Genomic DNA, 72089 nt, shown 5'->3' with positions numbered 1-72089 from the left:
GAGCCAAATCTTACCAAAACCACAATTCAAATTTATTTTGAGAGCCACATTTTTTTTGTTTTTTGTTTGTTTGTTTGTTTGTTTTGCTTTTGGCAGCGCTCAAGGGTTACTCCTGGCTCTATGCTCAGAAATCACTCTTGGCAGGCTCAGGGGACTATATGGGATGCCAGGATTTGACCCACCAACCTTCTACATGAGAGGCAAATGCCTTACCTCCATGCTATCTCTTTGGCCCCGAAAGCCACATTTTTAAACTGAAAATACATAGAATAGTACACTGTTTTTCGTTTCAATAGTTTTTATTGAGAATATTCTGCATGCAAGTATCCACATAGGTCAGGAGGATACAAATAACACAACTAATAAAACAAAAACTTTAGAACAATATTATTTATTGATAACATTAAATTCCATAAAATTTGCCTTACAATATAGAGAAAATTACATCCTGACAATAACTGACAATGTTACAAACACTAATGTGAATATTGGCCTTGCATTTCCTTGGATAGTTAGAGTAAGTCAGGTTTGTATGTTGTTGTCTTTAATTTTAGGCATGATTCTAGGTTCTCATTGATGAGACAATTTCTCAATTTACTCTTGATAAGATTTATGCTTGAAAATGATTGTTTACATAAATATGTAGACCCAAACGAGGAAAGAACAGCAAATGCTAGCTTTTTTAGTTGATTAGGTGAGTCAGGAATACTATTCCAGGTGTTAAAAATCAACATATCTTCCTTCTCCAGGTCTTTCAAAGCAGACCACTTGTGCTGTGAACTAAGTTCACATTTGTGTTTCTCCAATCTTTCTCAATTAGCACAAAGATATTCAAATTTCAAGCTCCACAGTTCTTTGTTTTTTTAATCTAGCAATTGCATTTCAAAATTGTCAATGTCGATATTAAAGGGAGAAAAATTTAATTCCATTACAGTGGCATCCAGAAGTTTTTTTTTAACAAAGGCCAATGTCACTTTGCTGTTTCTGAAATCTTGAACCCTCTTGAGAAAAGCTTCCCTCATATTTAAAAGTGCTGTTTTAAAATAGGTAATGTCAATATCAGAATTATTTTTGTGGCAATGTTTCAACAGGTTTGGAAGATAAATCAAAGTTTCTCTGTCAAAATCTTGAGCAAATTCAAACAAAATAACTTCTAACATTGAAAAAATTTTGTTTCCTTTCCCCTGCACTTTATGATTAAGCTGATTTAGATGTGAAGTAACATTTTGAATCCACTGATTGTTCTGCATAGTGAACACCCTTCTCGAGGAAAAAATGCTATGATTTCTGATAAGTTAGCAAAACGTTTCAAAACTTTTCCCTTGAAAACCAAAATGTGCTGAAAATTTGAAACCCTACAATATGGACATGAAACAGATAAAAGAGAAAAACCTTTTAACAATCTTTTAAAGCAAGGACAGTGTTCCAGAGAAAAGTAGTGATTTCACTGAAAGAAAAAAAAATCTATTGACACTTTGGTGTGTGCTGCAGAAAACCAAACTAAAAAACACACAAAAACAAAAACGGCACTTTATTAAAGGCATATAATATATCATAAAGGAATTATGATAGAGTTTCTGAAACATTTTAAAAATAATTTTTTATTTAAGCATATTTGTTACAAAATGATTCATACTTGAGTTTCAACCATAGAATGTACACCACCCTCCTTGTTTCCTTCCCCTTCACCTTTCTCTGCCTATGTCAGGGGCAGGATTTTGCTTTTTTTCTCTTTTTCTCTTTTTCTTTATGACACTGAGGTTTGCAAAATTTTCTTTATGGCACCGTGGTTTGCAATATTGTTAGTTAAAGGGTACCATGCATGTCACTTATTCATTTTCAGCATCCAGTTCTTGTCCAAAGTGATAACTTCCAACTATCAATGTCATAATGTACCTTTCTCTATTCTAACTAAACTCACTATTTTTTATGGCAACCTTCCTATCATGGACTAGTCCTCCTGTTCCTTATCCCTATTTTCTGTATATATTATTACCATATTGCCATTTATTATTATTATATGGCACAAATGATTATTCTGTGTCTACACCTATCCTTCTGACTCATTTCACTCAGAATAATAATCTGATGTGTTGATGTATGTACAGATGATGCACTGTGCATGGCTCACTGTTTTTGTGTAGTCACAAGAAACAGAAGTTGCACACCCGTACATTTTACCCACTCATTGTATGATAGACCGGATTAAATAAAACTCCCTGCTGAAATAAACTCTGTGACAGATAACACAGTAAAGATAATTTGTGAAATTCACAATTGTGATCAAATCCAGGCTATTCACCACCCTGGGTGAGAGTATGTATGCCCACTACTAGCATCTTCTCCGTGAAGAAGTGAAGTAGCTATTTAGGGGAAGGGTGCTCTCCGCCCTGTTGGCAAGAGGGAAGTAGTGCAGTTCCTGTGAGAGCAGAACTCTGACTTTGTACAGCCCCAGTTGGACAAGGAATGGATAGTTAAGCTTGTGTATTTGGCAGACATTGTTCATTTTCTCTATGAATTTAATATTTCTCTGCAGGGGAGTTTCACAAGTAGTTTTTACAGTGAGACATAAGATGGATGTGTTCAAAAAAGAATCTGATTCTGGGATAGCTGTGTCTGAGGAGGAGATATTGAAAGTTTCCACTCTTGCAAAAAATTTCTGATTGGCACTTATATTATGCAAAAAGTCATAATCAATATGAAAAACAGCATTTAAGGGCATTAGCTCACTACTTTAATCATGAGTACTCTGAACATGAGAATTCACGGAAAAGAAAACTCTGGGTTGAGAATCCTTCATGAAAGATGCCCACTCTTGTGCAAAATAAAATATGTGTTTTAAGATCACTCCAGGCACTGTATTTCTAAACCCCACCCAACCTGGTCTGAAGAAGCAGGGTAGCAGGAAAGAAATAAACCAAGCTAGCCAGGAAAGGCTGATCATGGAGTCCATGGCCTTTCACCTTGTACTTTCTGCCTCGAGACCAAAAAGCTAGAACACCTCTTTCTTTATTCAAACCAATTCCCAATACCAGGAGGCTTCAGGTCAAGAGAGAGAGACAAAAGTACATATTCAGTGGACTTTTACATATCAAAGGAAGAGGTTTAAGAAAGGATGACGTTAGGGGAACACCTTTGTTTAGGGGTTGATACTGGGTATCATCTTACACTCTTGGAGCTGGCCGCCGGGGCTGCACACAGGGCGCGCACTGACAGGCTAGGAGAAGAGTACTGACTCCTGGAGTGGCCGCCAGGCACACAGAAGAGCCAAATTAAAAGTGTAAAGAGCCACATGTGGCTCGCGAGCTGCAGGTTGCCAACCACTGTACTATGCAATTTTGAAATTGAGCTAAATAAAATAGTAGAAGTATTCCAAGGTGGTCAACTAATCTCTCACCTTGCTACGTACATAATTATCCCAGTTTGAGACTGCCAGGAAAATTGGTAAAGTATGCTTGGGTGTCATAGTTCAGGCTGAAGAACAAAGGACCACAACCTAGATCAGGGGTCCCCAAACTACTGGCTATAAGTCACATGCAGCCCACAAGAACATTTACCAACCCACCAGATAGTTTTCCCATAACTGCCTGTCCTGCTTAGCAAAGCAGCCAACTCAGGCCTGGGGCACAATGCACATGTGTGGAATGGGTGCCCCACACTCTGACTTCCCTCCTTCTCTCTGCCTCCCGACACCTTTTCTCAGTCTCGGTGTGATCAGATCAGTCACAAACTTGTCTGTACAGAGCCTGCTGCTGCCCGAGGACCAAGGTAAGAACAACTTAGGAGGTCAGAGAAATAGCTCAGTGTGTAGGGCTTTAGTCTTTCACATGGCCAACTTGGGTTTGATCCCTGGCATCCTATATGGTCCCCTGAGCCTGCTATGAGTGATTTCTGAGCACAGAACCAGAAGACCCTGAGCACCACTGTATGTGGCCCCAAAAAAGAAATAAACCAAAAAAATAACAACTTCTTTCTCTTCTTTTGCAGTTAGTTGGGCCTTTTTTTTCTGAAGTTAAGTATTTTTTGCATATGGGAGCACCTTTTTTGAAGGTGAGCCTTTTTTTTGGAAATATAATTTCTTTAAGCAGAAATGTTCATGGTTTGGCTTTAGTCATAGAATATATGCAATCCTTCACTAGTGTAACTTTCCTGCCACCAATGTCCACCACTTTCTTCCTTCTTCACCCCCTGTCTATATTTGGAACAGGTATTCTACTTCTCTCTCTATCATTGTCATAGTAATTGTCAACGCAGTTAATGCTCCAACTGCGCTGCCCACTCTTCATGGTAAGCTTCATATCATGGACTGCTCCTTCAGGCCCTCATCTTTATTTTCTCTGGATATTATTACCATACTGTTGTCTTATTTTCCTGAAGTTAGGAAAGGCTATTTTGTTTTTGAAGTTGGTTAGTAGGTTGGGGATAGTTTCTAGGGGTTTCATTACAAAGATAATACAAATTGTCAGTGCTCAGAGGTAATGCAAATATACAGTGCTCCGTGGTAATAAATTTAAGTTTTCAGTGTTAATGTAAATGATCAATGCTCATTGTTACTGCATGGAATTCCAAACTAGTAAACTGCCCAAGGTCCTATGTAAACTTAATTTGGCTCTGTAGACAATCAAGAAGTAGAAAACCCAATTTAATTAACAGTGCATTTATATTCTGATTGTTATTCAGTTGTGTTTGATGTTGTGTGTTGTGTTGTATGCTGTGAAAGTCCCAATTCACACTATTGTGATCTTTGAGCAGAGGAGTGCAAAGATTCAATTCATGACCATGCAAATCTTCTAGACAAAACACCTCACCACAACACATAGGATAAAACACACTATAATCATGACAATGTGAAAACAACACAGGCCAAGACCATGCATAGAGAATAAAGATGGCAGCTCTGATGACCTGAAAAGTGCCATCCACCCATTTAGCCTCTCAGATAAGGACTTTAGAGAAGAAATCTAGAGGATCCTCATAGAAATCAAAGAAAGCATGGATCAAGCTGAAAGAACCACAAATAAGAATCAAGAGTATATGAAAATAGAAATTAGAAAACTCCAACACTGCATGCAACAAAATCCTGCATGTCTGAAGGTACCATCTAAAAGACACCTGAAGAAAAGCACCCTAAACACATCATAGTCATAATGTTAAATGCCAGAGATAGGGATAGAATAATGAAAGCAGTCGTCAAAGTGATAGCACAGCAGAAGGGCATTTGCCTTGCATGCAGCTGGTCTTGAAAGGAGTGTGGTTTGAATCCCAGTGTCCCATATGATACCATGCCAAGAGTAATATCTGAGTGCATAGCCAGGAGTAACCCCGAGTGTCACAGGGTGTGGCCCCAAAACAAACAAATAAACAAAAAAAAGAATAATGAAAGCAGCAAGAGTAATGAAGGAAAATTACATCCAAAGACCAATATCCAGGATGAACACAGATGCAAAGATCCTTAACAGAATCCTGACAAAAAGGTACAACACATCATCAAAAAGGTCATATAATTTGATCAGTAGGTTTTATTAAAGGAAAAAAGTATGGTATAAAATAAGTAAATCAATTAATGTAATATACCATAGCAAATAAAAAGAAAAATAAATAGTATATGATCATATCAACAAATGTGAAGAAAGCATTTGATAAGGTCCAAAACCCATTCATGATAAAAAACTCTCAACAAGGTGATAGTAAAAAAACTTTATATATTCAAGGCCATCTACTACAAACCAGTGACAAATATTATTCTCAATGGGGATAAACTAAAGGCCTTTCCTCTAAAGTCTGGCACAAGACAAGGATGCACCCTCTCACCACTCCTATTTATCATAAAACTGGAATTACTCTCAATGGCAATTAGACCAGAAAAAGATATAATGCCTTCCTGATAGGAAAGGAAGAAGTCAAGATCTCACTGTTTGCAGATGACATGATACTATATTTAGAAAACACTAAAGACTCTACCAAAAAGTTCTAGAAAATATAGATTCATATAACAAAATGGCAGGCTACAAAATTAACGTGCAAAAATAAATGCCTTCTTATAACAAATAATGATAGAGAAGAAATGGACCAAAAAATCCAATTCTATTCACATCAATGCCACACAAACTCAAATATTTGGATTCAACTTATCTAAGGAAGTGAAAAACCTATACAAAGAAAACTACAAAACACTGGTTTAAGAAATAAAAAGGACACAAGAAAATAGAGACACATACCCTGCTTGTAGATGTGGAGGCTAAACATAATTTTAAATGGCCATACTTCCCAAAGCAATTGTTCAGGTTTAATGCAATACCTCTAAGGATACACATGACATTCTTCAAAAAGTGGATCAAAACTTCTGAAATTCATCTGCAATAATAAACACCCCAAAATAACTAGAGCAATGCCAGGGCATACCTAAACTTTTAGGGGGGCTCAGCCCACCAGATGTATCCTCAGATTTTCCTGGTGGGGAGAACTAAATTAACCCCATGGGTTCCTCAAAAGGCCCGCTGTGGACGCCTTTTTCCCCTGCGTGGTTGGTTGAGGAATTTCCAAAGAGATGCTTGGCATTACATTTTCAGTCAGTATTTGGCTACTCTCCTTTGTAAATATTAGGCAAAATTATGGCCGCTATCAAATAATTTGGCTCAGAAATTCCAGCACCAAAGTTTATTTGAGAACTCCTTTTCTGGATAATAGCAAGCTCTAAAAGCAAAGACAATACCTTTTCTTTCTTTTTCAAATATGTCCTTGCAGTTGCATTTTCTGGTAATCAAGGGCGCAACCAGAATGCAGATCCTGGCTATTGACTATTGACCCTCCTTTAGAAATAGGGAAATTTATTTTTGGAGATTTGGCTCCTCCCTTTACTTAACCTCTAAAACAATAGAGTATAGCCCAGGAAGATCAAGTTCCTAGATATTTTCTACTCCCTCCTAATCCTAGTTTTGCATTTAAAGTCAGCTTGCAAAGTTACCTTGAGTTGTAACCTTCTCCTTTGTATTTTTACAGTCACACCCATAGTTTAAGTATTGTTACTGTTGTTCTATGCTTTGTGATTATAATTATTCTTTACCTCTGGCTAATTTTACCCCTATAAATTCCTCTGCTCAAAAAATTAAACTTGTCATACTCTGCCAGAAGATGTGTTGACCCCACATACTCTGTGTGGTTTCATTATTTTATACTTCATATTTGGCTGCTCGTGTTACCCTTTTTTTCTCTCGTGAAGGATTGCTCCCAACTAGAGTTGATGAGATGCAAGACGCCTGCAGCAGAAAAACACTTAGAAAAATAAATATGGGAGTTATCACTTTCCCCAACTTTAAATTGTACTACAAAGTAATAGTCATTAAAACAGAATAAGTATAAGAATAAAAACAGTATAAGAATGAAAACAGACCCTCAGGTCAGTGGAATAGATTTGAGTATTCAGATAATGTTCTTCAGACACTCATCAATTAATCTTTGATAAAACAGTAAGAAATGCAAAATGGAGCAATAAAAGCCTCTTCCACAAGTGGTGTTGTGACGAATGATCGACTACATGCATAAAAGAAAACATGGATGCCTATTCTAATACCATGCACAAAAGTCAAATCCAAATGGCTTAAAGACCTTAATATCAGGCTTAGAACTATAAGTATATAGAGGAACATGTAGGTAAAAACACTCCAAGACATTGAGACTAAAGACATCTATCAAGGAGAAAATAACACTGTCCAAATAAGTGGAAACAAAAACAAACAGATGGGACCATTTTAAACTTAGAAGCTTTCTGCACCTCAAAGGAAATAGTGACTAGAATACAAAGACCATCCACAGAATGGAAGAAACTATTCACCCAATACCCAATCAGATAAGGTGCTAAATGCTAAGATATTACCAGGAACTGACAGCACTCAACCAGAAAAAAACTAACCCCATAAAAATGGGGAGAAGAAATGAACAGACAATTCCTCAAAGAAGAAATACAAATGGCCAAAAGACACATGAAAAAATCCTCTACATCACTAATCATTAGGGAGATGTAAATAAAAATAACGAGGTAGATCTCACGCCATAGAGACTGGCACACATCACAAAGAACAAGAACAGTCAGTGCTAGTGGAATGTGGGGAGAAAAAACTCTCATTTACTGCTGGTGGGAATGCCAGCCATCTAGTCCAGCCTTTCTGGAAAACAATATGGAGATCTCTCAGAAAACTGGAAATTGAGACCCCATATGATCCAGCATTACCACTCCTAAAGATGTACCCTTGGGACACAAAAATACAATACAAAAAAGGCTCTGCACCACCTATATTTCATTGCAGCACTATTTAAAACAGCTAGAATTTCTAAACAACCCAGATGCCCAGCAAGAGATGAGTGGCTGAAGAAACTATGGTATATATACACAGTGGAATACTATGCAGCTGTCATAAAAAGGAAAATCATGAAATTATCCTATAAATGGATGGACATGGAAACTATTATATGAGTAAAATAAATCAGAAGAGAGGGATAGACACAGAATAGCTTTACTCTTCAATGGTGGCTTCTATCTGCGTTTGGTATCAAGGTGATGGTAGATTCATATAAACTATTGGGAGTTTTTTCAGTTTATTCAATTTCCTGGAAGAGTTTAAAAAGAATTGGCAGTAGATCCTCTTTAAAGGTTTAAAAATTACTATTGAATTAATCTGGGCCTGGTATTTTGTTTTTAGAAAACCTTTTGATTATATTATATAATAAGCCATATCAATTTCCTGGACCATGATAGATATGTCAGGTAATTAAGATCATCCTGGGGCTGGCGAGGTGGCGCTAGAGGTAAGGTGTCTACCTTGCAAGCACTAGCCAAGGAAGAACCTCGGTTCAATCCCCCGGCGTCCCATATGGTCCCCCCAAGCCAGGGGCGATTTCTGAGCGCTTAGCCAGGAGTAATCCCTGAGCATCAAACAGGTGTGGCCCGAAAAACCAAAAAAAAAAAAAAAAGACATTAAAAAAAGACATTTTAAGATCATTCTTATTCAGCTTTGGGGAGGTTATAGTACTCTTTCTTTCAAGTACTCGTTTTGTGGCATAAAGTTTCCTCAAAGTAATCTCTAATAACTTTCTGTTTCTAAAATATTTGTAGTAAATCCTGCCTTTGCATTGCTGATTCTATTTATAAATTTTTTCTTGTGAGTTTTGCTAATGTTTTATCAATATTGTTTATTTAAATAAAACGTTTGTTTTCAATAATCTGTTTTACTACTTTTAGGGTATCCCATTCATTAATTTCTGTATTAAGTTTTATTATTTACTTCTGCCTGCCTACCTTTGACTACTTTTGCTGATCATTTTCTAATTATTTTTTGTTTTTGGGCCACACCCAGTGGTACTCAAGAGTTACTTCTGTCTGTGTTCAGAAATCACTTTGGGCAGGCTTGGTGAACAGGGGATTGAACCCAGGTCTGTCCCAGGTTGGCCACATGCAAGACTTTGTTATTGCTCCAACCTTCATTTTACAATTTCTTAAGCTGTGCCATCAAGTTAATGATGTAGGGCTTTTCTTTCTTTGTGATGAATGTTTGCAAAGTTATGAATTTTTCTCTAAATACCATTTTTGCTGTGTCCCTTAAGTCCTGGAATTTTTTTTACTTCATTCTCATTTATTTCCAGGAATATTTTGATTTCCTCCTTGATTTAGCTTCTGACCCACTGGTTGTACAGTAGTGAGCTGTTTAATTTCCTGGTGTTAAAATTGTTTCTCCATGTGTGTTTGTAATTCACTTCCATTTCCAGTACATCATGATCTGAGAAGATAGTTGATACAATTTCAGTCCTCTTGATTTTATGGAGGTATGTTTCATGGCCCAGCATGTGGTCTACCTTGGAAAATGTCCCATGTGCATTGGAAAAGAATATATAGTTACCTTTCTGGGGACAGATAACCCTATATATGTCTACTAGACCATTCTCTTTTGTTTCATCCTTTAAAGCCTGCATATACTTGTGAAGTTTTAGCCTGGTTTATCTATCAAGAGGTGACAGAGTGGTGTAAAGGCTCTGCCAACTACTGTGTTTCTATTAATGTCCTTCTTCACATCCATTAGTGGTTGTTTTAAGTATTTTCATGGCTCTTCAGTTGGTACATATATGCTTTTGAATGTGATTTCTTCCTGATGTGAATATCCTTAATTATTAAGAAATGACTCTGTCTGTCTAAATTCTATGTCATCTGATATTAGTATGAACATCCAGCCTTTTTAAGGGAGTTATTTACTTGAAGAATTATCCTCCAACCTTTCACTTTGAGTCTGTATTTGATCTGAACATTTAAATGTGAAAATTTCTTACAAACTGCAGAATGTTGGATTTAATTTTATGATCCTTTTTGCCAACTGTGTCACTTAACTGGTGCATTTTATCTGTTAACATTGAGATTATTATCAAGGAATTTTGTATTCTCTTTTGGTAAAAGTTTGGTGTCTTTGTTAGATCTGTCCCTTAAAGGAGACAACTCAGTTGTTCTTTTATAGTTGGCTTTGAATCTGTAAAGTTACCAACCTGTTGTTTATCCCTGAAGCAGTGAATCTTTCCTTCAAACCTAGTTGAAAGTCTAGGTGGCTAAAGTTTTCATGTAAAGGCATTGATTTCTTGGAGTTTTTTTGAAACTAATTCCCACCACTACTTTCAGCCCTGGAAGTTGGCTGGTGTTAAAACTACTGTGAATCATAGGATACTTTTTGTATATAATATTTCTTTTTGATCTTGCCACTTTTAATGTTTTCCCTATCTGAGGTTTTCATCACTGTGATAAGTATGTACCTTGGAGGCTTTTTTTTTTTAATCTCTTTTAGCTGGAATACTTCAGACATCCAGGAGGCTTTTTTTTAAATCTCTTTTAGCTGGAACACTTCAGACATCCAGGTGCAAGCATTCTTTAGCTTCGGAACTTCTATGAAATGAAGTTTTCTATTGTTTTCTAATTGAGGGTTTCTTCCTGACTCTCTGTGATACCAGTGTTTCTTAGGTTGTTCCTGTTGAATTTTTCCCAAGGTCTGTCATTGTCTTTTCATTATTTCAAGGATTTTTTCTATCTACTGTTCATTTATTTTATTTTTTATCTTTATTTAAGCACCATGATTACAAGTATGTTTGTAGTTGGGTTTTTAGTTATTAAAAAATAAACCTTTTCACCAGTGCAACATTTCCACCACCAATGCCCTCTATTTCCCTTCTCCCTGACCTTTTGTCTTTATTTGAGACAGGCATTCTATTTCTCTCACTCACTACCATTGTCATGATAGCTGTTAGTGTAGTTATTTCTCTAACTGCACACACCACTCTTTGTGATAAGCTTCATACAGTGGACCGGCCCTTCCAGCTCTCATATCTATTGTCTCTATGTGTTATTACAATAATGTCTAGCCACAATGACAAACCCTACAGATTTGACATTGTGACTAGGATGTGTCTTGGGGTGCTTTTTTCAGATCTCTTTTAATTGGTACTCTTCATGCAAGCAGGGTTTGATTACATGTACTTTTTAACTCTGGGAATTTTCTGCAATGAATTTTTTACTGGTAATTGTTCCTAAGGATTTTTCCTGGGTGTCTGAGACTCGAATAATTCTTTGTTGTTTTTTTTTTTTCTGTTGCATTTATGAAAGACTTTCCTGTGAAGTTTTCATTTCTCATACCACATTTTCAGTCTGGAGTTTTTTGGTTTATATTTTTTATATCCTCTTGATTCTTATTTGTGGTTCATTCTGCGGGGTCCTGAAGCCCCCCAGGGGGGCCCGGCCAGCGGGGATCTACTGGGAAGGCTCTCAGACGACCGCACCTTTATTTAGCAGAGCAGAAGTACAACCACACCTGTAAGAAATCTGAGAGAGGTTAATAGTAACGACCTAAGGCAATGTCTCACTGCTCAAAGGCAATTTTATTTGACTACAGCTCCTTCTTATATAGTGAAGGAGAAAGGGGCAGTACAAAGGTAATGTCAATCACACTTTTGGCGCGAAGGTCCATACAAGGCAAGAATACATTTCAGGCTACAAGGAACAAAGAAAGTAAATCATTCTCCACATAAGGAAATGGGCAGTGGGCTAGGAGGCAGGATGACCTGCAAGTCATGATAAACGTGCTGTTTCCATGGAAACTTCTTGTGACCTTCTAGCTGCATTCCTAACTGCTTAACTATCAGGAGGTGGTGGAAGATGTGCTTGCCTCAATGATCTTGAACAGACAATGTAACATACACTTATTGATAACAGCCTTGTTGACTCCGGAATGTAGTCTTAAGGAGTGGGGCCCTGTCTCTGATAATGGTACCAGGTAGTGTTGCTCTCCTCCGGGCTAAAATTAATTATCTCCTGCAGCTGCACATTCCTTTCTCTTTGGCTCAAGAACTTACAGCAAGACTGCACGTAGCCTTTAAGTGAAAGGCTGAACTAAGGCAGAAAGAATAGCAAAATAACCCCAAACAAGTCACAGTCCCCAACATCATTCAGTTTTATCTATGTTTTCTTTGAGTTCTATAAGCATCCTCCATATTTCTTCAATTAACTTCTTATCTAAGAGGCTAAATAGGTGGTTGGCACTTTTGATTTATTAGAGCTGCCATCTTCATTCTCTATGCATGGTGTTGGCCTTTATTGTTTCCTCCTTGTTGTGCCTGTAATGTGATGTTTTCTGCATATTGTACTAGGGGTTATTGACTAGGAATGTGCATGTCTTCAGAGCAAAGCAGCTGAGCCATTCCAAACAACAAGCTTTGTGAAAAAGTATACAGAGCATTTTATAAATGTAAATGTAGTCTGAATTTAAGATAAAAATGGAATTACTATTAGATGGTGATCAAAAGAAAAGCAAGGTAAAGTATTTTTCTGCTAGAGAAGATATATATTAATATGTAATTCAAACTTTTAGTACATAAATACATAGAAAATATTACTTGAATGTTAATAAAAACTTGAGTCATGAAATAAAAATTTATCTAAGAAAATTCTTTCTAGAATCAGAATGTATCTAAGAAAATATATTTCATTGGATGATTCCATGAATAATTATTCATTGCTTGTCTTTTTGTCCAGTCTTGCCCTAGTCACCCTCTCATTTCAGTGGTCTTCAGCAGTTATTTTCTATCTAATTACCTGTCAATAAACTTCTTCTATAACATGATCTTATCATAACATCTCATTTCAGATACCTCATAATACACAGAATTGAGCTATTTAAAGGACCTCTTCCAGGAGTCCAACATATAGTGCAGAAGGTAAGGTGCCTAAAGAGTATGAAGCCAATGTGGCTTGAATCTGTGGCATTGAATAGGGTTTCCCCAGCACAAGTAATCACTCCTGAGCACAAAGTAGAGTAGCTGCTAAGCATTTCCAGAAGTTAGGCTATAATCCAAAATCAAAAACCAATAAAAGTCTTTGCCTCAGTATTTATTTTATTACAACTTTATCATCAGTAAGTTTAAGATTAACTGCCCCTCTTCCATGGCTTTCATTTCCTGTCTTTTGAAGTGCTCTCTTACTATGACCCATACTCCCCAGAGTATACTTCCTTAAACAACCTTTTATGTTAGCTTATACTACTATGGTCTGCGACCACCCAAACCTGCCTGCAGGGATGGGGGTCGCCAGTTATTCGTGGGTCATGAAGAGGACTTAACCTGTAAAAGAATTGGGGAGGGGAACAGACAGGACTCAAGACAAAATTCTGATCAAGAGCCGTTTATTGTAAGGTTCACAGAACTTATATAGTACCAAGCCACAAAGAGGCAGGGGGTGGGCCTGCCGAAAGAAATGTGTACATGCCAGATAACATGAAGGCATTTACTGTTAAAACATTTACAATTACCCAATGTTCTTACTAAACATAAAGTTAAACCTAAATCTTAACTCATGCTTGAAAGGTCAACAGGAACAAGGCTGGCAACATAGTTTAGCAAACCTCCTCAGGCATCCTGTTTGGTAGCACAATTTGTGCTAACTTAGTCTTGTTTTACTCATTTCCTAAGCCCCAGGGCAGGGGGCCTCGAGGGCAGCTATACCAAGAAGTTCTGCAAAGCATCAGCAGAAGCAGACCAAGGGTGTGTGTCTGTCAGGTCCCTGACAGTTCCCCCTCTACTATAGACTGCAAAAGAGAAAAAGGTGGCAAAGCCTGTCTTAGGTTGTTGCTGCACACAGACAGCAAACTTACCTGTCATTGGCAGAACCACAGCCTGTGTCTTTCCGAGAGGCCCATGCAGGCAAGTCTCTGGAAGCCCTCTATTTGCAGCTCAGCTTCATCTGTTTGGTCCTGCTCTGAAGCATTCAGCTTAGAGTAGTGCACAGCCACTTGCTTGGCACTGATAGACTACCTGCTGCTTAATACAGTCGGTCAGCTTACAAAACGCCCATGGGTCAAAGAAAATGAGCAAAAGGCCAATTACAGGTCCCAAAATACTGGGCAACAAGGTGGAGAGCCATGGGGAGGTTGCAAACCAGTTTTTGTACCAGGCTTCCTCTTTGCCTAAACCTCTTTTTGTCTCTTCCAAGCTCTTTTCTACTCTGCGTATGCTGTCTTTTACCAGATCCAGTTTATCTTTAAAAATACAACATTTTTTATGGAGGGAAGCACACAACCCCCCTTCTTTCAAAAACAATAGATCCAAACCCTGCCTATTTTGCAACACAACTTCAGCAAGAGAGCCCATAGTTTGTTGGAGATAGTCAAGTCCTATTTTCAACTCTTCTACAACCAGAACAAGTTTGTGTTAAGGCAGATATTTAGCCCTGAGTATGCAATAGGGAGTAGCTGCCTGTTCCAGTGTCAGTGGCTACAACATCTCCAGCCTGGTTTTTTTAGTAGCCATGTCAAAAGGAGAAGGAAAAGAGTTATTATCAGCACAGTCTTCAGGCAGCTTTGCATTTTCATGGTAAGCATCTGAAAGAGAAAGAACATCACTCTCAGGAATATCTTCCCTGGGTGGGTTATAAAGCTTAATTAGTCTTTCTGGCAACCATTGGGACTCATTTGTTGAGCGAATGTGGACACAGGCATGTCCTTTTCCCCAAATTAGCACAGGATCAGGGCCACACCATTTGCCTGTGGCCACATCCTTCCAGAGAACGGATTGAAAGTCATTTTGTGTGAATGGGTGCCAGAATCAGTCTACTGTGGACCGGCCTTGCAAGTCCAATGTTAAAAAAATTAAGAACAAAAAGAGCATGACTTAAAAGCAGCTGAGGATGGCCAAGGAGAGTGAACAGAAGTTCTTCTGCGAACTTAATTTTTGAGCATATTTTTAAGTGTTTGATTGGCTCTTTCCACAATACCCTCCCCATGAGGGTTAAGTGGAATTCCTGTTTTATGGATGATATTCATTTTTGAGCAAAAATTAGAAAACTTTTTACTGGTGTATCCAGGGCCATTGTCTGTTTTTAGAATGGCAGGAATGGGGAAAACTGAAAAGCTTGCAAGCATGTGGGCAATAACATCTTTAGCAACCTCCCCAGTTTGTAATGAGACCTGATTTAACTGGGTCATCGTTAGCATCAGAAATAATGTCACGTAAGAGACCCCAATAAGAAAAGATGGTTTCCTGCTGTGCCACGCTACCATGTTTGTCAAAGTATGCAGACAATTCCCTACCCAATTTGTCCCAAGTACTCACATTTATTTGGGGACGTGTTAAGATAAACCAGGGACACACGTCCTTAATAAAAATAAAAAATTCTAGCTAAATTCTTTTTCTTAATTCTGATATGTCTGCCCTGTAATGTTGTCTTGACTTCTTTTAAGAAAGTCACCTCCTTAGAAAATTGGACCCCCATTCTGGTGGGCTATGGGATGGCGGATTTGTCGACTTACTAGGCTAATTCTCTGCACCATAGTCTTCAAAATAAAGACTGACCTGATGTCTGATGAGCAGGCTCTCAAGATGCACTCTGTGTCAATGCTGTCTGGTTAAAATCCGTGCTTCAAGCCCCATGCTTGGCACCACGTGCGACCACCCAAACCTGCCCACAGGGACGGGGGTCGCCAGTTATTCGTGGGTCATGAAGAAGACTTAACCTGTAAAAGAATTGGGGAGGGGAACAGACAGGACTCAAGACAAGATTCTGATCAAGAGCCATTTATTGCAAAGTTCACAGAGCTTATATAGTACCAAACCACAAAGAGGCAGGGGGTGGGCCTGCCGAAAGAAATGTGTTCGTGCCAGATAACATGAAGGCATTTACTGTTAAAACATTTACAATTACCCAATGTTCTTACTAAACATAAAGTTAAACCTAAATCTTAACTCATGCTTGAAAGGTCAACAGGAACAAGGCTGGCAACATAGTTCAGCAAACCCCTGGGGCATTCTGTTTGGTACTGCAATTTGTGCTAACTTTGTCTTGTTTTACTCATTTCCTAAGCCCCGGGGTGGGGGGCATTGAGGGCAGCTATACCAGGAAGTTCTGCAAAGCAGAAGCAGAAGAAGACCAAGGGTGTGGGCTGTCAGGTCCCTGACAATGGTCTGCATATTTGTCCACCCAATAATTAAACAGAACACATTTTTTATATTTGTAAAAAATTTTAGACAGATATGTATTTAATAAATATGTGTTGTATTAAATTGAATTTGAGTGTTTGACACCTTTATTTTTTATTTTTAAGAAGTAAGCAAAACTGAGCCAAAATAAAAAATAATTTACTATCTAATATATGTTTCCAAATGCATTAATAAATTTGGCTTCGTAAACACTTTTTACTCCTGAATTGCTTTATGAACAAGGTAAAGAGATAGTTCCATATCTTTTGGGATAGCATAGAGAAACTTCCCATAAATGGATAAAATTAAATGCTTTCCATACTTAATGGAAAGTAAAAAAAACTATGGGCTTCCAAATGAAATACATAGCTAATAAGCAGTTTTGGTAGTAAAGACAGAAAAGACTACCTTTTCTCTTTATTACTCTGAAGGCATCATATGAACCTAAGTGTTCACTTTTATAAATGTATAACTTCAAATTCTCTAACAATATTGTTGTATGAATTAAATATTCCAAATCCTAAAGTCTGAATAAATTTTGAGTTAAATATAGTAAAAAAGACATATTTTTTAATTCATCAAATAGCATAATATCAAACTAAATCCAACTTTTAACCAGTCTATTGTGCAAACTTTAAGGTTTTAAAATAAACATTCAGAAATCAAACCTGCCCTTCAGCACTCAGTTGCATTTTTTGTTCTCTCTATAACTATTAATTTGAACAAATAAATTAAATTCTGCATACCTTTTCCGTTTTACATAGCTAATAATAAATTAGAGTGCATGTGTACATAAATTTAAGGAGAATTCTTTTCCCTGAACAGAAACTTATATATGTTTACAGGGCTTGTATTTTGGCTAATGCAGAGCTATATCAAATTCTTTTCCTTCAGAAATTGTGTTTCTCAGATTTGGTCATATTGCTACTCAGGTGAGCCTCTTGAAACAGAATGATTTTGCCTGGTAAATTAAATTGTCTCCTTTTTTGCCCCACAAGAATCAATCACACACATATCTAAAACATGATAAAAATGTGTTTAAAGTAATTTATTTAAGCATATTTTTCAGGACTAGAGAGCTAATACAAGGTGAAAGGTGCTTTCCTTGCATAGCCAAATCTTGGTTTGCTCTCAGCACTGATATAGAAGAAAGAAAGAAAGAAAGAAAGAAAGAAAGAAAGAAAAGAAAGAAAGAAAGAAAAGAAGAAAGAAAGAAAGAAAGAAAGGAAAGAGAAGAAAGCAAGAAGAGAAGAAGGAATGGAAGGAAGGAAAGAAAGAAAGAAAGAAAGAAAGAAAGAAAGAAAGAAAGAAAGAAAGGAAGGAAGAAGAAAGAAAGAAAGAAAGAGAAAGAAGAAAGAGAAGAAAGAAAGAGTGAGAAGAGAAAGAAAGAAAGAAAGAAAGAAGAAAGAAAGAAAGAAAGAAGAAAGAAAGAAAGAAAGAAAGAAAGAAAGAAAGAAAGAAAGAAAGAAAGAAAGAAAGAAAGAAAGAAAGAAAGAAAGAAAGAAAGAAAGAAAAAGAAAGATGGGAAGGAAGAGAGAGAAAGAAAGAAGGAAAGGGAGGAAGGAAAAACAAAAAAGAAAACACATTGACATTCTTCTTTGAAAACACACCAAATTGCATAGAGGTCTCATCTAATCAATGGGATTGAAATGTTTTCTCAAGCACCTCCAAGAGCACTACTTGCAGTGTCAAAACAGGAATCAAAACAGGTTGTATACAAGGCAAGTGCCTTAATTTCTTTCTTTTTTTTTTTTTTTTTTGGTTTTTTTTTTGGGCCACACCCGGTAACGCTCAGGGGTTACTCCTGGCTATGTGCTCAGAAGTTGCTCCTGGCTTGGGGGACCATATGGGACACCGGGGGATCATACAGCGGTCCGTCCAAAGCTAGCGCAGGCAAGGCAGGCACCTTACTTTTAGCGCCACCGCCCGGCCCGATTTCTGTGCTAACTTATATCTTGTTTGAAATGGAGTTTAAGATACTGCTGCCTACGTACTGACACTTTGGTTTCTTCTGAGTTGAATAATGTTCATCTTAAACCAATCAATATGGATGAAATTATGCAAGATTTACTAGCTTTTAAGTGTGTAAAATCTCAAAATCTTCAAGATTTTTTAATTATTGCAGATAATATTATGGCTGGAAATAAAAAACAACTCTAGTTCTAAAGAGTTGTCTATGAACAATATTTCCCACTAAAAAAGAAACATTGGGAAATGATTTCTTCTAGGGGTGAGAAGTAACTGTATGGAACTAATACAGGTTTTTGGTATTTGAAAAACAAAACAGCAAAATTATCAAAGACCAATAGGTTTATACCAAATAGTAAGTCCTTTAAGTGTCAGCTCCCACTGGAGCAATTTTTGAATTAACAAGATACTAACTTCAATAAACTAAAACACAAGAATATTGAAAAATAAAATGAATTAATCTGCCTTTCTTTCTTGCTTCCTTCCTACTGAGTACCTTGGCATGAACAAAGAGTTCATGAAATTTTCTTTATTCAATTATTCCAGCTAGTATAGAAAACTTAATATTACTTTGCAGTGATATTTTATAAGTATCACACTGAAAAACATAAATGACCTATATACTTACTGATGAAAGTCTGGAATTTGGGCCAGAGAGATAGCATGGAGGTAGAGTGTTTGTCTTGCATGCAGAAGGACAGTGGTTCAAATCCCGGCGTCCCATATGGTCCCCTGAGCCTGCCAGAAGAGATTTCTGAGCATAGAGCCAGGAGCACTGCCAGGTATAACCCTAAAACCAAAACCAAAAAAAAAAAAAAAAAGTGTGCAACTTCGCCAATGAATCAGTTTTCCAAAATAATCCAACTTAATTCGGTGAAAGTTTTAGCACTGATTATCAACTTTTAGAAAATTTTGACAGAAAGACAGAAATACAAGAAATTATAAAAATAAACAGCAAGTTTTATACAATAAATAACTCAAAAATAAAGCAAAAATGTTATAGCCCTAGACAAAATAAAATCTTATTTCAACAGCAAATCAAACAAATACAAAAACATAACTGTAGGCATTATTACCACTATATAATTGGAATTAAATAATTTTTTGGCTAAAGGTATGATGACAATATAGAGTGGTTATATTTAAGAAGGTGACACATTGTCTTTCACATACATCCATATAATTTTACATGAAGAAAAGTAATAGTGTACCCAATGATGATGGAGCCTCTACATTTCTGATAATTTAATTTCTATACTTAAGAAGTTTTCAAGTGGGAGCATAGATGGAGTGATAGCACAGAGTTAGGCATTTGCTTTGCATGTGGCTGACCCGGGATGGACCTGGGTTTGATATCCTGCATTCCATATGTACACCCAAGCCAGGAGCAATTTCTGAGTGCAGAGTCGAGAGTAACCTCTGAAAGCCTCCAGGTATGCCCCCCCCCAAAAAAAAAAACAATACAAAAACCAAAGTGAGAGCGACTTTTTAGACTAAAATAGGAAAAGAACCACACAGGCAGCATAGGCCCATGATTGGAGGAATATTCTATATTGTGCCGGGAATTGAACTCAAGACTTCCTGCATGCAGAGCAAGCAATGAGCCATTTCAGCTCTGAGTCCAACCCAGCATTTTTTCCAATAAAAGTAATAAATCATAAAGTGAAATCTATACTAAGGTACAGATGTCTCAATTGAGTTTTCAACTCTGCCATCTCCAAGATAAAATGTCCTGAGCTCTAGACAATTCAAAATATGGCATACTGAAATGTCTCTTTAACAGTTTGCTTGCAGCATTCAACTTTAAATTTAAAATAACTGCTGATGCTAAACACCACTCAAACATAATTCACTTTACAATTACCCTGCAGCACTTCATAGTCCAAGATAGCTTGAATTCATAGGAGTAAGTTACCTAAGGAATTAATTACCATCCAATTTATTACTTCTTCATAATGTTTAAAATGCTGAAGAAACTGGCTACCTTGAAAATTATGCATTTTTTCAAATACTTGTCAAATTTATTTTGATTGCGTTCTAAGAAAAAATTAACAAGCATTTTCCTATTTCCTGTGTTTAAAAATATCACAGGTATATCTTTTTTCTTCTGGACAGTTGATTATAAGATCATGGATTAAATGCTTACTCTTCATAGCTATGCAGTCAAGAGGGAAAAAATTTAATATCTCAAAGGACATAGCTACAGAAATCTCACTGAACTAGCAGCTGCCAGCACCATACCTCATTTTCTCACATTTATAGCTATTGATTTAAGATTTGAACTGGTGTTTTATGTATTACATCAAGGGTAGATGCAGTCTTAAAAGCAAGATCCATGTTGTAGCAAGATCAAAGTCTCTTCCATTTGCTTTTTTTAATACCTTTATGTAAACACTTTGATTATAAATATGATTTCAGTTGGGTTTCAGTCATGTAAAAAACAAACCCCTTCACCAGTGCGACATTCCCATCATCAATGTCCAAATCTCCCTCCTCCAGACCCAACCCCCGCCTGTACTCTAGACAGGCTTCCTACTTCCCTCATTCACATTGTTATGATAGTTCTCAATGTAGTTATTTTCTCTAACTGCACTCATCACTCTTTGTGCTGAGCTTCATGTCATGAGCTGGACCTTCCAGCTGTCCTCTCTTTTGTCTCTGGGAATTATTGCAAAAATGTCTTTTATTTTTTCTTAAAACCCACAGATGAGTGAGACTATTCTGTGTTTTTCTCTCTCCCTCTGACTTATTTCACTCAGCATAATGTATTCCATGTATACCCATGTATAGGAAAATTTCATGAATTCATCTCTCCTGGTGGCTGCATAATATTCCATTGTGTATATGTACCACAGTTTCTTTTATATTTTTGTACCACAGTTTCTTTAGCCATTTATCTGTTGAAGGGTATCTTGGTTGTTTCCAGAGTCCAGCTATTGTAAATAGCACTGCAATGAATATAGGTGTGAGGAAGGAATTTTTGTATTGTGTTTTTGTGTTTCTAGTGTATAACAGAAAGAATAAGAACAATCAGTGCTGGTGCAATATGGGAAAAGAAACTCTCATTCACTGCCAGTGGAAATGGGAAATGCCATCTAGTTCAGCATTTCTGGAAAAAAATATGGAGATTCCTCAAAAAACTGGAAATTGAGATCCCATATGATCCAGCTATATCATTCCTAGGGATATACCCTTGGAACACAAAAACACAATACAAAAATGCCTTCTGCACACCTATTTTAATTGCAGCACTATTTACAATATCCAGAATCTGAAAAAAATCCAGATGACCTTCAACAAATAAATGGCTACAGAAACTCTGTAACTACACAATGGAATATTATGCAACCATGAGGAGAGATAATGTCATAAAATTTTCCTACACATGGATGGATATGGAAACTATTATGCTGAGTGAAGTAAGTCAGAGGGAGAATTATAGACACAGAATAGTCTCACTCATCTGTGGGATTTCAGAAAAATGAAAGACAGTATTATAATAATACACAGAGGCAAAAGATGAGGGCTGGTCCACCATCTGTGAGTGCAGTTAGAGAAATAAGTACACTAACAATTTTCATGACAATTGTAGTGAGTGAGAGAAATAGAATTCTTGTCTTGAATACAGTCAGGGATAGGAGAAGATGAAGATGGGCTGCATTGGTGGTAGAAATGTTGCATTAGTGAAGGAGGTGTTCTTTTTTGTAACTGAAACCCTACTACAAAAAAGTTTGTAATCATGGCACTTAATAAAGAGATTATAAAAAATAATTAAAAGTTCAAAAGTATTGGTGAGGTTTTCAGGGGTGGCACCAGGTGGGAGACCTTCCACTGCCTCTGCCCGTCTCCCCCAATGCATCTGTGACATTTCCCTGGGCGACACCAGGTGGGAGAACTTCCTTTGCCCCCGCTCCTCCCCCTGTCGCGTCTGTGAGAAAAACTGTGAGGTTTCCCAGGGCGGCACCAGGTGGGAAACATCCTCCACCTCTGCCCCTCCCTCACATCGTGTCTGTGATATTTCCTGGAGTGGCAACAGCTAGAAGACCTTCCTTTGCCTCTGCCCTTCCCCTCCATCGTGACTGTGAGGTTTCCCGAGGCAGCAGTCACAAGGGGACATTCCGCTGCCTCCACCCCACCCCCAACCGAATCTCCAAGGTCTCCGGCACACCCCCACACACACACTTGTACGGGCTAGGAACCATAGACGAGAGGGTTTTCCGACCAAGGCCTGGAGGAGTCGGAGCTACACTGACTTCCAGGTAGTGGAGGAGTGCAAAGGAGCCAGGCTCAACAGCACACCCCACCACAGTGGCCAGGAGCAGTACTGCACTGGCTGGCAGCAAGAGGGGGGAATGCTAACCAGGCTCCCATTAGAGGGCACGCTAGAGGCCAAACTTCAGCCAGCCCACCCAACAGTCCCACCGAAAGCTGCAATCCAGAGAAGGGACCCAGCCCAAATCTCAGGGAGCAAAAGCAGGCCAAAATTGAAAGGCACTGCTCTCCATGCCACACCAAATAAATGCATAAAAACATGGGTAAAATGAGGAGGACCCTAACAGCTGGAGATACAGAGAGAACTCGTACTAAGTTCCCAAGTTCACCAAAACGCACAGATCCAAGAGATGAAGATTTAAAAGCAGACATGAGAAAGAAAATGCAAGCCATGGTAGAGGAAATGAGAGAGTTGCTAGCCACCAAGTACAAGAAATCCATGGAGAAAAAAATTAGCCAAATTAAAGAAGATCTGATATAGAATATGAGAGACTCCATACAAAATCAATTAAAGGAATTAACAGACACCGTAAAAATCCAGACAAGCAGAATCACAGAGATGGAGAAGCACATAGTAGTACTTGAAGGAAAACTGCAAACCAACAATGACCTGGACACCAACAAGGAATTAAGAGGCAAGGAAAAGTCTAGTACTTAATGAACAAAGACAAAAGAAATAATTTAAGAATTGTAGGTATACCAGAAGGAGAGGAAACAGGGAAAGGGGAAGAACCAACACCAAGACATATAGTAATACAAGTGGAAAAAAAAAGAGAAAGATGAATTCTTTAAAGCAATAAGGGAAAAAAGAAACTCAAGTACAAAGGAAGGGAAATAAGAATCAAACCAGATCTCCCATTTAAAACAATTCAAGCAAGAAGACAGTGGAATGAAATATTTAAATGACTGAATGAAAGAAATTTTCAGCCTAGAGTACTATACCCAGAAAAACTGTCATTCATATGGACTGGTAGCCTAAAGACATTCTCAAACAAAAACGAACTTGCAGTATTTGTGCAAACAAAACCGATCCTAAATGACCTACTCAGAGATGAACTATACAATCCAAACCCCTGATTGTAACAACAATCTCTCTACACAACACAACTGTACAACAGCCCTCTCTGTCAATAATCTCCCTAAATGTAAACGGACTAAACTCTCCCATTAAAAGACACATAGTAGAGAACTGGATTAAGTAACATAAATCAGACTTCTGCTGCCTGAAAGAAACAAACCTACAAGTACAGGACAGGCATAGGATTAGAATAAAAGGATGGAAATCAATATTTCAAGCCAATGGAAAACAAAAAAGAGCAGGGACAGCCATTCTTATATCAGACCAAATTCCTTCAACCTCAAGAAAGTGATCAGAGACAAAGAGGGTCACTACATACTGATCAGGGGAAAATAGATTAAGAGGTACCAACCCTGATAAATATTTATGCACCTAATGTAGAGTCAGCAAAATATGTGAGGCAGTTGCACACTAACCTGGAGAAACACATGAAGGGATATGTGATAATAGTAGGAGATTTCAATACTCCACTATCACCAATGGACAGATCCACCAAAAAGAAAAATAGCAAAGAAATAAGAGCCCTAAATAAAAAATTAGAAGATCTAGGGCTAATAGATTTATATAGGGCTCTCCACCCCCAGAAAACAGAATACACATTCTTCTCAAGCCCTCATGAAACCTTCTCCAGAATAGAACATGTCTTAGAATACAAATCAAACCTATGTAAGACCACAAATGTAAGCATCATTAGACGCACCCTACCAATCACTATGCAACAGAAGTCAAAATTAATTGCAAGAAGAAGCAATGGATAAAAACTATTACCCTGAGATTAAACAACACTCTGCTCAACAACAGCTGAATCAAAGAGCAAATCAAGGAAGAAATAAAAAGATTCCTTGAGACCAACGATAATGAAGACACAACTTGTCAAAATTTGTGGGACACAGCAAAAGCAGTAATTAGAGAGAAACTCATAGCAATACAGGCCTATGTCAAGAAAGAGGAAAATAACAAAATCAAGAGTTTAAAGGATCATCTCAAGGAATTGGAACAATAGCAGCAAAGAAATCCAACCAAAACCAGAACAGAAATAAGCAACATAGAAACTAAGAAAACAATACAAAAAAATCAATGAGACCAAGAGTTGGTTTTTACGAAAAAATAAACAAGAAAGACAAACCACTTGCAAAACTCACCAAATTAAAAGAGAGGGAAACCATCCGAATCAGTATGATCACAAATGAAAGGGAGAGTTTACAACAGAACCCCAAGAAATACAACATATCACAAGATCATATTATGAACAACTATACTCAGGCTAGAGAACCCAGTAGATATTGACAGATTCCTGAAAAATTACCATCTTCTGAGACCGGAAAAGGAACCTATAAAGCCTAAACAGACCAATCACTTCAGAGGAAATTGATGACGTAATTAAGAAACTCCCTAAGAACAAAAGTCCAGGCCCAGATGGATTTACAGGTGAATTCTATCACACATTCCGAGAAGACTTACTGCCACTTTTCCACAGGCTCTTCCAAACCATAGAAAAGACAGGAATTCTCCCCAAATCCTTTTATGAGACTAATATCACACTCATTCCAAAAGATGGCAAAGACACCACAAAGAAAGAATATCACAAAGAAAGAATACAGACCAATATCACTAATGAACATAGATGCAAAGATACTCAACAAAATCTTAGTAAACCAAATCCAGAACTTCATCAAAAAGATCATACACCATGACCAAGTAGGTTGTATCCCAGGAATGCAAGGTTGGTTCAACATATGCAAATCAATCAACATCATACATCACATCGACAACAAGAAAGACAAAAACCACATGATCATATCAATCGATGCAGAGACGGCGTTTGAAAAAATCCAAACCTCTTTCATGTTGAAGACACTCAGCAAAATAGGGTTAGAAGGAACCTTCCTCAAAATAATTACAGCAATCTATGAAAAGCCCACAGCCAACATTATCTTTAATGGCAAAAAAACTAGAAGCATTTCCACTAAGGTCAGGAACTAGGCAAGGCTGTACACTCTCTCCACTCTTATTCAATATAATCTTAGAAGTCTTTGCAATAGCAATCAAACAAGAAAAGGGAATCAAAGGGATCCAAAATGGGAAAGAGGAACTCAAAATATCTCTTTTTGTAGATGATATGATGATATACATCGAAAACCCTAAAGACTCCACAGTAAAACTCCTAAAAACAATTAATAATTACAGCAAAGTGGCTGGTTACAAAGTAAATACACAAAAGACAGTAGCATTTCTCTATACAAATAACGAAGCTGAGGACAGAGATATTAAAAATATAATTCCATTTAAAATAGTTTCAAAAAATATCAAGTACCTAGGAATCAACCTTACAAGGAAAGTGAAGGACCTATACCAGGGAAATTTCAAAACACTTCAGAAAGAAATTGAAGAGGATTTAAGGAAATGAAAGAACATCCCATGCTCATGGGTAGGTAGAATCAACATAATCAAAATGACTATCCTCCCCAAACTTCTATATAAATTTAATGCAACCCGCATTCAAATCCAGGCATCATTCTTTCAAGACTTAGAACAATCAATCATAAAATTCATCTGGAATCACAAAAGACCCAGGATAGCCTAACAGTTACTTAGAAACAAGAAGTTGGGTGGCATCTCTTCACCTAACCTGAAGCTATACAATAAAGCCATAGTGATCAAAACAGAATGGTACTGGAACAAAAATAGAGCCTCAGACCAGTGGATTAGAACAGAATTTCCAGATATAAATCCCCAGATATATAGTCAACTAATACTTGACAATAGAGCCAAGAACTTGAAATGGAACAAAGAAAGTCTCTTCAACAAATGGTGTTGGTACAACTGGAAAACCATCTGTAAGAAACTGAAAATAGACCCATACCTCACTCTTTATACAAAAGTCAACTCAAATAGATTAAAGATCTTGAAATTAGATCAGAATCTATAAAGTTTATTGAGGAAAAATAGGCAGAACACTCAAAGACCTATATATTAAAAATGTCTTTGAGGATGGAACACCAATGGCAAGGACTCTAGCATCAAGCATAAATAAATGAGATTACATCAAACTAAGAAGCTTCTGCATGGCGAAGGAAACCCAACTTAAAAAAAGACAGCTAACTGAATGGGAAAAAATTTTTGCACTCAGCAATCAGATAAAGGGCTGATAACCAGAATATACAAAGCACTCAGAAAGCTGAGTCCCCCAAAACCAAGTAAAGCCATAGAAAAATGGGGAGATGAAATGAATAGACACTTGTCTGAGGAAGACTGAAAGATGGTCAACAAACACATTGAAACATGCTCACCTTCACTCATCATCAAGGAAATCCAAATCAAGACAACAATGAGGTACCACCTTACACCAGTGAGGATGGCTCACATAAAAAATAATGGGAACAATCTGTGTTGGCGGAAATGCAGTATAAAAGGCACTCCTATCTACTGCTGGTGGGAATGCCCCTAAGTCCAACACCTATGGAGAACAGTATGGAGAGTGCTCAAGTAACTCAGAATTGAGCTCCCATTTGACCCAGCAATCGCTCTCCTAGGTATCTACCCCCAAGTTGGAAGGACATTCATCAAAGAATATGTGTGCACCCCACTATTTATTGCAGCACTCAATATAATAGCCAAGTCTTGGAACCAACCTCGATGTTCAACAACAGATGAGTGGATCATTAAGATGTGGTATCTATAAACAATGGAATACTACATGGCAGTCCAAAATATTACAATCGGACCCGGAGAAATAGCACAGCGGCGTTTGCCTTGCAAGCAGCCAATCCAGGACCAAAGGTGGTTGGTTTGAATCCCGGTGTCCCATATGGTCCCCCGTGCCTACCAGGAGCTATTTCTGAGCAGACAGCTAGGAGTAACCCCTGAGCACTGCCGGGTGTGGCCCCCCCCCAAAAAAATATTACAATCACAGACTTTGCAGCAACGTGGATGGACCTAGTACATATTATGTTAGACGAAGCAAGCCAGAAGACAAAAGATAAACACAGAATGATAGCACTATTCTGAAGTTCCTAGAATATACACCAGATATACAACCAATACAGGGTGTAACAGGATAGAAACTTTAAATACTGTAATAATCACCATATACTGGAAAGTAGAGTCTAAAACAAAGGGGAGAGAAACAACACAAAGCCTGACTACACATTATATCATAAAAAAACCAGCAATAACAGAAACAACAGTGTAGAGAGAACAGGTATGTAATTATCGTTTTTACTACAAAGGCCCATAATAATTTACTAGGGATCTTAAACAGGATTACAGGTAAAGATTATGACGGGAAATTACTGACTCCAACGGAAACACTTCAAAACATTATATTTGAATGCCTTAACCTTACCACATTTAAAATAACCTCTCACTTTTTCTGTTCATAGGGGTTCCTGGATACAAAGTGTGAACATCCTATGGTGGTGCCTCGGTGCTCAGTCACACACAGCACCATACTCTGCTTGAGTCATGAAAATGGCCAGATAAAACTCTTTAGTATACCCTTTATTTCTAAATTATGCCTTCTCTTAGGACCTGAAGCAAATGACCAGCCTGATCACCGAAGCAACAACCGAGACCTACAGATTTTTACCACAAGGCCTAAGCATCGAACATGTTCAACCAAATTAACATGCCCTTGCTCTTATACCCTCTCTTCTCATTACTTCGTATTTTTGTTGTTGATGGTGTTTGACAGTTGGTTTGTTTTGTTTTGTTTTTCCTGTTCTCTCTTCTTGTGTCTCTCTCCTTCCACCTTCTCCTCCTCACTCTCATCAATTTAACCCATGTCAAATAATAACCACATTGTTTCCTCCTCTATATGAAAAGAAAGCTAACATATAGAGTGCTGTGGACAAAACTGAAAAGGGTAAACACATATATAAATAGACCTCACTAACACAACGGTCAGTACTCAAGACACAAAACCTATACATACTCAAAAGTTGACCTATTAGTTTCCTTTCCTTACATGTACTATACTTAGTACTCAGTGCACCTCTTGCCCTCCACATCTCTCTACATTAATATACACCTAAGCTAACTTCTATATGTTTATTTGTGGACAGGAGCACACAGAGATAGGAATCCTACTTAAGGGTCAAACCTAAACCACTAACAACCCATACCTATACCCTATATAACCCCCCCACATACTATTCCCTCTCCCTCCTCCAGAAATCCGACTATTTCTTCACCCCTCAATCCCACCCCCAATATCCCCACCACACTCTAACTCTTCACCCTCAGTTCTTAATCCAGTAGGCATCAAGACCGACTTCCTACCCCAACAAGCCAGTATCCACTACTCAAGTGAAGAGACACCCACACTCAAACTCTCACCTCGCTCCCGGCAAAAAACATACAACCAACATCCTGACTGACCCATGCAGTGTGGCCCTCCACATACTATTCCCTCTCCCTCCTCCAGAAATCCGACTATTTCTTCACCCCTCAATCCCACCCCCAATATCCCCACAACACTCTAACTCTTCACCCTAAGTTCTTAATCCAGTAGAATCAAGACCGACTTCCTACCCCAACAAGCCAGTATCCACTACTCAAGTGAAGAGACACCCACACTCAAACTCTCACCTCGCTCCCGGCAAAAAAATACAACCAACATCCTGACTGACCCATGCAGTGTGGCCCTCCTAATCATCTCTCACTAATGTGGACTGTGGCTTGATATCAGAACTAGCTCCAAAGGACCTCCACTGCAAGAACTCTACCCAAGATCTCCCTGCCAGGACCCCACACCTCACAAGGAAAACTCAAAAGACAATAGGGAGGCCTATACTTTCATCATAAGTATAGTTACCTATATAACACAACCTCTTATCCTGTTTCTCCCCAAATGTAAAGTGATCTCCAGTATCACTTTCTCCCTTTTTCTTTGTTTTGTTTTCTTTTTTCTTTTCTTTTTATTCTTGTTAGTTTCTTTTGTTTGTTTGTTTGTTTTGTATTGTTTTGTTTTAGTTTTTGTTATTTCATTAAATTTGTTTTTGCTACTTTTGGGTCACTCCTGGCAGCACTCTGAGGGTGCTCCTGGCTCTATGCTTGGAGAACGCTGCGGGTGGGCACGGGGGACCATGGAGGATGCCGGGATATGAGCCACCGTCCTTCTACAGGAAGGACAGATGCCTTGTCTCCATGCTATCTCTCTTGGTCCCACTTTATTCCTTTAATTACATTTTTTATAATTACGTCTTTTATTTAATCTTTTTTTCTTATTTTTTAAAAGAAACTTTTTTCCTTTATATATGTGTGAACATATATATTCTTAGTTTTTGTTAGGTGTCTGTTTTCTTTTCTTTCCACCCCCAAATCCACCAGCAATATAATGTAGCACCACTTTCTCCTCAAAGACATATTAAACAAAGGGGAAATTGTACATGTAAAAACAAGCTCTTATCTACTAGGGATAAGGACTCATGCTTGTTTACAACACTGGGACATCTCCCACCCTGAACGTATGTCATGTGGAATCAACTTAGGCTCCAGGAAACTAGACACCAATCGCCCAGCCTTGACTCCTGGATCCCAGACATAGAAATGACAGAGTTCTCCACAGCAGCTCCAGGAGCCCAAATCCCCTTCAGGGCATTCACAAAGCTGCTCTGATGCCAACATGTGCCAGTTCTAAATTGATAACCTGACAATGAGGAAATGGGAACTATTTGATCTAAGTTGTCCTTCCTCATCAGCCAACGATAAGACAAAATCAGAAAACATGTCACCCTTTTATCTGTGCAAAAGCCAAAATTGCTATATAGAGACGACTGGTTGTTACAACCAGGACTAAACAATAGGCATCCGGAACCAACATCAACAACAACAACAACAAAAAGAACTAACCTAGCTTTTGGTCTACAATCTGTTCAACAAACAAGATCTCCAATTCCAGAGGTCTGACTGAGACAACCGCAACTGAACGGGTCTTCCGGAAACTTAATGAAAGACCTTATCCCAGGCTCCATCCTAGAAGCAACATAATGACCAGAACCACCAACTACAGAAGATGGATTAAAACGACTTTGAAGAAGCATAATAACTACCAGAATCACAAAGAAAGACTTCATCATAAGCTCCATTCTTTGAGCTGCACAGTCACCAAGATCACTAGATACAGAGGTCTGATTTTACCATCCAAGATGAAGCAGAAGTCTTCCATACACTATGAAAGTACCAAGGGGAGAGTAAATGATCATGCAAGGAGTCTATAGTTAATCCCATGACAGTATACTTTCAGGCGTGGAGAAACCCTGTATCTCCTAGGCCAAGGGAATTCTCTCTACAATATCCCCAATAGTTATTGTGCCTATGCAGGGGGAAAAAGAAAAGGAAAAAAATCACAAAACAATCATTTTTCTACATATTTATTTATCGATTGATTAATTTTTGATGTCTTTATTTTGGTGTAGAGACTGAAGTTGATGTCTCCAATATTATTTTATTTTATTTTATCTTATCTTTTTCTTTCTTTTTGCATTCCAGCATGATTTGATTTCAGAACCAAGACTATTGTGTAGTGCCTGTCTTTATTGCTGTAGTGCTCACTGGATATTTAATTTGATATTTCTTTCTGTATTGTTGTGGTGTTTGAATTACCTTTTTCACATCCTCTCTCAAACTGAGGTTGAAAGCCTCTAGAAGGACTTCTCCCATTTTCAGCATATTTGACTCCTTTTCTTTTTCTTCTTTTTTTTTATTTTGTACCCCAATCTATTGCTTTTCTTTCCTTCAATCAAAACCTCATAACTCGATTTATCTAGCTCCACTTCTTAAATACAGGGGGAAACAAGGGAGGGTACCAGGACCAAACAGATATATGATCACTAATAGTAAGCTAGACAAAGAGGGGACCACCTACTCTAGCAGCCCGGGGGGTGATGGTGGGGTATATGTGTTGCAGAAAGGGAATTGGGATGGAGGAAGAACATATTTGGTGATGGGTATTTCCTGATTCAATATTAATATGTACCTAAAATATGAAAGGTATGTAAGCCATTATGATAAAAAAATTGTGTTTTAATCAGAAGTATTCTTTGACTTACATGTATTATATTATATTGATTATATTATATGTTGTTATGCTATGTTACTATATTATGTTATGTTAGTTTACCTCAATATGTTAATCAATTTTGTTTCTTGAATAAATTCTTACAATAAAAAATTTAAAAAAAGAGTTCAAAAGAATTTTTCAATATTTTATTGAAACCACTGTGATTTACAAAGTTATTTGTAGACTTCATACATACAATGTATCAGGACCAATCCTCCAGCAGTGTTGTCCTCCCTCCACCAGTGTTGCCAAAGTGCATCCCATGCCAACCCATAATCCCAGCCTGCCAGCATAACAGGTCCATTTTAAGTTTTGATTGGTTAAAATTCGGCTCTCATTATTTCACTGTTGTTGACTTTGTCTTGGATAGCTAGTGTGTTCTTTTTTAAGACCACCGATGCGCCTTAATTCTGCATTTTTGACAAGGCACTGGTGATTTTAATTCTGCTTGCCCCTGTGGCACTATTTGTTTTTTGTTTTGGTGCCATACCTGGCAGCCACGCTCAGGATTATTCCTGGCTCTTTGCTCATAAATTGCTCCTGACACTTTTAGGAGACCATATGGATGCCTGAGATTGAACATTAGTCTGTCCTGGGTTGTCCACATGCAAGGCAAATGCCCTACCACTGTGCTATCTCTTCAGCTCCCTGTATCCCTATTTGGTACTGAAAGAACTAAAATAAAATAATCTACATAAGAGAATCTATGCAAAGTTTGATACTAAAGAAAGGGTTGAATTCAAAGATTCAAGTTTCAGAAGGATGTGAGATTCAATATAAATGAATTCCCAGACTTAAAACTAAGAATATAGCCAATACTTGGCTAAGTAGTAGTTGAGAATGTTCTGAAGCCATATCAAATTATGTATGACACTTGCCTGATAAAAATAACAGAAATTAGTTATAGAAACTTTGGCCAGGTAATCAGTGTTTATGAAAAATTATTTGAATGTTCAGCAGTTCTCATATATCAGGCTCTAGATAAGAGGTTTTTGCTTGAGGACCATGGCATCTGAGTGGAGTAAGAATACATTTAGGGAAAGCTCAGGAAATTTTAGAGAATAATATAATGCTCATTGTCCCAAAGAAAGAGAAAGAAACTTCCAATGGTGCCTGAAGGAGTCAAGAAGCATACAGTTAGGTGCCTACTCAATCACTGGAGGAAAAACAGAGCCACTCAGAAACAAAGTGACCTCAGCACCATATCCTGAAATAAGATAGAATATGAAAAGATCAAAATAGAGAGTGTAAAATATTTTAAATCTAAAAAATAAATGCCTTTAATAGGCTTTATTAAAATAACAATGACTGTGTACTTCTGAATATGTCAGAAAAGATGAATATATATTGGAAAAAGACGTCCTTATTTTTAATATCAGCTAAAAATAAAAACATTATGTGAGATATTAAGAGTATAAGAAAAGATTATGGGCCAGAGTGATAGCACAGTGGGTAGAGTGTTTGTATTGTATGTGGTAGACCTAGCGTTTTGATTCCTGGCCTACCTCATGGTCTCCTGAACCTGCCAAGGGTAATTTCTGAGCTCAGAGCTTGGCATAATCACTGAATGCAGTGGGCAGAAACCAAAAACCAAAGGTTATTTTATAAATTGGCAAAGAGATACAGTGATCTTTAATATTTAAGTGTTTATGGGGCCGGAAAGATGGCACAGCAGTAAGGTGTTTGCCTTGCTTGCAGAAGGATGGTGGTTCAAATCCCAGCATCCCATATGGTCCCCCGAGCCTGCCGGCGGCAATTTCTGCGCATAGAACCAGGAGTAACCCCTGACGGTGTTGCCCAAAAACCCAAAAAAAGTATTTATACTTTATATTATTTAAACAATTATGAATTGAGTTAACAAAAAAGGCCATTTGTCTAATTTATTATTAGTTTAATTTGCCTTTTTTATAACTTACTCATTATAGCATATTCATATAACTTTAATGTTCCAAATAAAATATTGCCACTTGAGTAAATATTTTAAAGATATTCCTACAAAACAATAATTTCATGGATGCTCAGTTAAAATAAGTGATGTAAATGCAGTCACAAAATAATGAAAATCATAGAACATTATATTGAAAGTTTTCAGGGTAATTGAAATACAAAAGGTCCTGAAAATTCTACCATTTATCAAGCTGATATTGTGAGGGAATTTATGCAGAGACCTATATTATTTTTCTGATCCTCAGATCAATCCATTATCATAAATGTGAATTATTTCAATTTTAAAGATTAGGAAATTAAAGTTTATATGAGTCAAGTAAATCATCTAGTTCTCAGGGTCACTGAAATTATGTGAAATCATTTTTCTCTCTCCATTTACTAACAGTTATGGACAGAGTTGCCGAAGGAATATTGATTTTCTTCCCTCAAAGCAACTCATTGCAGTTTTGAATTCTCCTTTAAATAAAAATCAATGATAACATTTTGGTTTGAATCTTGTTTGATTCTTGTTTGGAGTTAAAGAAGGCATAAAGAAGTTCATAAGCAAAGCGGCCATGCTCATCTTCTCACCAATGAACCCCCACACAACATGTAGAAAACAACACATTACAGCATGACAATGGGGAAACAATGCAGGTCAACACCATGCATAGTAAACGTAGATGGCAGCTCTGATGACCCCAAAAGTGTAAACCACCTATTTAGTCTCTCAGATAAGGAGTTCAGAGTAGAAATATAGAGGATCCTCATAGAAATCAAAGAAAGTATGGATTGAGCTGAAGAAACCACAAATAAGAATCAAGGGGATATGAAAATAGAAATTAGAAATCTCCAAACTGAAATAACAGTCCTGAAAAACTCAGCAGACAAAATGAATACCACAGTGGAAAACCTCTCCAATAAGGTAAAATCATCTGAGGATAGAATCAGTGAGCTAGGGCCCAGAGAGATAGCACAGCGGCGTTTGCCTTGCAAGCAGCCGATCCAGGACCAAAGGTGGTTGGTTTGAATCCCGTGTCCCATATGGTCCCCCGTGCCTGCCAGGAGCTATTTCTGAGCAAACAGCCAGGAGTAACCCCTGAGCACCGCTGGGTGTGACCCCAAAACTAAAAAAAAAATTAAAATAAAAATAAAAAATAAAATTAAAAAAAAATCAGTGAGCTGGAAGATGAGATGTATAACAACTCCATACAAAAGGAAAGATTGGAAAAGAACTTTAAAGCAAACAATCAGACAATGGAAAAAATCTTCAAAGAATGGAAACAGACAAAAACAGAAATCTTTGATAAACTCAGCAGAAATAACAGAAGAATCACTGGGATCTCAAAGACCCAGGATAAAAAAAAACCAGGAAGAATCAAGAGTCAAGGACATCATTGAAAAGAAACCCCGACCTAGAACTAAAGTTTGCATAAAACCAAATCCTGCATGCCTAAAGAGTACCAGCTAAAACAAACATAAAGAAAAGCATCTCAAGGTACATTCTACTCACAATCACAAAACCCACAGATAGAGATAGAATACTGAAAGTAGCAAGATGATAAAAAAAATGAAAATTACATTCAAAGGAGCATTCTTAACATTTACAGCAAACCTGTAACAAGAAACCCTCAAGGCTGGAAGACAGTGGTGGGATATAGTGACAAAACTCAATGAAATAAATACTTTGCCTAGAATACTGCACCCAGCCAGACTTACATTCAGAGTTGAAGGAAGTATACAAAGCTTCATAATAAACAACAGCTCAGAAACTATGCAGACTCAAAATCAGCTGTAAAAGAAAAAAAAAACCTGAAAAGTCTATTTAAAGACTAGAGACAAAGAGACACAGCAAATTCCTATATAAAGATTACATTGAATTCCATGACAATGATCTCTCTCAAAGCCAATGGACTAAATGCACCTTTTAATAGACAGAGTGGCAAAATGGATCAAAAAGCTGAATTCAATGTTTTGCTCTCTACAAGAAAAACATCTGAATAATCAGAACAATCATAGACTCAAAATCAATCATCCAAGCAAACAGCTACCTTAAAAAAGCTAAAGTGGCCATATTAATATCAGACAATACAAATTTTAGACTTATAGAAGTTATAAGAAACACATATGGACATTTCTTAATAATCAAGGGATATGTAAAACAGGAAAAAACTCACTCTTAAATATATATGCACCCAATGAGAGACCAGCAAAAAATACAACTGTTGACAAATCTTAAAGAAGACATCTACAGGAACACAATAAAGACTTCAACACCACCTTGTCATCCCTTGATAGGTCAACCACACTGAACCTCAACAAGACTATACTAGCTCTGCAAGCAGAAATGGAAGAAAGTGGATTAGAAGATATATATGTATAGGGCACTCTATTCCCAGAAAACTAGATACACAATCTTCTCCAATGTACATGGGTCATTTTCCAGGATAGATAACATGCTGGCCCATAAATCATACCTCCATATAATAAAGAGAATAGAATAGTACAAACTACCTTTTTGGATCACAGTGCACTGAAATCGGAACTGAAGTACAAAGAGACACAGAAGAAAACTTTAACACCTGGAAATTAAATAGCTCACTACTGAACAACCAGTGGGCAAAAGATGAAATCAAAGAGGAAATCAAAAAATTCCTGGAAACAAATGCAAATAAAGACAAAAATTATCAGATTTTGTCAGAAATAGAAAAAGCAAGACTAAGAGGAAATTTTATAGCTTTGCAACCACACATCAAAAAGGAAGAAGGGGCTGATATATATAGCATAATAACACAGCTTATAAAATTAGAAAATAATATAAAAAATGAACCAAAAATAGGTAGGCAGAGGGATATAAAGCTTAAAGCAGAAATTAATGAAGTGGAAATCCAAAAAAACATTCCAAAGATCAATGAAAGCAAAAGTCGGTTCTTTGAATAAATAAACAAAGCTGATAAATCACTAGTTGATAAACTCACAAAATTGAAGAGAAACTTAATAAACCAGATTAGAAACATTACTACAGATAATATGGAAATTCAAAGGCTAATCAAAGACTACTGTGAGAAACTCTATGCCACAAAGCATGAGAATATAGAGGTAAAGAAAATTTTTTATTTTTTTTGTTTCTGGGCCACACCCAGTGACACTCAGGGGTTACTCCTGGCTATGAGCACAAGAATTGCTCCTGGCTTGGGGGACCTTATGGGATGCTGGGAGATCAAGCCAAGATTCGTCCTAGACTAGCACATACAAGGCAGATGCCTTACCTCTTGTGCCATCACTCCAGCCCCCCAAAATAGATGTTTTTGAACTCTTATAATTTTCCACAGTTAAACCAGGATGATATTAAACATCTACACAAATTTATCACTATTGAGAAAATTAAAATTTTAATCAAAATCTTCCCCAAAACAAAAGCCCAGGTCCAGATGGATTGATTCACTAGTGAATTTTTTTAAAATTATCTTTATTTAAACACCGTGATTACAAATATAATTGTAGTTGTATGATTACAGTCATGTAAAGAACACCCCCCCTTCACCAGTACAGGATTCCCACCACCAATTTCCCAGATCTATCTACTCCCCACCCCACCCAAACCTGTACTCGAGACAGGCTTTCTTTTTCCCTCATTCATTCACATTGTTATGATAGTTTTCAGTGTAGTTATTTCTCTAACTGCACTCATCACTCTATGTGGTGAGCTTCATGTCATGAGCTGCATCTACTGAGAAGATAGGGGGAAATAAGGGTTGTGACTGAGGCAGTAAAATATTAAAAATGAGATTTGTAGGGCAGTATCAAGGTCACAATACAAGATGGATGTTATGGTTATATAAAATATATGCATACAATACTATCAATAGGAAAACAAGGAGAAAAAAATTCCAGTGACTGTCCCAACATAAACCAGTACTAAAACGGTTCACCCTCCTCCCAAAGTGCATTTCCATTAGTGTAGGGACAGGTAAGGGGGAAGCCTGAGGACCACTAAGAGTCCACCTGAACCCACTTCTGGCCATCTGAGCTGGCACCCAGGGAAGGCCTGGGGTCAGGGGAAAAAGACAAGGACAGCTGGGGGCCTGCCAAGCCTCCCAGCACTCCCCAGGCCAGGGGGAACTAATGAATTTTTTCAAACCATTCAACAGAAACTAATACCAATTCTTGCCAGGTTCTATCATGAAATTGAAGAAACGGAAACACTCCCAAACAATTTTATAAAGTTAACATCACCCTGATACCATAACCTGTCAGAGATACTGTAAAGAAAGAAAATTACAGACCAATATCACTGATGAACAGAGATGTAAAGATTCTCATCAAAATCCTGGCAAATAGAATCCAACACCTCTACAAGAAGGGCATACACTATGACCAAGATGTATCAGTTCAGAAATGCAGGATGGTCTAACATACATTAATAAGTCAACATATACACCATATCAACAACAAAAATAAAATCATTATGAGCATATCAATAGATACAGAGAAAGCATTACATTACAATACCCATTCATGGTAAAAAAAAAAAACTCTCAACAAGATGGGAATGAAAGAAACTTTTCTCAATATAGTCAAGGCTATCTACCACAAGCCAATGGCAAATCTTATCCTCAATAAAATTAAACTAAAATCATTTCCTCTAAAATCTGGTACAATTCAAGGCTGCCCCCACTCACAACTCCTATTTAACATAGTTCTGGAAGTTCTTGCCTTATCAATTAAAAAATAAAAAGATATCCAGATAGGAAAGGAAGAAAGCAAGCTTTCACTGTTTGCATATGTAATGTTACTATAATTAGAAAACCCTAAAAACTCTACCAAAAAGCTTCTAGAAACAATGGATTCATATAGCAAAGTGGCAATTAACATGTAAAAATTAATGGCACTCTTATACACTAATAATTATAAAGAAAAAATTGACATAAAAAACAATCTCATTCATATTAGTGACACACAAACTCAAATATCTTGGAGTCAACTTAATTAAGGAAGTAAAGTTCCTATACCAAGAAAACTACTAAACACTGGTTCAAAGGTTCCCAGAAGTGTAATTCTATGCTATATGGTAAATCTATATTTAGATTTTAAAAATAACTCCAATCTCTTTACCAGAGTGGCTCTAATATTTTGCATTCCCACAGCAAAGTAGGAAGTTACATAGGTTACTTTATTTATTTGTTTCATTTATTTGCATTCTCTCCAGCATTGGGGTCTGTTACTATTTTTGATGCTTTTAGATTTTTTTTTTGGTACCAAGAATAGAAGTCAACTACAAACAAAACAAAACAAAACAAAAAAACCCCACTGGTTCAAGAAATAAAAGAGGACACAAGGAAATGGGGACATATACCCTGCTCATGGATTCAGGGGACTAATATCATTAAAATAACAATATTTCTCAAAGCATTGTACATATTTAATACAAATCCTCTAAGGATACCCATGACATTCTTCAGAGAAGTAGATCAAGCAATCCCGAAATTCATTTGGAACAATAAATACCCACGAATAGCTAGAGAAACTCTTAGGAAAAAGAATATGAGAGGCATCACTTTAAATTGTATTACATCACTTTAAATTGTATTACATCACTTTACATCACTTTAAATTGTATTACAAAGCAACAGTCATTAAAACAGCATGGTATTGGAATAAAGACAAACCTTCAGATCAATGGAATAGACTTGAGTATTCAAAAAATGTTCCCCAAAATATAATCATTTAATCTTTGAAAAAGGGGGAAGATAGACAAAACGGGGAAGATAGACAAAACGGAGCAAGGAAAGCTTCTTCCACAAATGGTGTTGGGGCAATTGGTCAGCCACATGCAAAAAAGTAAAATCAAACCTTCATCTAACACCATGCAAAAAGGTCAAATCTAAATGGATTAAAGACCTTGTATCAACCTGAATCCATAAGGTATACAGAGGAACACGTAGGAAAAACACTCGAAGATCTTGTTACTAAAGGCATCTTCAAGAAAGAAACCACTCTCCAAACAAGTGGAATCAGAGATAAACTGAAAGAACTATATTAAGCTGAGAATCTTCTGCACCTCAAAGGAAATAGTGACTAAGATACAAAGGCCACCCACAAAATGGTAGAAACTACTTACCCAATACCCATGAGACAAAGAGTTATTATCTAAGATATACGAGGTACTGACAGAACTTCACAAGGAAAAAAAATCTAACCTCATCAAAAAATGGGAAAAAGTGAATAGAAAATTCTTTAAAGAAGAAAGGGCCAAAAGACACATAAAAATATGCTCCACATCACTAATCTTAAGGGAGATGTAAATCAAAACAACAATGAGGTACCATTTTGCCACAGATATGGCCACACATCACAAGCAATAAGAACAATCAGTGCTGGTGGAATGTGGGAAGAAAGGAAATCTTATTCACTCCTGTTGGGAATGCTGTCTATTCCAGCCTTTATGAAAAAGAATATGGAAATTCCTAAAAAAAAAAAAAAACCTGGAAATTGAGCTCCCATATGATCCAGCTATACCACTCCTAGGGATATACCCTCAAAACACAAAAACAATACAAAAATGCTTCCTGCACACCTATATTCATTGTAACACTATTTACAATAGCCAGGATCTGAAAACAACCCAGATATTCTTCAACAGATGAGTGGCTAAAGAAACTGGTATATATACACAATAAAATCTATGAAACCATCTAAAGAGATGAAGGCATTAAATTTTTCTATACATGGAAGGGCATGGAAACTATTATACTGAGTAAAATAAGTCAGAGGGGGATAGATAGACATAGAATAATCTCAATTATTTATGGATTTTAAGAAAAATAAAAGACATTATTGTAATAATACCCAGAGACATAGAGATAAGGGCTGAAAGGACCAGCTCATGATATGAAGCTTATCGACAAGAGTAGCAAGTGCAGTGAGAGAAATAACTACACAAAAACTATCATATCAAATAATGAGTAAGATAAATACAATACCTGTCTTGAATTAAGGTAGGACAGGAGAGAAGAGGAATTGGGAGGCATTTGTGTTGGGAATATTGTTCTTTTTATGACTGAGGTCCAACTAAAAACATGTTTGTAATGTTGAAGAATAAAGTATTATTTTTAAAAAAGGAAGTTCATAATGTACAAGTAATTTCACTTCAAATATCTTAATTATTTAAGGTTTAGAAGATAATGTAAATATAACTTCAACTTATCCCACCCTATAACATACTATAGTTTTGAACTATTTCTGATTGATACTATATTGGATACACCATATAATGTCACATTATGGATATACCATAATTTTTAAATGAATGGATTAAAGATACATTGAATAAACCTACACTTGCATTTTTTCTAGTAAACTATACATATAAAAGTAATTTATCTGTTGGAGAAGACCAAAACATATATTTAAAAAGGAAACTTGATGACTTCTCTCTTCATATATAGGAAGTTTAAGGAAGACTACCAAACACACACATAAATGTTTAACCAATGTTAAGAACAATAGAATATAAATTAAGTTATCACTGAAAAGCCCAACTGAAATAAATGGTCTGCTAGCAAATGACTCTAATTATACCAGAAGAAAAAGTACTGGGTGTCCATGAGCCAATAGTGCAATAGAAAATAAACCTTTCATTAAAAAGAAAACACTAATGACTCAAAAAGGCATCTAAAGTTCTCTTCATGAAAAGGATACAAAATTAAATGTAGCAGTTTCAAAATTGTTGTCAATATTAGAGAGCAGTTTTTCAGCAAACAATAAAATCTGACAATAAAGAAAATATTAGATTATTATCAGGATTTTTCAGAATATAGCAAGAAAAAACCCACATGTAAAGAATAGCTTCTGGGCCCACCCACGCTGAGCGCGCGAACAGCCGCCGGCTCCAGCTGGGTCTCCCTTGCTCCGGGAAGGGCCGCGCGAACCGCAGCCAGTCTGGCTGGGTTTCACTTGCCCCAGGAAAGGTAGGGAAGCCCCACCCACCCACGCTGAGCGCGTGAACAGCCGCCGGCTCCAGCTGGGTCTCTCTTGCTCCGGGAAGGGCCGCGCAAACTGCAGCCAGTCCGGCTGGGCTTCACTTGCCCCAGGAAAGGTAGGGAAGCCACGCCCACACACGCCGACTGCGCGAACACCCTCCATGCCCCATCCCCCGTCCCCCGTCGGGTTAGGCCACAGAAAGAGCACAGGAGGAGCCAAACCGCAGCAAACCCACCCAACAGTACCCCTAGATCCACCCTCAGGGAGGGGACCCATTCCCACACCACAGGGGATCAAAACAGGCTGAAATTGGAAGGAACAGTACTCCAAAGCACACCATTAAACACAAAGAAATATGGGTAAATCAAAGAGAACCCTAAGTTCTGAAGATACGGAGACAAACCCTAACAAGTTTCCAAGCCCGCCAAAATGCACAGATTCATGGGAAGTTGACCTAAAAGCAGCAATGAGGAAGGAAATGCAAGAATCAATAAAAGCAATGAGAGAAACCTTAGCTACCGAGTATAAGATATCTATCGAGGAACAAATTAGCCAAATTAAAGAAGAAATGTTAAAGAGTATGAGAGAGTCCATACAAAAAGAAGTGAAGGAATTAACAGACAAAATAACAAGCCTTACTAGCAGAAACACAGAGTTGGAGAAACACATTGAAGAACTCGAAGGAAAACTGCAAACAAAAAATGACCAAGAAACCAACAAAGAAATAAAAGGCAAAGCACTGGAAGGAAAAGTCCAGTACCTAATGAACAAGGACAAAAGAAACAATCTAAGAATCGTGGGTATACCAGAAGGGGAGGAAATAGGGAAAGGGGAAGAACAAGTAGTCAGAGAGATAATAGCAGAGAACTTTCCCACCCTCTGGAATGAAACTTCAGGGCAAATCCAGGAAATCAAGAGGGTCCCTAATAAAATAGACCCCAATAAACCAACACCAAGACATATAGTAATCCAAATGGCTAAAATCAAAGAGAAAGAGGAACTTCTTAAGGCAATAAGAGAGAAAAAAACCTCAAGTACAAAGGTAGGGACATAAGAATCAAACCAGATCTGCCAGTCGAAATAATTCAAGCTAGAAGACAGTGGAATGACATATTTAAACGACTGAATGAAAGAAACTTCCAACCTAGAGTCCAATATCCAGCAAAACTATCATTCATATGGGAGAACAGACTAAAAACATTTTCAAACAAGACCGAACTAGAGCTATTTGTGCAAACAAAACCGATCCTAAACGACCTACTCAGAGATGAATTACACAATAAAAACCCCCGATTGTAACAAAAGCCACCCTACACAACACAACTGCACAACAGTCCTCTCTCTCAATAATCTCCCTAAATGTTAATGGCCTAAACTCTCCAATTAAAAGATGCATAGTAGAGAACTGGATTAGGAAAAATAAACCGGACTTCTGCTGTCTGCAAGAAACACACCTACAGCTACAGGATAAGCATAGGCTTAGAATAAAAGGATGGAAAGTAATTATTCAGGCCAATGGAAAACAAAAAAGAGCAGGGACAGCCATTCTTATATCAGACCAAATTGCATTCAACCTCAAGAAAGTGATCAGAGACAAAGAGGGTCACTACTTACTGATCAGGGGAACATTGGATCAAGAAACACTAACCCTGGTCAATATCTATGCACCTAATCTAGAGCCAGCAAAATATGTGAGGCAACTGCTCGTAAACCTGGAGAAACACATGAAGGGAAATGTGATAATAGTAGGGGACCTCAATACTCCACTTTCACCACTGGACAGATCTACCAAACAGAAAAATAGCAAAGAAATAAGAGCTCTAAATGAAAAATTAGAAGATTTGGGGCTAATAGACTTATATAGAGCCCTCTATCCCCCAAAAGCAGAATACACATTCTTCTCAAGCCCACATGGAACCTTCTCCAGAATAGACCATGTCCTAGGATACAAAGCCAACCTATATAAGACCACAAAGGTAAGGATCATTAGAAGTACCCTTTCAGATCACTATGCAACAGAGATCAAAATTGACATCAAGAAGAAGCAATGGAGAAAAACTAATACCTGGAGATTAAACAACATGCTGCTCAACAACAGCTGATCAAAGAACAACTCAAGGAAGAAATAAAAAGATTCCTTGAGACAAATGATAATGAAGAGACAACATATCAAAATTTGTGGGACACAGCAAAAGCAGTAATTAGGGGGAAACTCATAGCAATACAGGCCTATATCAAGAAACAGGAAAATAACAAAACCAACAGTTTAAAAGATCACCTCAAAGAATTGGAACAACAGCAACAAAGAAATCCAACCACAACCAGAAGGCAAAAAATAATAAAAACCAGAGCAGAAATAAACAACATAGAAACCAAGAAAACAATACAAAAAATCAATGAGACCAGGAGTTGGTTTTTTGAAAAAATAAACAAGATAGACAAACCCCTAGCAAAACTCACCAAAAAAAAAGAGGGAAAACACCCAAATCAATAGGATCACAAATGAAAGGGGAGATATTACAACAGAACCCCAAGAAATACAACATATCATAAGATCATATTATGAACAACTATACTCAGCTAGGATAGAAAACCCAAGAGAAATCGACAGATTCTTGAAGAAAAACCCTCTTCCGAGACTGGACAAGGAAGACCTAGAAAGCCTAAACAGACCAATCACCTCAGAGGAAATTGAAGATGTAATTAAAAAACTCCCTAAGAACAAAAGCCCAGGACCAGATGGATTTACAGGTGAATTCTACCAAACATTCCGAGAAGACTTACTGCCACTTTTCCATAGGCTCTTCCAACCCATAGAAAAAACCTTAAATGGAACAAAGAAAGTCTATTCAACAAATGGTGTTGGTACAACTGGAAAACCACATGTACGAAAGTGAATATCGACCCATACCTCACCCCTTATACAAAAGTCAACTCAAAATGGATCAAAGACCTTTAAATCAGACCTGAATCTATAATGTTTATTGAGAATAAAATAGGCAGAACACTCGAAGACCTATATATCAAAAAGGTCTTCGAGAATGGAGCACTAATGGCAAGAACTTTAGCATCAAACATAAACAAATGGGACTACATCAACCTAAAAAGCTTCTGCATGGCGAAAGAAACCCTACTTAACGCAAGAAGACAGTTAACAGAATGGGAAAAAATCTTTTCACTCAACATATCAGATAAAGGGCTGATATCTAGAACATACAAAGCACTCAGAAAGCTGAGCCCCCCAAAACCAAATAAAGCCATAAAAATGGGGAGATGAAATGAATAGACACTTTTCTGAGGAAGATAAAAGGATGGCCAACAAACACATGAAAATATGCTCACCTTCACTCATCATCAGAGAGATCAAATCAAGACAACAATGAGATACCACCTTACACCAGTGAGGATGGCTCACATCAAAAATAATGGGAACAATCTCTGTTGGCGGGGATGCGGTATGAAAGGAACTCTCATCCACTGCTGGTGGGAATGCCCCCTAGTCCAACACCTATGGAGAACAGTCTGGAGAGTGCTCAAAGAACTAAGAATTGAGCTGCCATTTGACCCAGCAATTGCTCTCCTAGGTATATACCCCCAAGTTGGAAGGACATTCATTCCAAAATATGTGTGCATCTCACTATTTATCGCAGCACTCAGTATAATAGCCAAGTCTTGGAACCAACCTCGATGTCCAACAAGAGATGAATGGAACATTAAGATGTGGTATCTATACACAATGAAATATTACATGGCAGTCAGAAATGATACAATCACAGACTTTGCAGCAATGTGGATGGACCTAGATCATATTATATTAAACAAAGTAAGTCAGAAGACAAAAGATAAACACTATTCTGAAGCACCCAGAACATACACCTTTACACAACTAATACTTAACAATCAAATAACAGGGTTTAACAGGGTAGAAACTCCAAACACTGTAGTAGTCAACATATACTCGGGAGCAGTGCCCAAAATACTTGAAAAAGGAACAACGCAAACTTTTGACTACACATTATACCACAAAGAAAACAGCAACACCAAAAATAGCAGCATAGAGAGAACAGGTATGTAATTAGCCTCCACAACAAAGGCCCACAATAATCTCTTAGAGATCGTATAGAGGAACACAGGTAAAGAACACCATGGGAAATCACTGTCTCCAATGGAAACATCCCATAACACTGTGTTTTAATGCCTTTATCTTACTATATTTAAAATAACCTCTCAGCTTTTATGTCCACAGGCATCCTTGGATACAAATGGCGGACAAACTAAGACGGCAGCTCAGGATACCACACGAGATACCATACCTAGCTTGCACTACGAGTTGTCCCTGAGAAAACTCTTTAACATACACTTTATCTCTAGGTTATACCTTCTTTTAGGAATTGAAGCACGTGACCAGTCAGACCACCAAAGCAGTAACTACGACTTACAGACTTAAACTACAGGATTTATTATTCAAACACATTCAAGCAAACTAGCATTCCCTTGCTATTCTCTCCCCTCTTCTCACTACTTTCTTTTTTATTTTTTTCTTTTCTATTCTTCTCTTTACTTTTTTCCTTTTCTCTTCTCCCTTTCTAATGTATTTTCTCTTTTCTCCCTTCCTACCCCTTCCATATACCTTCCCCTTTCCCCCCTTTGGAAATCCAACTATCCATTCACCCCTCAATCCCATCCAGACCTCCCGCCATATTAAAACTCTCCACCCTCAGTCCTTAATCTATTAGGCATCAAGATTGACCTCCTACCCCAACGAAACAGTACCCAGTACGCAGGCGAGGGGACACCCAGTCAAACCCACACCTCGTCTCCTACAAGAAAAGGCAGCCAACTCCCCTGTGGATTCATGCTGCGCGGCCCTCCCTACCAACTCCTCCTAACATGGACTTTACTTGAAACCGGACTTAGGTCCAAAAGTATCCCCAATGCAAGAACTCTTCCAAGACCTCCCTGCCACATATCTTTTGCCAATCTGAAGAAGATCAGGGGATGTGATGGAAAGATGCCTGGGAACCCACACACCACAAGGAAAACCCAAAAGACAATGGGAAAACCTGTACTTCCAAAATAAGCATAAGACCTGTATTATACCACCTCTTTACCTGCTTTTCCCCAAATGTAAGATAGTCTTTTGCATCACTTTGGTCCTCTAAATACTTTGCTAACTCATTTTTTTTAAAAAAATGTCTGTCCTACATATACATATGTAAGCACATACATTTTTATTCCCTATTTTTTTCTTTTTTTTTCTTTTTTTTTATCTTTTTTGGGTATGTAACCTGTTTCTGTTTTCCCCTTTGACCACCCCCAAATGCACCGACAATCTAATGTAGCACCATTTCCCCCTGCAAAGGCACACTAAAAAGGGGGAAATCTTACATATAAAAAAAGAGCTCTTATCTACTAGAGATAGGAACTCATAGTTGTTTACAATATAGGGATACCTCCTACCTTGAAAATATGTCATGTGGAATCAACTTAGACCTCAGGTGATTAGATACCATCCGTCCAGCCTTGAACCCTGGATCCCAGACATAGAAACGGCACAGATCTTCACAACTGCTGCAGAAAACAAATCCCATCTGGGACAGCCTTAACACTGCGGGGTCACCAACAAGTGCCAGTGCTAATATGATATCCTGACAACGAGGAAAATGGGAACAACTTGACCTAAGTACTGGTTATCCTACCTTACTAGCTAAGACAAAATCAGAAGACTTTTCACCCTTTGGTAGGTCCAAAAGCCAAGATTGCGAGTTACAGATGACTGGCTGCTAGAACCATGACCAGACTGTGTACAGCCTGGGACCAATAAAAAAGCCCTAGCCTAGGGTTTGATCTATGACCTGCACAATAAACATGATCCCCAGTTCCAAAGGTCTGGCAGAGACCATTGTAACGGAATGGGGCTTCTGGAAGCACAAAGAAAGACGCTATCCTAGGTGCCATCCTAGGTTCAGTGCAAAGACCAAGATCACCAACCACAGAAGATGGATTAAAATGACACTTAGTGAACAGAACTTCTAGAACCACAAAGACTGACTTCATCATAAGTCCCACCCCTGGATTTGTGCAGATGCTGAGATCCCTAGACACAGAGGCCTGATTGTATCACCCAGGACAGAGCAGAAGTCTTCCAAACACCACAAAAGCACCACCGGTAGAGTAAATGATCCTAAACAGAGTCTATAGTTGATCCCATGACAATACACTCCAAGGGCGGAGAAACCCCATATCTCTTAGGCCAAGAGAATTCCTTTTCAAATGACCCCAATATTTACTGTGCCAGGGCAGGAGGGAAAAAACAAAAAAACAAAAAGCACAAAACATTGTTTATTTTTTATATATTATTTTATATCCATTTACTATTATTATTTTTATTTACCTATCTATTTTTGGTCAATTTCTCTGTTTGGGTGTGATTATTGAAGTTGTTGTCCCCAGTTATACTTATTCTTTCTCTTCCTTTCCGTTCTTTCTTTATGTACTATGCCATGTTTCTTATATCAAGACCATGGCGTGTTTTTGTTTTGTTTTGTTTTGTTTTGTTGTTGTTTGTTTGTTTTTATGGTGCTTATCGTTATTGTTGGAGTCCTCACTGGATATTTGACACTTCTTTTTGTACTGGTGGAGTGTTTCACCTTCTTTCTCTCCTTCATCTCTCAAACCAATGATGAGAGCCTCTAGAAGAATTCCGCTTATTTTCGGCGTATTAGACTTTTACTCCAGTTTATTACTTTTCTCTCCTTCAAACAAAACCACGTAACTTGAACTAGCTAGTCCTGCCCCCCAGTTAGAGGGGAAAATAAGGGAGGCACCAGGACCAAACAGGTGCAAGACTACTAAGTAGTAGGCTAGATACAGAGGGGACCACATATTCTAGCAACCCTGGGGGTGAGGGAAGAGGATATGGGAGGTAGGACAAAAACGGAGGTGTAGGGAGGACAATTTGGTGATGGGAATCCCCCCTGATTTTATGTAAATATGTACCTAAAATATTATTGTCAACAATATGTAAGCCACTATGATCAAAATAAAAATTATATTAAAAAAGATAATAAAATTTGTAATTATAAAGTAGAACAAATTCAGAGATAACTATAACTTCAAAATATATTTCCTACAAGAAAATTTTAGAAAAGAGATAAAATTTATTCTCAAAGTGATAAAAAGGGACAGGACATCTATTAAACAAGAGCAATTCATGATAAAATAAAAATAAAATCAAATCTTCAATGAACCAAACAAAATAACTGCTGGAAATAATAGAACTGGTTATGAAAAGCTGCAGTAATATGGAGAAGAGACAATGTTAAAATTAAAGTATGACAAGCTGTGATTAAAATTGATCTGGCTATTTATTCACAATGTGATCATGAGAGAAATACACTTAGCACCTGTATCTTTATTTCCTCATCTATAAAGTGAGATTGATGTTATGTTCAATACAAACCAGAAACATGTGTTGCACAATCCTTGAGTTTTTTAAGTTTTTTAAATGGTACCCTGGTTGTACAATATAATATACATAAAGTTGTGAAAAATATATTATCGTTAGGGTGATGGCTCAAAGCACTGAATGTGTGTTTTGCTTGTGAAATCCTTTGGTTGGATACATGGTACAAAATTCTAAGACCACTGTGTTCCCACCTACCCAAAAAAAGCCAAAAAAGAAAAGAAAAGAAAAGAAAGAAAATCAGGCTATTTCATCTATTTTAACACATAATAAGCACTCCATATATGTTGGTTAAGATTTGTAGATATCAGATGCATACTGGGAACAGGGGTGAAGGGAGGACATCACTGGTGGTGGGAATAACCTTGATTTATTGTCACTATGAACCTAGAATATTACGATGAAATATTTGTAATTCTCTTTGGCCACAATAAACATTCATTAAAAAAAGAATTGTAGATAGCAGGCTGGAGCGATAGCACAACAATAGGACATTTGCCTTGCATGCTGCTGACATGGGACGGATCCAGGTTCGATTCTCTTAAGCCTTCCAGGAGTGACTTCTGAGCGCAGAGCCAGGAGTGCTGTGGGCTGTGACCCCAAAACAAAAAACAAAAACAACAACAAAAGAATTCTCAATATCATGACAAAATGCTGAGTTAGCAATTTAGAAAATGAAAGTGGTTAATGTCCTGACCTATGAAGAAATAAAGAAACAAAAGTTGACAAAAGTGCTCGCTTTGGCAGCACATATACTAAAATTGGAACGATACAGAGAAGATCAGCATGGCCCCTGTGCAAGGATGACATGCAAATTTGTGAAGCGTTCCATATTTAAAAAAAAAAGTTGACAAAAATATTAATAGAAAGAAGATGTAGAAAACTTCACTGCAAATAAAAACATTTCCTAGAGAAGACAAAATGATAACTGATACTGATAAAGAATAATAAAAGAATACATGGATTTTTCCATGTCTTAGAGTGATAAGACAAAGTGTAGGGCATTTACCTTGCATGTTATTAATCCTGGTTAGTTCCCTGGAGTCCCATATAAGCTCCCAAAAACTGCCAGGAATGATCCAAGTGCAGATCCAGGAGTAAAACTTAGCATAGGCATGTGTGGCCCAAGAACCAAGTAAAAATTATATTTCCAAACATAATTAAAATAACTAAGGCTAGAAATTTGCACCACCAGTATATTTGCTACAAGTGGATTTTTGAACATATTTGAAGACTTTAACTCACATGTAGGAAAATGGAAATTTAAATATTTATTTAAAATATCAGAAAAAAGTTACAATTGAAGAAAGCTTATGTACAAAATAAAAATTAATAGAAAGCCATAAAGCTAACTGTGCCAGACTGGCAGAGTACCTGAATAGAGTTTATTTGTTGAGGAATCAAGTAAAAATATATTTCAGGATAGCATATATGAAGATAAAAATTTTGAATGGAATTGACACCCTTAAATGCAACATATAATTAAGGTATGATATACATTAAATTTAATGGGGGAGGAAAAGGGACAACTGGAGAATAATTATTCAGAAGTCTAAACTAAGTGGAACAGAGATGATCTGGAATATATGAACAGACTTATCACTATCAAAAAATTGAAATGCTATGAACATGTTTGTAATCTTGGTGCTTAAATAAAGATATTATTTATAAAAACATGTTTTGAAAACTACTATTATATGTGCTATAACAAATTTAAACATGTTATATACTTCATTAATTTTTACTTAAACCATTTTAAGTAATTTTTACTTAAACCATTCATTATATTTGAGTTTCAGACATACAGTATTTCAGAAGTCTCAGTTCTTTTTTTCTACTCTAAGAGCTTCAGTAAATATGTATTATTTTTTGCAACAATAAAAAGCCATTATGAATATAAAAAAAATAAAGAAAATTTAAATAGTAACCAAAAGCCTTCCCAGAACATAAGTCCAGGCCCAGATGAATTCACTAGTGAATTCTTCCAAACATTCTTTCAATTCATTTCAAACCAGTGAAACATTCTCATCACAGATGCCCTGCCCTCTTTCCAACACTTGCCTGTATTCAAGACTGGCATTTTATTTATCTCACTCATTAAAATAGTCATGATAGTTGTTAGAGTAGTTATTATAGCTAACTACTCTAACTGCACTCAACACTCTTTGTGATGTGAGCTAGAACTTCCAGCCCTCATCTCTTTATCTCTGGGCATTATTACAATAATGTCCTTAATTTTTCTTAAAAACTATATAGATGAGTGAGACTATTCTGTGTCTATCTCTCTCCCTCTTACTTATTCCATTCAGCATACTATATTCCATGCACATCCAAATATAGGAAAATTTCATGACTTCATCTCTCCTAATGACTGCATAATATTCCATTGTGTATATGAAACATGACCAAATAGGCTTCATCCCAGGAATGCAAGGCTGGTTTGACATCCATCCATCAACCAACATAATACACCATACCGACAAAAAAAATCATATGATCATATCAATAGATGCAGAGAAACCACTCCATAAGGTCCAACACCCATCCTTGATAATAAAAAAAAAACATGCTAATCAAAATAGGAATAAAAGAAAATTTTCTCAATGCAGTGAAGGCCATCTACCACAAGCCAATTGCAAACATTCTCAATGGAGATAAACTAAAAAAGCCTTTCCTCTAAAATCTGGTACAAAAAAAGACTGCTCTCTCACAACTCCTATTCAACATAGTACTGGAAGCACTTGCCCTAGTGATTAGGCAAGAAAAAGATATCAAGAGCATCCAGATAGGAAAGGAAGAAGTCAAGCTCTCACTGTTTGCAGATGACATGATACTATATTTAGAAAACCCTAAAAGACTACCAAAAAGCTTCTAGCAACAATATATTCATATAGCAAAGTGGCAGGCTACAAAATTAACACACAAAAATCAATGGCCTTCTTATAAACCAATATGATAGAGAAGAAATAGACATTAAAAAAGCAATCTCATTCACATTAGTGCCACACAAACTCAAATACTTTGGAGTCAACTTAACTAAAGAGGTGAAAGACCTAGACAAAGAAAACTACAAAAGCCTGCTTCAAGAAATAAGAGAGGTCACCAGAAAATGGAGACACATATCCTGCTCATAGATTGGCAGGATTTATATCATTAAAATGGCAATACTCCTCAAAGCATTGTACAGATTTAATGAAATCTCTCTAAAGATACCTATGACATTCTTCAAAGAAATGAATCAAACACTTCTGAAATTTATTTGGAACAATAAACACCCACTAATAGCTAAAGAAATCCTTGAGAAAAGGAATATGGAGGCATTACTTTCCCCAATTTTAAATTGTATAACAAAGCAATAATTATTAAAACAGCATGGTATTTGAATGAAGACAGATCCTTGGATCAGTGCAATAAACTTGAGTATTCAGAGAATGTTCCCCAAACATACAATAATCTTTGAAAAAGGGACAAAAAATCCAAAATGGAGCAAGGAAAGCCTATTCAACAAATGTGTTGGCACAACTGGTTAGCCACTTACAAAAAAGTGAACTCAGACCCCCATCTAACACCATGAAAACAGTTCAAATCCAAATGGACTAAAGACCTTGATATCAGGCCTGAAAGAGTAAGGTATGTAGAACAACACGTAAGTAAAACACTCCATAACATTAAAACTAAAGGCATCTCAAGAAGAAAACAGCACTCTCCAAACAAGTGGAAGCAGAGATAAACAGATAGGAAAATATTAAGCTGATAAGCTTCTGCATCTCAAAGGAAATAGTGCCTATGATAGAAAAGCCACTTACAGAATAGGAGAAATTATTCACCAAATACCCATCAGATAAGAGGCTAATATTAAAAAATATACAAGGTACTGACATGGCAGATACTCCACATCTCTTTCAAACATTTAGAGAGGATCTACTGCCAACCCTTTTCAGGCTCTTCCAGAAAATTAAAGAAAACAAATGTTCATAAGTGGTTTTTATATGAGAATAATATTATCCCAATACAAAACAGACAAAAATACCAACAAAAATAGAATTACAGGCTTATATCCTTGATGAATGCAGATGCAAAGACCTTCAACAAAATACTTGTAAATAGAGTCCAACAAATTATCAAAAAATTTATAGTCTATGACCCAATAGAATTCATTGCAGGAATGCAAGGATGGTTTAATATACATAAGTCAATCAGTATAATATACCATAGTAATTAAAGAAAAAAAAACCTGTGATCATATAACTGATGCAGAAATGCATTTAATAAAGTTCAGCACCCATTCACGATAAATACTCTCCCAAGTCTGGACCTGAAGGACCATTCCACAATAGCATCAGCTCAATTTAATACAAGTCAACGGCAAACATTATTCCCAATGGTGAAAAACTAAAAAGTCTTTCCCCTAAGATCTGGCATAAGACAAGTTTGCCCCCTCTCTCCACTTCTATTCAATAAAGTACTGACAATAATTGCCATTTCAGTATGGTATTGGGGTAAAGGCAAGCACTCAGATTAATGGAGTAAATTTGAATTTTCTGAGACTGACTCTCAGATATATGAGTGACTACTGTTTGATAAAAGAGCAAGAAATATGAAGTGGTGCAAAGAAAGCATCTTCAACTTGTGCTGTTTGGAAAATTGGTTAACTACATGCACAAAAGTGAACTCAGTGAACTGAGACCTCTCTCTTTTTTGACCTCTCTTTAATACCATATACAAGTAAAATCAAAATGTACTAAAATATATCAGATTCGTGCCCTTAAGTACATAGAGAAAAACATATGCAGAACACTCCCTGATATTGAAGCTAAAGGCATATTCAAGGATGAAACACTATTGGACAAGCAAATGAAAGCAAATAAACAAATGGGACTACATTAAATTAAAAAAACTTCTGCATCTCAAAAGAAACCATGACTAGGATACAAAAAATACCCACATAATGAAAGAAACCATTCAGCCAATAACCATCTGATAAGGGGAAATATCTTAGATATACAAGGCACTGGTAGAGCTTAGCAAGAAAACAAGCATGTATCCTTATTCAAAATTGAAGAAAACAAATGAACTGACATTTCCTCAAAGAAGAAATATAGACAGTGAAATACACATAAAAAGTATTCCATCTTACTAATTATCAGAGAGACTGAATCAGAGAGATTCAAATCAAAACAAAAAATAGGTACCATATCACACCAAAGAGTCAGGCACACATCACAAAGAACAAGAACAACCAGTGTTGGTGTGGATTCAGGAAGAAAGGGGCTCTCATTCACTGCTAGTGGGAATGTAGACTGGTGGAAATTCCAGACATTTTAAAAATAATACAAATATTCCTCAAAAATCTAGAAATTGAGTTTCCGCATGACTCTGTAATATCACTCATAGGAATATACCCCACGGCCCCCAAAATAGTATAAAGATAAAATCTTTGCATTCCTATGTTCATTGCAGCATAGTCTTAATAGACCTCATGTGAAAATAATACAAGTGCCCAGAACAGATGAGTGAATAAAGACAGAATAATACATCTTCTCAATGGAATACTGCCACAGCTGTTAGGGAAAAAAATAAAGACATAAATTTGTTTATACATGGATGGATGAATAGGTAGAATATTATGCTAGTGAAATGAGTCAGAGGAGAGAATAGACTAAACTATGATCATACATTTGTGGAGTATAAAAAATAGATATTGTGGTGATAATATCCAGGGGTAATAGACAAAGGCAGGAGGACTAGTCCATGGGAAGTGCTTGCCACTAACAAAAGAAAATTGCAGGAAGGGCAGAGAGGGGATCCTTATGACAACAATAGTTGGAAATGATTGCTAAACAAAACTAGGTGCTGAAAGAAGATAAAGAGATATGCGAACAATTGCCTCTCTAACACCATCTTTGCTGTGCTCCTTTGACTCATCCATAATAAAATAATGTATTATGATCAACTGTGTCAACAATACTATAGACTTTAATGTTAAAGGAGTTACATAAATTTTGTGGCTTTAGATTACTTTGTGCACTGCTAAGAAATGTTATAATGTACTACAATCTGGGCACTTGAGGGACAAAGAAAATTGTGCATGTGTTTTGTTTTAGTTTTCTTAATTTTTTTGGCTGAAAATTCAAAATTAAGGAGTCAGCAAGTTTATTTCTTTTGGGAATACTGTTGATGGGTGATTTCCTTCCCATTGTAACTTCACCTTGCTCTTTCTTTGCATCATTGTCTTCAAATAAAATAAAAAAAGAGAGAGATGCATGTACCCCTTCAGTTGCAATATTGCAAACTACTATGTCTAAAAGAAAACAAGAGACAGAAACAGAGAGGAGGAGGAGGAGGAAAAGGAAGAAAAGAAAGGGGTAAAAAGGCAGAGGAGGAGGAGAAGAAAAAGGAAAAGGAGGAAGGAGAGAAGGAGGAGGAGGAAAATAGAGGAGGAGGGGAGGAACAATAAGAGAAAGAAGGAGGAGGGAGAGCGGAAGGAGGAGGAAGAAGAGGAAAAGATGGGGTAGGAGGGTGAGGAAGAGAAGGAGGAGGAGGAGAAGAAAGAGGAGGAGGAGAAGGTTAAGAAAGAAGGAGAAGGAAGAAGGAGGAGGAGGAGGAAGGAGAAGATTAAGGAAGAAGGAGAAGGAAGAAGGAGGAGGAGAAGGTTAAGAAAGATGGAGAAGGAAAAAGAAGGAGGAGGAGGAAATGGAGGAGGTGGAGGAGGAGGAGGAGAAGATTAAGGGAGAAGAAGGAGAAAGAAGAAGGAGGAGGAGGAAGTGGAGGAGGAGAAGGTTAAGGGAGAAGAAGGAGAAGGAAGAAGGAGGAGGAGGAGAAGGTTAAGGAAGAAGGAGAAGAAAGAAGAAGGAGGAGGAGGAGGAGGTCTAATCAAATGCAGGCAGAACAGAGGGCAGGAGTGAATCCGGGGATACTGCTGGAGGAAAATAGATGCAGTAAGAGCTGGGATAGTAACTTTTAAACTAGATTTAGATTACAGCAAAGTAATCTTTCCCAAGAAAGGTATTTTTCAACTGCAGACTTCATGCCAGAATTTTAGTTTGCCTAATCCCAGAGGTCCTTCTTCTAGGTCTTCTAGGTCTTGGGATAGATTTCCCCCACTTTTTTCTAGTTAGTGGATGTCATTTCAGGACACACACTTTACACCATGCATAAAGGTCAAAAACAAATCTAAATGGATTAAAGACCTTAATATCAGAATTGAAACTAGAAAGTATTTAGAAGAAAATATAGACAAAACACTCTATGACATGGAGACTAAAGACAACTTAAAGGAGGGAACACCACAGTCCAAACCAGTGGAAGCAGAGATAAACAAATGGAACTACATTAAAATGAGAAACTTCTGCACTTAAAACAGTGACTGGGAATAAAATGGCAAAATATACTCACCAATACCAATCAGATAAGGGCCTAATTAAAATATATACAAGGTACTGACAGATCTTAACAAGAAAAACAGTAATCCCATCATAAATGGGGAGAAGAAATGAACAGACACTTCCTCAAAGAAGAAATACAGATCTTAATAAGGCACATAAAACAATTCTCTAAATCACTAATCATCAGGGAGATGCAAATAAAAATAACATTGTAGTACCATCTCATACCACAGAGACTGGCACATATCAAAAAAAAAATTAATGCTGGGATGGATGAAGAGAGAAACAAACTTTCATTCAGTGCTGGCAGGAATGCCATCTGGTCCATCCTATATGGCAAACAATATGGATATTCCTCAAAATAAATATTGAGTTCCCATTTGATCCAGCAATACCATTACCAGGGATATACCCTAGGAACACAAAAACATATTAAAAATGCCCTCTGTACTCCTATTTTCATCTTAGTGCTATTTACAATAGTCAGAATTTGAAAACAGCCCAGATGCCCAACAAAAAATGAGTGGCTAAAAGAAACCGTGGTCTGTCTACATCAGGGGTCTTCAAACTTCTTAAAGTGGGGGCCAGATTACAGTCCCTTAGAGAGCTGGAGGGCCGGACTATATGAGCTACTAATTCCTACTCACACTGCACATATCTTATATAAATAAAATGAAAACCATTTATAAATAAACAGATCACGCACCAGTATTTCAATGGGAACTGTGGGCCTGCTTTTGGTTAATGAGATGGTCAATGTCCGGATCCATATTTGTCACTGCCAGCCGTAACAAGTGATGCAAGTGGGCATCAGTTAATCTTGATCTGGTTGGAGATTTCAGATGTTTCATTCTTGAAAAAGTCTGTTCACAGGCATAAGTGCTACCAAAGATGGTTACCATTTTGAGTGCATGGTTCCTGATATTTGGATATGTCTCAGAGGGTAGGGATGCATAGAAACTCAAAAGGTTACTTGACTTAAATGCGTCTTTCAGAGAGTCACAATTCTGCAGTTCAGCCAGTTCCATTTGGTAAATTGTAAGGACATTTTCAATCTCAACAGAAAATGGGTTATGAAAAAGCTGTATGTCCTGTTCATGGAGATGAAGCTCTTTGAATCTAAATTGAAACTCCTTTTGCAACAATTCTAGTGAAGCCAGACATGTTTCCTTTGGGAATGCAACCAATGGTTTGTCCGCTGACAGGTTTTGAGTTGCTGGGAGATGACTGAAGTTTTCCTCCTGTACTTGTTTGATGAGAAGGCCTAATTTTACTTCAAGTGCTTTCACATGCAATGCCATATCACAGATGACCTTCCCCTTTCCTTGAAGTTGCAGATTGAAACTGTTGAGTAGCTCTGTTATATCTGTCAGAAAGGCAAGGTACCATTTCCATTCTGCATCATTAAGATCTGGTACTTCTTGTTTTTTTGAAAGTAGAAAAGCTGTAATCTGCGGAAGTAAGTCATAGAAACGATTCAAAACTCTCCCTCTACTCAGCCAACAAATTTCTGTGTGGTACAGAACATCTTCATGGGCAACATTTACCTCAGTTAGAAATTCCTGAAATTGTCTGTGGTTTAGTGCATGAGTTCTAATGTAATTAACACAAGGTACCACAATTTTCATAACAGAGTCCCACTTTAGTGATTTACAACACAGCGCTTGTTGGTGGATGAGGCAGTGTATGGCAATTGGATGAGGATGGTTATGTTTGTCCATCTCTTGTGTAATGTGAGTAATTACTCCTCTCTTAGACCCCACCATGCTAGGAGCACCATCAGTTGTTACACTGACTAGTTTAGCCCAGTCCAGCTCCAAACCATTCAGTTTGGCAAACCTTTTCAAATATATCCACTCCTGTGGTTGTACCTTTAATACTTTGCAGTGCAGCAAGCTCTTCTGTGACTTCAAAATACTCATTTGTCCCATGCATATAAATGAGAAGTTGGGCAGAATCATGAACATCATTGCTTTTGTCGAGTGCCAAGGAAAAATAGCAAAGTTTCTTTATAGAGTTTTGCAAATGGTGAAGCAAAATTTCTCCCATTTATTCAATCCTTCGTGTCATTGTAACTCCTGAAAGGCTCACTGTACTAAATAAATCGGCCTTCTCTGGACACATCTCTTTGGCAACAGAAATAAGGCATTCTTTAACAAATTCTCCCTCCACAAATGGTTTGCCATTGCGCGGTATTAGCTTGGCAACTTGAAAACTTGCCCACAGTGAGGAAGTATTTAACTGCTTCTGCTTCACAAAAGTATTTTGCTGAGTTGTCAGTGTATGTTTCAGTTGTGATATTTTATCTTTTCTCACTTCTCTAACCAAACAATCATATTTATCTTTATGTTGAGTTTGATAGTGGCGTCGCAAATTGTATTCTTTGAACACAGCAACTATATTCTGGCATATCAGACACACAGCTTTTTCTTTGTACTGCATAAAAAAGTAATCATAAGTCCACTGTTCTTTGAATATCCTACACTCACTGTCAATTTTTCTTTTTCTTGACATCATTGTTTCCTAGGGATTACAAATTGATATTAGTGAAATACAAATATGTGTGTATATATACACAGTGTGTGAACCCCCATTAGTCCCTGATGTGAACACTTATTCTTTGAAGGCTTTTCTAAGCAGACCAGCTCAGTCCCTGATAGTTCAGTTATATCTCCCTGTGATGCCCAAATTGATATTTTCGGAATCAGCATGTGAACACTGAAAGGAAATTGCAAAATGCATATAAAATTTTCAATGTAACCCCTTTAAAATGCTTCAGCATAGAACCCCTAATTTTCCACATGGGCAATTCAGCACCAAACCCCTAACCTCCCAACCACCGCCCACCCCCTAACTTTGATTTCAGTACTAAATGCCTCACCACCCTCAAAGGGGAATTTTCATATGAGTCACCCACAGCCCAATCGGGCAGAACCCCCCCATCTGGCTAAAATTTATTTCTATGGCACTTTTGACTGACCTTTGGCAGTGGAGGGAGTGGAGGAAAACCTCACTGACAGGCAGGCACAGCACACAGACACCACGTTGCCTGGGGATGGAGGCGCCTTTTTACATCATATAGTCACCCACATGTGGTACTCCTCGCCAAGCGGGGTCCAGCGCCCTCCCGTGACGTCATCAGCAATGGGTGTGCCAAGCGCCAGGCACAAGGGCGCATCAGTGTCCCTTCAACATCGCCCTCACGCCCACCCTCCTAGCTCACAACATTTCATGGACGGAGGCGGTTGACGTCATCCCTGAGAAACCGTGACACTGACTGTATATGCTGGCAGGTATCTTGGCAACCAAACAGTGCTCACTGCTGGCGAGCCAGACCAGACTCCTCTGCGGGCGCATGTGGCGGGTCATAGTTTGAAGACCCCTGGTCTACATAATGGAATACTACACAGCTGTTAGAAAAAATTAAGTCATAAAATTTGCCTATACATGGATGGAAATGGAGACTATTATCTTAGTGAAATGAGTCAGAGAGAGAGAGACGGACACAGAATGGTCTTACTAATCTGTGAGATTTAAGAAAAGTAAAAGACAGTATGGTAATATTATTCAGAGGAAACAGAGATAAGAGCTGGAAAGCCATGATATGAAGCTTATTACGAAGAGTAGTGAGCACACTTAGAGAAATAACTTCACCAACAACTACCATGACAATAATAGTGAGAGAGAAAAATTAGAAAAATTAGGGAGTAGGGGAGGAGGGAAATGGAGAACATTTGTGTCGGGAAGGTTACACTGGTATATATGATGGTATAAATTCGATGACTGAAATTGAACTAGGGGTATTTTTGTAACTATGGTCCTTAACTATGTTTTTGAAAAAGAGAAAGATTGAGAAGAAAAACCCGGCATTACATTTGAGCTCTTTGGCTCTATCATATCCCATTTAAATGTCAGGGTAGCACAAAGCCTGTCCCAGTGTCAATTGAAGGCCTTTGATGGGTCCCACATTTTGGGGTTGTAAGGCCAATCCCAGAGCAACTGAAGCTTAAGTCAAGTCAATATGACAAATATTCAGGGTTATAAAAGACGCACCTGCCATATTTGAAGTTTGGAGTTCTTGGGAGTAATATACAGGGAACCCTTTACCACCTTTCAGTAAGATATCCCATTTTACTAGACCTATGCAAACAAAGATACTACCACAAAGTATTAAATATGTAAAAAGTGTAGAAAAGGATCATGGAAAATCTATGGAAATAAATCTTTTCATTCATATTATAGATGCAATTTACCTGTTTCAAAACAGAATAGAGCAAAAGAGCTGTTAGTGAACGATGCAAATAGGATCAAGAGTGTAACCTAGAAAAATGTTAAAAAGGGTTTCTCTCTTGTCCAGAAACTGAAGCATTAAGAGGCAGCAGGACAAGACTGCTATTTTTTAAGGAGTGACTCAGGTGCAGAAGATTCTGAGAACAGCTTCTCCTCTTCAGGTCATATCCCTACTGTAGCTTCATGATGTGTTGAAAGCGCTAAAGGCCCTTTGAGTCTCAGTGAATTTGACATCTGATGTGGTGCTATGAGACCCAGAGTCTCTTCGTGGGGCTGCCACTGCTTTGTGAGGGTCCACAGAACACAGTACTTTCACATTCAAGTTTTTATAATTAGATCCATGTTTTCATATCCCAGTTCTGGTGTTAGCTGTGATGAAACTGTTGGCTAACAAGGGTCTACTTCTGTTCACTATTGCCTCAGGCAAGGAGAATGTTTCCCCAGTTGACTACCAGGAAATAATAATCAATAGTAACCCAGAACAACTCCTACAGAACCAATAGCAGCCAAGAACAACTCCAGGTAAGACCCCCAAACTTATTACTCAAATTTAGAAAATATAAAATTATTTCTCCACCAAAGTAAGAATTTGTAGGCTAAGAACTTAATCTGCATGTTTTTCTGACTAGAATGTTTTTCTTTTTACATGTTTGTTCATTTGGCTAATGTGATCATTCATACCTCCCTTATTAGATAGCACCTTCTCAATGAAACTCACTCAACCTCATTTAATACAATTTAATTTAATCTTACACATTCTCCCAGAAATCCTAGTCACTTTTACTATAACCTTTGATTTCACTCTCCCAACTTCCTCAGAATACTATTTTTGATCCTTTTTAAAAATTCTGGGGCCGAAGAGATAGCATGGAGGTAAGGCGTTTGCCTTGCATGCAGGATGGTGGTTCAAATTCTGGCATCCCATATGGTCCCCCAAGCCTGCCAGGGGCGATTTCTGAGCATAGAGTCGGGAGTAACCCCTGAGCACTGTCGAGTGTAACCAAAAACTAAAAAAAAAAAATCCCTTTTGGTTATTTTTTATTAGTTTTCAAGTTATTGTTTAGATAACATGTCTACAATAGTGTTGACATTTATAGATTTCTTATATAGTTAATACATTTTTTTGTTTTTGTTTTTGTTTTTGGTCACACCCAGAAGTGCTCAGGGGTTACTTCTGGATCTATGCTCAGAAATTGCTCCTGGCAGACTCAGGGGACCATATGGGATGCCGGGATTTGAACCACTGACCTTCTGCATGTAAGGCAAACGCCTTACCTCCATGCTATCTCTCTGGCCCCAGTTAATACATTTTTAATTTTAAGTCTTCTACTTTCACAGAAAATGTTTCCTTATAATCCTTTGTCTCAAATTCTTAAAAGACCACCGAAAACTGAGTACTTACCATGCTTGCTATGTAAATGAAATCCTCAATCAGACACATCCAGTGAATCTATCTGCCCAAGATATCTTAAGCAGTTAGATACAAGGTCACCAATGGACTGTTATCTATTGTAATAACAAAAATCAGAAGAAATTGGAGAAACTGTTAACCTACATACATATTTAGATGAAATTGTTTTTCAGAAATAAAAACTAGTTTCCAAGAATTAGTGAATCTTTATTAAAAGAAAATAATTTAAGAGCCGGAGCAATAGCGCAGCAGTAGGGCATTTACCTTGCATGTGGCTGACTCAAGATGGACCTGGGTTCAATTCCCGGTGTTCCATATAGTCCCACAAAGCCAGGAGCAATTTCTTAGTGCATAGCCAGAAGTAGTAACCCATGAGTGTCATGGAGTGGCCCAAAACAAAACAAAACAAAAACAAATAAAAGAAAAAATTTAACTATTCTATTTAAGACAAAGAAAATGCCAAAAATATTAAATATATTCTGAAAATAAGGATTATTATAATAGCATAATTTCTGTGCTATTATCTGGTATTCAATAAGTATTTTATAAAAATTATTTAAAAAGGTAAGAATTCCATAAATACTATTTTTTGTTTGTTTTTTGTTTTTTGGGCCACACCCATTTGATGCTCAGGGGTTACTCCTGGCTAAGCGCTCAGAAATTGCCCCTGGCTTGGGGGGACCATGTGGGATGCCGGGGGATCGAACCGTGGTCACGATCTTTCCTTGGCTAGCGCTTGCAAGGCAGACACCTTACCTCTAGCGCCACCTCGCCGGCCCCCTAGAATTTTTTTTATTAATAATTTTTATTTTGACCAAAGTGGATTACAAATCCTTTACAGTAGTATTTTAGGTACATAGTGACACTGAATCAGGGGCATTCCCACCACCAATGTTGTCCTCATTCCACCCCTGTTCCCAGCATGCGAACATGGCCCCTCATTCCGCCCCCCCCCCAGGGCTGTAAGTGGTCCTTTCTGTGTCTAGCTTATTGTAGATTGGGTATCGATTCTGTTGTAGTTGGCTTTGGATTTGGAGTTTAAATCTGATCATTTTTTATTTCTACTCAATGTTCATATGATTGTTTGGTCTTAGTGCCCTCCATTATTTCCCCCTCAATTTGTGAGGCAGAACAAGATGGTTCAAGTTATTTAGAAATTTAAAGAAATATAGTAAGTTAATGTAAATATAAAAAATCTAAATATATGCTAATGTAAAACAATAAATAAAATGTGTAGAATTTAAAAAAATATACAGCTGTATTTTCTGGAAATATCTGAATGACCATTGCAAACAGGTTGTAATAACCAGGGTTAAGCATTCACATTTATGACAGGTGTTATCAAACTGCAAGCTTTGCACAAAACATTGTATATATCATTTTTCCATCTTATTGTTAGACACTAAAAATACATTCTTTAATATTCTGGAGCTAAGAAATTCAAAACTGAGGATTTTCTCCCTCCAGATACTCTGGAGAATTCTTTTTCTCTGAGATCTGATAGTTGCCAGCAATGCTAGGGGGTTTTCCTGGGTTAATAGTAGCATCATTTCAATTTTTTGCTTCACTCACTCTTCATCAGTTTCTTTCCCTTCTGTAAGAATGTCTCTATTTCCAAATAATCTACTTATGGAAATATCAGTCATTAGAATTAGGGTATATCCTTATTCAGAATATCTTCATGTTAACTTGATTGTATCTTCAAAAATTCATTTCCAAATAAAGTTATATACTGGAATTGAGGACTTAAACATTTTTGGGGGGATGTAAATTTATATTCTGTGGTTTCAAATTTCTCTCACTGAGTTTAGTATAGTTTTGTAAGTAATGTTTTATTAGAACATTGCTTACTTCTGTTGATTAGTTCCTATGCAGTTTCCATCCTAAATGACTGTTGTTACTACAAAAACACCCTATATCTTAAAAAAACTAAAATATTTATTATCTGCTTCTTTGATATCTTATTTATCAATGTGTGGGTTAAAGAATGCACAAAGATGCTAACCAGTTTAGTCTTCAAATTCCAGAGTACTACCTAAAATAATACTTTTTAATTTACATTTGCAAGTTAAAGTAAGCATTGACAAGTAAAATAGAGAAATTGGCTGATATAAAAAAGGGAATTAGGAAGGAAGAAAGGAAGGGAGGAAGGAAGGAAGGAAGGAAGGAAGGAAGGAAGGAAGGAAGGAAGGAAGGAAGGAAGGAAGGAAGGAAGGAAGGAAGGAAGGAGAAACTTAAAAAATTTAGGGTAAGTAAAAACCTTAAAAAGTGTATGGAAAAACATATATTAATAATCTTACTATATCGATGTAGCATAATATATATTATATATAACATATGTTAGTAATCATACTATATTGAATAGAAAAATATAATGAAGTTAAAACTATCATGACAATGTTAATGAGTGAGAGAGGCAGAATGCCTGTCTCAAATACAGGCAGTGTGGTGGTGGGCCATTGGTGGTGGAACTGTTGTACTGGTGAAGGAGGTGTTCTTTTTATGACTGAAACAAAACTACAATCATGTTTGTAATCATGGTGTTTAAATAAAGATATTATTTTGCAAAACATTTTTTTCATCCCTAAAGTGAGAACAAATTATATTAAGCAATTAAAAGTATAGTAGGGGGTTAGAGAGATAGCATGGAGGTAAGGCATTTGCTTTGCATGCAGAAAGATGGTTGTTTGCATCCCAACATCCCATATTATCTCCCGAGCCTGCCAGGAGCGATTTCTGAGCATAGAGCCAGGAGTAACCCCTGGGCACTACCAGGTGTGACCCCAAATCAAAAACAAACAACAAAAATATAGTGGGGCGATAATACTGGAGTCAGAAATTCAATTAGATTATCCTATGGACTCCAACTATCACTGAAATGTAGTCTAAGATGCTCATGAGCACTGCAAGGCTGGCCCAGATGGTCCTAGATGCTGCATCCTTAGTCCTTACAAACTAAAAACCTAGCTACAAGCAGATTTTAAAGACCAATGAAAGTTTTAGAGGAATGAATTATAAAAATATCTATTAAAAGATTGACAATGAGGGCCAGAGAGATAGTACAGAGGTAGGGAGTTTGTCTTACATACGGCCAACACAGGACAGACCCTGATTGGATTCCCGGAATCCCATATGGTCCCCTGAGCTTGCCAGGAGTAATTCCTGAGTGCAGAGCCAGGGAGTAATCCCTAAGTGCCTCTGGTGTGACCCAAAAACAACAACAAAAAAGATTGACAATGAAAAGAAAGGAAAAATTATAAATTAATATTGAGTGAAATATTTTATGCACTTTATTGTTATTTTATATATATTTATAAGCCTGTGAATTAAATATTTCTAGGAAAACATAATGGAACATAAAATAATTGAGAAAGCTAGATACTATGTCAATATTAAAATGATCAATAACTTTAGAAAATTTCAGAATAACTAGAAGTAGGAAAATTATATATAGCAAAATATAAGGCTATATGCAGTATGGAACAAGCAAAAGTACTCTGAATTTTGGTTATATTCTGTTGTATCAGTGGAAAAGAATAAATTAGTTTAAGCAAATAACTTCTATTCTAACTGAATATGTAACTGAAAGAAACCAAGGTAGTCCAGAGACAGTAGTTAAGAAAGTACACACCTTATCAACTCTCACTCTAGGATTGGAAGAACAGAGAAAATATATTGGGGTTATCATCTTAAAGAGCCAGGGTTATGGGCCAGAGAGATAGCATGGAGGTAGGGCATTTGCCTTGCATGCAGAAGGACGGTGGTTCAAGTCCCAGTATCCCATATGGTATCCCGAGCCTGCCAGGAGTGAATTTTGAACATAGAGCCAGGAGTATTCCCTAAGTGCTGCTGGGTATGATCCAAAACAAACAAAAAACAAAAACTAAAACAAGTCAGGGTTCCATAAACAATGCCTCAGACCTAACTAAAGACAGGTTTGAAAAAATAAGAGTTTTGAAGTCTATGCTTTTCAGGTTAAATGTTAGGCTTTAGAACTTAAAAAAAAAGTTGTTTGAAGACTGGCATAGATATACTTAATGACCATATAAACCTTAAATATTTATATGGCAAGAGAGATCAAATGCATAGTCAAGAGACAACAGAACTGAAATATGAATGAAGTAAACATATTCTTAGTGTCTGCTTAAATGAGTAAAATACTATTCCATTTCACATGTGAGAATTAAATAAAATGTTTACATATCATGAAATGTCATGTAATGTTGATGTATTTAAAGGAATTATGAGCACACTCTGGAGCAAGTCCATGCCATGGCAGCATTAGGGCTGTCCCTGATAGAAGACCAATTTCTACGGCTGGTGGATTTTTTTAAATTGCTTTCAACTCTTAAATAAAAGTAGATTTAATTAATATTGTTTTAACATTACTTATAATAAAACTCAAATTACAGTGAACCCAAATCACAGTTGCTTTAGGGTTTGAGGAACAGTGATGTGAAAGAGGGAGGGGTCACACTATTCCAGGTGAGAGAACAAAGAAGTATGCTTCTTTGTGGAATGAAAACATTTTTTGTTGTGTGTAAATATTTATTTTTATAACCCAAACATTATGAAAGCCTATTGTATTCTAGTTTCTTGATCTTTCACTATGGCTTATTATACTCTAAAGGATCCTCACTTTAATTTGTAAAACTCCTGACTTCTTTCATGTGTGATTACTAGTGAGAAGAAATAAACAGTCACAGTTTGGTAGGTATTATATCCACAAAACTATGATCAGGACTACTGATTAATAAGTTGTTGGGTACAGTAAAGAATTTAAGCATACACAGATACTTTACAAGGCAGCTTCTAGAATTCTTGTTGGCTGCTACTAGTTGTCATTACTAATCTAGTGGTTTACTGTCAGATTAAGACATTCCCTGGAATAGAGATAATAAATTAATTGTGGTCAAATACTATGGTGACAAGGACATAAAGTGCCCTCTATCAGAAAAGGCAGCAAATATCTAAACAGAGACTATTCCCAGTCTTTCCTGTCCCTAGAAATGGCAAACCCAGGAAGGAATGACTTACACAAATCTGACAACCTCAAACTCACTAAAGAAATAACTAACAATATATCTGATCATTTCCAGCTCCCCTTATCCCAGAACTTTCCTCTATAACTTGCACCACTTACTCCAATGGCCTACATGATAGTTCATGTTGACTATCAAAAGCTAATATAACGAGCCAGAAAGACAGTACAATGTCTTAGTTGCATGCTGATGACTGGGTTCAATCTCTAGACTTTCCTATCATTTCCCCCTTTCCCCATCACCACTAGGAGTGATCCCCAACCACAGCCTGGAGTAAGCCCTGAACAATGCTAGATGTGACTCTAGACCATCCTCCACAAAGACTAGAAAAAAGGTAGAAGCCAAGTTTCAAATAAAGGAGCTGAGCTTTCCAAGGAACCACTACCTGCCATCCATTGTGTCAAGTGCATATGCCACTGTTTCATTAAGTAGAATAAAAGCTAACACACTAGGGCCATTCAAAGGTGTCTGCATTCCTGCTGTTGAATACTATTCCTAAGAACAGGGTCCATTTCTTTTCAATAAACTCACTGCGTTTGTTTGTTTTTTAATTTATTTTTATTTATTTTTTAAGCACCATGATTACAAACATGATTATAGTTGAGTTACAGTCACAAACAGAATATCCCCCTTCACCAGAGTAACATTTCCCCCCTTGAAGGTCCCCCTTCCCATGCTCCCCCATTCCTATCCCCTGCCTTTATTTGAGACAGGCATTCTACTAGTTATTTGTTTTTAAGTTCAGTAAACTGGGTTTTTTTTCCTTATATAAGTGTTAAAAAATACAATAGTAAAGGTATGACAGTGGCAATCTCTGTTGTTTGCATAGGCCCAGAAAAATATGGGGAAAACGGAAAAAAAATTCTTGGCCTGATTACAAGAGGGCCTCACCCCAGAAGTTTATTGGCATAAGACTAACTCTGAGCTCCAGGCATGCCAGTATGTCTACTGCGAGTCATTCTTCATGAAACTTTTTCACACTTTAGCTGTTGTTGGTATCAGGTTCCTATATTTGAAGATTGTGGATTCTATACATTTCTTTCATTGAAGTCAGGCTGATATGGAGCACCCTCTAGTTTCAACACACCATTAGATGTAGAGTGATCTGCCCTGCAAGCAGGTTGTTGCTGAGTCATTTGGGTGTTAAGAGCATTCTTTGGAATAAGTCAAAGTCAGAGCAGTGGTAGGTCTTCCCTGGTAGAGGTTTGCATCCTGTTATAGACAATTGTGGCTGTTTCCATAGATGGTGTCCATTATTCAGGGGTGTATGAGAACTGCCCATTCTTTTGAGGCCTAAGCCAAATCATAAGGCCTAAATGCATTACCAAATTTGTGTTCCCATCTCTATTAAATAAAAATTGTTTGCATATATATTATTTTCCATTTTAATGTGCCTATGCAAAAGAGAAACAGTGCCACGAGATATTGTTGATGCATCAGGTCTGACATTCCCCATAACTTCGTTCAAACATGAATTCTATACAGAGGTACTCTTCTTTTTTTTCCTTTTTTTTTATTTAAACACCTTGATTACATACATATTTGTGTTTGGGTTTCAGTCATGTAAAGAACACCACCCATCACCAGTGCAACATTCCCGTCACCAATGTCCCAAGTCTCCCTCCTCCCCACCCGACCCCCGCCTGTACTCTAAACAGGCTCTCCATTTCCCTCATACATTTTCATTATTAGGACAGTTCAAAATGTAGTTATTTCTATAACTAATCTCATCACTCTTTGTGGTGAGCTTCCTGAGGTGAACTGGAACTTCCAGCTCTTTTTTCTTTTATTGCAAGAATGTCTTTCATTTTTCTTAAAACCCATAGATGAGTGAGACCATTCTGCGTTTTTCTCTCTCTCTCTGACTTATTTCACTCAGCATAATAGATTCCGTGTACATCCATGTATAGGAAAATTTCATGACTTCATCTCTCCTGACAGCTGCATAATATTCCATTGTGTATATGTACCACAGTTTCTTTAGCCACTCATCTGTTGAAGGGCATCTTGGTTGTTTCCAGAGTCTGGCTATTGTAAATAGCGCTGCAATGAATATAGGTGTAAGGAAGGGGTTTTTGTATTGTATTTTTGTGTTCCTAGGGTATATTCCTAGGAGTGGTATAGCTGGATCGTATGGGAGCTCGATTTCCAGTTTTTGGAGGAATCTCCATATCGCTTTCTGTAAAGGTTGAACTAGACGGCATTCCCACCAGCAGTGGATAAGAGTTCCTTTCTCTCCACATCCCCGCCTGGCACAAGACAAGGCTGTCCTCTCTCACCACTCCTATTCAACATAGCACTGGAAGTACTTGCTATAGCGATTAGGCAAGAAAAAGATATCAAGGGAATCCAGATAGAAAAGGAAGAAGTCAAGCTCTCACTGTTTGAAGATGACATGATACTCTACTTAGAAAACCCTAAAGACTCTACCAAAAAGATTCTAGAAACAATAGACTCATATAGCAAGGTGGCAGGCTACAAAATTAACACACAAAAATCAATGGCCTTTCTATACACCAATAGCAAGAAGGATGAAATGGACATTAAGAAAACAACCCCATTCACAATAGTGCCACACAAACTCCAATATCTTGGAATCAACTTGACTAAATATGTGAAGGACCTATACAAAGAAAACTATAAAACTCTGCTCCAAGAAATAAGAGAGGACAGACGGAAATGGAAATGCATACCCTGCTCATGGATTGGCAGGATTAACATCATCAAAATTGCAATACTCCCCAAGGCATTATACAGATTTAATGCTATCCCTCTAAAGATACCCATGACATTCTTCAAAGAAGTGGATCAGACACCTTTGAAATTCATTTGGAACAATAAACACCCTCGAATAGCTAAAGCAATCATTGGGAAAAAGAATATGGGAGGAATTACTTTTCCCAACTTTAAACTGTACTACAAAGCAATAGTTATCAATACAGCATGGTATTGGAATAAGGACAGGCCCTCAGATCAGTGGAATAGGCTTGAATACTCAGAAAATGTTCCCCAGACATATAATCACCTAATTTTTGATAAAGGAGCAGGAAATCCTAAATGGAGCAGGGAAAGCCTCTTCAACAAGTGGTGTTGGCACAATTGGATAGCCACTTGCAAAAAATTGAACTTAGACCCCCAGCTAACATCATGTATGAAGGTAAAATCCAAATGGATTAAAGACTTCGATATCAGCCCCAAAACAGAGGTACACTTCTAAGAGCATTGCTTATAAAACAGACCTCAATGGGGAAAAAGCAAATGAACAATCAAATAAAAAAGTGGGCAAAATTGTCACTATATAAGAGAATATTCAGAAAAGAGTTATAGATGTTAAGAGAATACAACTGGGATATACAAAGGAGATACACATGTCCCTTTTGTTTTAGAGATAGTCAAGGGGGAGAGTGTTGTTTCCTGGACACCACTTTGGTCTGTTATTTGGCCATCTAAAGTCTGTAAGCAACTCGCAGCACCTCATATCAGGAAATGTCTGTGGGGGTGTCTTGGAAACTGGTTATGGTAGCAAGCACAGGTATCCAGTGAAGGGAATTAGAGATAGATTGATCGGAACATAATTTTGGTTTCTTCTCAGGCAGAGAGTTAATTTTTTTCATTTTGGGAGCTGGCTGGCAGTTAGCTTGAAAGAGGATATTAATCTGCTTCATAAAGAGCGAAGAGTTGAGGGTAAAAATAGTTTCATGTGGGGTGGTAGACAGTGAGGGTGAGAGTAAAGGACTAGAAATGAGCCTGTATGGTGGAGACACAATGGAGGGAGAAAATAAAACAACATAGACATTCTGTATATTTTAAACATAGATGAACCCCTATGATATCCTATTAAACTATCTGTATTGTATAATGAAAGTGGATTAACTGATGATATCCTACAAATTTATAAAAATTTGCAGAAACCCCTGCGTGGTTTCAAAATGGGAATAGAGAAGGCTGTGGGGGGGGGGGATCCGGGGCTGCCTCTTCCCCTAATCTTGGACCAAAGGCCTACTGCATGGAGCCATGTTATCTCCACCTCACTGTGTTTGAAGATGTCTCAAACATTCATAAATTCCTTCATGATTGGCCCACAAGACCCTATTTGTGCCACAGCAGCATGACTTTGTAAATTAATGTCTACACTCATCAACATATTAGAACTTTGGAGAGAAGAGCTATTGATATGATCAGTCTCAGTCATGCAGAAATATTCAGAATCTCAAATCTGCATGTTTCTGAAAGGTCTTGAGTAAACTGCCTTATGAAATGGGACTTTCTTGAAGTGTGTAAAAGATATTGTCTTGTCAGGTATATTTATTGTCAAAACGTTGGCTTTACCTGAAAGTTGAAAGTACTCTGAAAGTGAATAATGTGAACTTGTGAAAGAAACTGAAGATTCTGATGCAGTTTTGCTTTTGATTACCTTGACTCCTTATATTATTGCTACTCTCAAGAAATAATGTTATAGGAACACTGCTAGAAATGTAAAGAAAGATTTATCTTGAAATGTTAACTTAGCTGAGTTTAAGATAGTAGTGGGTGGGGCCATTTGTCTTCCATGTCACTGACCTTGGTTCTATCCCCAGCATCCCATAAGGTCCCATAAACAACATCAGGAGTGACTGAGTGTAGAACCAGGAGCACTGCTGGGTGCTAAAAATTGGTCCACCATGGGGCCTTAGAGACAGTAGATAGGACACTTTCCTTGCATGAAACCAACCTGGGTTC

General features: G+C 37.4%; 1 non-coding gene across 1 annotated transcript; it reads left to right on the top strand.

Annotated features, from left to right (window-relative positions):
- Positions 1 to 49973: 49973 nt before the first annotated feature.
- On the top strand, positions 49974 to 50080 carry LOC126015118 (U6 spliceosomal RNA). Its single transcript, XR_007498013.1, has one exon. It is a non-coding gene; the product is annotated as a U6 spliceosomal RNA (small nuclear RNA).
- The last annotated feature ends 22009 nt before the right edge of the window (positions 50081 to 72089 follow it).

The sequence above is a fragment of the Suncus etruscus genome, chromosome 7 (genome assembly GCF_024139225.1).
Source record: "Suncus etruscus isolate mSunEtr1 chromosome 7, mSunEtr1.pri.cur, whole genome shotgun sequence".
NCBI lineage: Eukaryota > Metazoa > Chordata > Mammalia > Eulipotyphla > Soricidae > Suncus > Suncus etruscus.
Note: the sequence above shows the minus strand (reverse complement) of the source record. Positions and strands in the feature narration are given on the sequence as shown.